This window comes from Myotis daubentonii, chromosome 1 (assembly GCF_963259705.1).
Source record: "Myotis daubentonii chromosome 1, mMyoDau2.1, whole genome shotgun sequence".
NCBI lineage: Eukaryota > Metazoa > Chordata > Mammalia > Chiroptera > Vespertilionidae > Myotis > Myotis daubentonii.
The window spans coordinates 164,382,126-164,454,214 of NC_081840.1; the positions used below are offsets into that span (position 1 = coordinate 164,382,126).

The window sequence follows — 72,089 nt, forward strand, 5'->3', positions numbered from 1 at the left end:
GCGGGTCCCATTCTTCCAAAGTTTCTTTTCCAAGAAAGGGGTTTTCAAATAGCTGCATCCTTTGCTTTACTAGGCTCTAGGCAGGTCACTTATACTCTCTGAATTTCAGTTTCTTCATTTATAAAATGGTCACAAAAATAATCGCTAGCTCACATAGTTGCTGCCAGAAATAATAAAGTAGCAATGCTAAAAAAAAGTAACTAATGTTCCTGGAACCTTTAATAAAGGATCAATAAATATTCACTCTAATTATGTAATGCAGTTCTGAAGATTATAATTATCATATACGTGACTTCCCAAAAGGCTTATTTATGGCTGTGGAGCAGGTAGGGTAATGGATGCCGTTGGATCCTGAGCACATATTTTGCTGCATGTAGTGTATGAACACTACATTTCCAAATTTAGGGTTTAAATGTACCAAAATGTCAAGCAATGGCTTTATTGCACCCTAGTTATTGGTCTTTCAAGTTAATACATAATTTCCTCTCTAAGCAGTTATTATAAAGCTTAACAATAAAAAGATGGACCACAGCTGCAGGATGAAACAGTGGTGGTGTTGGTAATGCACAATATCCAAGGGGAATAGGAGGAGAGGGATTCAAGGGGGATGTTTCCCAATGGGGAGGATTCACTGGAACCAGACTTCGTGATTTGGGTTAGGGTCAAGGAAGCACCAGGCCTCAGGAGGAGGATTCCAGGCTGGTGAAGTCTTTCCGTTAGACCGGATCTGCAAGTGCAAGACTTCAGTATACACTAGCAAAACAGTATGGAGAAAATCTGGCTCTTCCCAAATAGTGCGATAACCTTCCCAGTATGTTGGCCCATATTTCGGGACTGAGAAGAGGGTGAGAGAACTTGATTGTCCTGGGTTTAATGGTCTCAACACATCTGGCTCTTAACAGCTTTACGCAATTCCTTTCCCAAAATTTGCTTGTGATCACAGAATGTACGTCTAGCCTGCAGCTTCCAAAACACTTTTTGGCAGCCTCCCATCTCTACTGCTTTGTCCTTCCTCTTTCTAATTCTGGGAATGCCCTCCCCATCTCTCCTTTCTGCCTTTTTCTACTATTTGCATCCATTAAGACTTATTCAGCCCGGCCGATGTGGCTCAGTGGTTGAACATCAACCTATGAACCAGGAAGTCAGGCCTCAATTCAAGGTCAGGGCACATGCCTGGTTGCAGGCCCAATCCCCAATAGGGGGCGTGCAGAAGGCAGTGAATCAATGGTTTGCTCTCATCATTGATGTTTCTGTCTCTCTCTCTCCCTCCCACTTCTTCTCTCTGAAATCAATAAAAACGTTAAAAAAATAACTTATTCAGATGCCAGCTGCTCCATGGAGCCCCCTCAGTGCCTTTGGCTGTGATTTCTTTCTCTTGGTCCTCTGTACAGACATACCTTGGAGATATTGCAGTTCGGTTCCAGAACACTGCAATAAAGCAGACATCACAGCAAAGCGAGTCACACAAATGTTTTGGTTTCCCAGTGCATATGAAAGTTATGGCTACACTATTTTTGTAGTCTATTAAATGTGCAATAGCATTATGCCTTTTGAAAAAACAATGCATATACCTTAATTTAAAAATACTTTATTGCTAAAAAACAAAAAAATCCTATCTTCTGAACCTGTTGGGAAAATGGTGCCAATAGATTTGCTTGGCACAGGGTTGCCACAAACCTTCAATTTGTTTTTAAAAAAATGCAGTATCTGATAAGCACAATAAAACAAGGTATGCCTGTATTTTTATGTTATTTGATTTCTATCTTAATTATGCCTAACTATGCTCTAGAAAGAAATGTGACCCACGTCTACCTCTTCTGGACGTGACTCTTTAAGTTGCAGGAATCTGCCTTCCACATCTTTGTACACAGTGCTCTGCCTCTTATCGGTATTCAGAAATCTCTCTGAAGTGAGTGAATAAATGAAGGCTGCACGACTTAAAGTGACAATGCGTGCTGCTTGTGACTGCATAGCAAGGGTGGCAGCAGATACTGTGCTGGCCAAACAGCCATGTTTTTCAGAAATCCACCTTCATTCACTTTCAGTAACACCACAGGGACCTCAAGAAATTCTTGAACCATAACGTAATTCCTTCGCTTCCAGGTGACCTACATAACAAACCTAAGACCAGTGAACCATTTCACAAATTGGATTGGCACAGCTGTGTTAAAGATACGCTCCTGGATGCAGGCTTCCTTGAAACAAAATTTGCCGGGTGCGCTCAGGGGGATTGGACTCATCACTGCATCTGGAGCTCCTTTTGCCAGAGGTTAGCATTTTGGAGGAAAACAAGAATGCACATGATTGCTTCCTCTGCACTTCACCTCTACACTTGGTGCCACTTTGTCAGCGAGGTCTTCCCTCCCACCCTGGCTAACGCTGCACACCACCTGCTCCACCTTCACGGCCTCTCCTGTCTTCTTTTTCTTTTTAACTTCCTAACGTATTATGTGCTTTATTTATCTGTGATGTTTATTGCCTGTTATCTTTGCTAGAATATAAGCTAGTAGTTTTGTTTGGTTTTGTTTACCGATGTACTGCTGTATCTGAAGAATCTACAGTGATGCCTTATACACAGTCATCCCTCAATACTTTTGTTGAACCATGTGTAGAGAAGGTGTCTAAGCCCCAACGTTCTTGATATTTTAGGATCAATGAATGTCTGTTATGGATGCTGTCCTGTATGTACATAATGGCTTGGTTAATAGCACCCCTGACTTTACTAGCTATTCACCAGGATCACCTAACCTCAAGTTGTAGCAACCGAAGATGACTCCAGCAATGGCCAGATGTCACGCATTTCCAAATAAAGATGGGGCAAAATTACCCCTGTTGAAAATCACTGGTTTAGAGTCTATCTTGAATGAGCATCTTACAGTCCTTTCCTCTCTGGCTGCCCATCCTCTTCTTACCTCCCTTCTGATTCCACATCTGTATTTTCAACCCCTCTGACTTTCCTACATATCCAGGCTCCATCTTGGAGGCTTCTCAAGTTTTCATTGGCCACTCTTCTTGCCTTTGTTCTGAAAACCTGATGCAAGATAGTTATGGCCATTGCAGGAGTAAGTTTAGATCGGTCAAATTTTCCTAATAGAGTATCTACCACCCCCCCCCCCAAAAAAAAATGGCAAGAAAGGAAAGCAAGTTATTTTGTTAATATTTATTATCTTTCATAGCATAATTTCTGGGCATTATTAGACAAAGTTTCTGCCTTTATACCTCCACCCCAAGGAAAAGAAGGAAAGAAACAAAGAACCTCCTGTGCAGCACAGCATCTCTGCACCCTGTTTAATCTCAGAAGTGGGGAAGCAAGGCTCCTCAATGATGAGCACCCAAAAATGGTACATTCCTTACAATAATAGATTTGAATCAGACTCACTTTCACATCTGGTAACTCGGAGAAAGGGACTAAAATCTATACCCGCACCTAGTGATAGAAGAGTGAGATGCTATATCTGATTTGTTCTTATGTTTTCTTCTATTAATTCTTAAGCATCAAAATCCTGCTCAGGGTCTAGCAGGGGCAAGAAGGGGTAGAGAGAGTTATTAAGAAACAGTGCTGCCTTCAACCTTGATTCCTGCCTGAAAGAATTTTTTTAAAAGCCTGCTTTAGCCTTTAAATAGCTTTGCAAGTCACATTTCATGACAACACTGTCTAGAAAAATGCACTGTGAGCCTAAGGCACCAGCATGAAATCAAAACATCCCCTATAAATATCATGGGGAATCAGATTGCACCCGGGGGAAATAAATTCCCAAGGAGCAAATCTGAAATTTTCCAGGAAGCCTGGGTTCTTTTGGAGCATTAGAGGGCTCATTTGATGGGCAGAACATTAGCTGATCTCTGAACACACAGCTACATAGGCACACACCCACAGTACAATTAAATCAGGAGCTCATTTTCCTGAATTCACAATAAGTATATAAAAAGCAGAGAAGGAGGTTGACCTAAATTGAACACTGTTTTCTTCATGCTTTTAAAAATCTTGTACTTTTTTCCCCCTTTCAACCAGCTTTTCATACTTCCAGACTGTTTATTTACAGATTTTTTTTTTCAGGCTTTGACTGTATTGTAAGTAAAATGATACCAGCCTCCCTTAGTCTATACCTTCCAGAGAACCAGACGAAGTTGCTTTCAACTGCAATCCACCCCGAGAAGGCTTGGCTTAATCTTCACTACAACTTCTATTCTTAAACTTTGGTGGCCCAGAAGGAAGAAGGCAGAGGAAGCAGGATGAGCAAAGGAGAAATTTCAAAAGCATTCTGGCATCAGCATTTCAGAGCATCCATTGGGTGCTATACAGTAAGAAAGTGAAATGCTTCTTTATGGGGAAATAAGACAAACTAGACACAGTAACTCTCTTTTTAAATAAATGAACACATGATAAACATACTAAAAATATTTAATGAGAGGCTGAGGAAATGTCAAGTAAGTTTGCAGCAACAGAGTCACATTTTTCTTACAGGAAGGTGAATTTGAGTTAGATTTCCAAGGAAATTAGAGATGCAGCTTATGAAAAAGAATGAGAGATGATAGTGTTTTAAAAATTATCTTTATAGCAGGACTCGCCCTAATGTCTACCAGGGGTGGGCAAACTTTTTGACTCGAGGGCCACAATGCGTTCTTAAACTGGACCGGAGGGCCGGAACAAAAGCATGGATGGAGTGTTTGTGTGAACTAATATAAATTCAAAGTAAACATCATTACATAAAAGGGTATGGTCTTTTTTTTTTTTAGTTTTATTCATTTCAAACGGGCCAGATCCGGCCCGCGGGCCGTAGTTTGCCCACGGCTGGTCTATACTAAATATTTAATGCTATGGATCGTTATTGAAATAAAATGTACTAAATCAATTGTATTAAAATTGTGTTCTGGTGCTCATTCTGCCAGTAACCAGTCCCTGTGACCTTATAAATATTTCTTTCCCTGGTATTTCTGCTTCCTGGTTTTCTCAGTAAGACAATAAGAATAGATTATATTTTAAAGTCACTAAAAGGATAGCCAAAATCTGTGTGGCTTCTGAGGTTCTTCTAATCCTAAAGACCTACCTGGAATACATGGAAAGGTATGGTTTTTTCTTTATTCTTTATTTTGATGACTCCCAAATTGCTTAAATTATAGTTGCTTTAAAACACCTAGGAGGAAAAAAAAACCCATAAACATATCCACAAAATGAGTTCTAGGTATTTGTGGAGTAGGCAATTATTGAAAGAACGTGACTTAAATGGCCTGTAAAGGCCCTCCCCAAACATCACATGTTTTGATCTTCTACCTTTTTAACTAGACTGACATTGTATTATCCAAGAAAGATAAAAATATAAGCAATTTAATGTATTAACAGGAATTATAGAATATTCCATTTGTAGTGGCCACCCATTCTTGTCTAAAAACAAGAACATTTAGGAATTGGAACAAAGTCAGGTAGATTTTGGAGAAAGGCTGAGGAAAGGATAAAGGGCTAAAGCCTGAGGCACTGCAGAGGAGGGCTAAGGAGTCGCACAATAAGGAAGACAGAGCTTTCCATCTCAGGGTCTCAGAAAGCCAGGAGCCACTGCACAGCCAGGGTGGGGATGAGTGAAAAGTGCTCAGATTGCATAGAGAGGAAGGGTGGAGAGTCACTGAAGAAAAAAATCCACCTGCTTTATGGTTTTACCAAGGACTCTCCTTGTTCAGATACAAAATATGTGTTCAAGAATATCGCTTTATGCAGAGACTGACTAGGCAGGTCTCTTTATCACAAAATGAACAAGCACCAACCAACAGTATTGGCAAACTTTTCCACATCTCACAGACTTCAAGGAACGTGTGAGGAAACGAACTGTGCTATGTCAGACCAAAGCTCCCCTGCTGGAAGAGGAGACAAAGTCCAAGGGAACTGACCTACTTTTACCAACTCAACTTCCAAAAGAAAATCTAATTATAAGATGTTGGATTTCTTGCAGAAATGAGGCAAATTGGTGACTTAGTAACTGCGTCAACTAGTCCTGTCAGATTGTCAATCATTGATATTTTTCTTCTCACTTTCAATGTTTTTAAATGGCAATCCTGGTATATGAGAGAGTGAATATGACAGCTCAATCAGTATCACGCTATCCTGACTCTCAGGGCCCCTTCACAAGCTAAATGAAAATGGAATGTATGAAGGGAGACTCCCTTCTTTTCCTCCTTGTCCACTCTTAACTTTGCTTTATAGAACTCTATTACAGTACAATTTCTCCTTTTTTCCAGATTTGGAGGGGTTGACAGTAAGAGAGACTATAGCAGATTTTCCTTAAACTTGAATCAGCAAATAAAACATTAGAATTGGTTGCATCCCTGGTACAACGGTCGGGGCTTCCAAGCAGGGACTCAAGCCAACATTTCCTTCCAGAGGGACTTACTGTGGCTACTCTTTGAAGTACATCCTCTAAAGAATAATTCATCCCAGGAAAAAATCTCATATAAGTATGCTTCTTTTTTGAAAGGTAGATGTACAAAAGCTAATTCATCTTCTAAGAAATATATTTTATAAGCAACACATAATCTAAAATGTTATTAATGAGAGGAAGCAGAATCATGTAACTCTAATAATCATGCAGATCTATAAAATCTCTGATGTGCTGCTGCAAAAGCAAAAAATAAAGATCAGTGTTTAGGCCATTATGCTAGTCAATAAACAAACCAAACTCTACTCAGAAAAATGTTGAGCTATGAACTCAGTGTTCTGGAAATATGTGTACATAGAAATCAATTCAGAAATTCCTAATGAGGAGTTCTAATTCCATGTCTACATGTCTTTCTGGTGTTCCCAAATAGGTCACAACTGACCCACCCTGGAAGAGATATGTGCTTGCTCTGTTTTCCTTACAGAAAACAGCAGTCATATATCTGTGTTGAGCAACTCTACTCTCTTTCCTCGCTCCTTTGGTGAAAGATGGTGGTTTAGAGTTACTAACATAGCCCCCTGTAGCCACTAGCCATTTAACTCATGGCTAAATTAAGTGAGGGCCTTCCAAGACCACCACACCTTATGCCAATTGATGATCCACCTTGATAGACTGGACAGATAGTATTTACATGCACAAAACGCCTCCATACACAATGGTATATGTGCTAAAAATAACTCTTCTTCTTCTCCCATGCAGGAAGGAGAATTGTAATGGTTATAAATAAGGAAAATTTTAAATCTGATTTAATTTATGTTTTTAAAATGAAAACATTCACAAGATGTAATACTTTATACTTTGTAACAAATTACTTGTGATGTACCATTACAATAGAATACCTCATTGTGGTGTGGCAGCATTTTATTAATGATTCTTAATGAATTATTCTGACCCAAAGACAAAAATAAATATTTTTTAGTAAAGAAAACTTTAGATAATGAATATGGTTTGTCAGAAAGCTGTAAATTCACCTAACGAGCTTTCTCTGATTATTTTACTCTGGGATGGAAAAACTTACCTCAAGCAAAATATTTTTTCACTAGAATGTTTAAGTCATTCCTGTCAGCTGAGTCAGGACTATATCCTCCTTTACACCTAGTTAGATAAAAGAGCTCAAGAAGTATGTCAAGGTAGGAATTTAAATTGTCGGTGAAAATGGCTAACATTTAAGTGATATTCAGCGTATTTCTTTACATGGCTTGCAAGACCCCTCAGAGCCTGATCCTTACCTTCATCCTTCCAAGCTCATTCCCCTACACCACTCATGCTCCTACTTCTCGCCACCAACAACCTCCTGCCATCAACATTATATACTCCTGTTATCCTGGACTTCTTTCCTGCAGCCAGACACTCATAGCCTATTCAATTCCTGGCTCTACCACTTACTCCCTGTGTAACATGAGGCAAGTTTCTGAACTAACTGTGTCCCAGAATTTTCATCTTTATTCCTAAATTGGAAATAATAACACCCTATTCATAGGATTGTTGTAAAACTAAAATGAAATTGGTCATATGGGACACTTAAAAATACCCACTAAATGCTGGTTGTTATTGATAGTATTAAGTCCTCAACCTATAACACTCATTCTAGCCTTACCCTCTTTCATATACTTAGTTCCTACATATCTCTTACATATTCACTTAAACAAGCAATCTTCCAGAATAACCCCATCCCTAAGATAATACTACTCCCATTTGTACTCTTGTCCCTTATCAAAGAATGTAACATTGCCTGCTGTTACTTTTTGTGCACTCTGCTTATTCTCCTGTTTATCTGTAATGTAAGCTCCATGAAGACAAGTCTACATCTTGGCTGCTCTCCATTTTATTCCCAGTTCCTCCCAAGCACTTGGTACATAGTAGACCCTCAAATACATTTGTTAAAAGAATGAAAGAACTAATAAATACATTTGTTAAGAGAATAAAAGAAGTAATAAATCAAAGTTGACTGTCAAGGGAAAGTTACTTCTGCTTGAATTTAAATTTTATTGTTTCTTCTATAAAATGCTTAGTTAGCTTATCATTGGCATCACTTTTCTTTCACCCTCCAAAACCCCGTTGCTGCAGAGAAAGAGAGAATTAGACTGGAAACAAGTTGAAAGATTATGTAAAATGGAAGCTACTAGAATTATAAGCCCTTCCTTGAATGTTTTCCCAAGACTCAGCAGAAAAGGCTGCTTTTGCACCCCAGAATTCTCATGCTAAGACTAAATATGAAATCTAACATTTTGCAAAGTTTTAGGCTATCGAACCACATTACAAATACAAAAGCATTTTCATCAGAATTAAATTAATATATAGAAATTCTGACTCCACATTATAAATTGTTATGTTTATAATTATGCAGTTTTTTAATACCCATAAGATTATGTCTGAAATGTTTTTCTGTTCATTGTAGAAAGCTTGTGTAAATACATAGAAAGCAACTATAGGTATAATGCTCACATTGTAATGATGAATAATGAATAAGAATATTCATGAAATCCTAGGGATTCATGTATTTATTCAGCCAATATCTATTAAACTCCTATTAGGTGTCAGACACTTGCTAAGCAATGAGCATATAATGATGAAGAGGGCAGGTGAGCCTGGCCTCTTAAAACAGAATGCAGACATTAGAGAAATAAACCTCAAGCAATTATATAATTATAAATTATGATAAAATCTGTAATGACACTAAGAGAGTTTATAACAGAGAAAACCTAATTGAGATTGAGATGTTATGCACATATTCTGCAAGGATATTATATTTTTATTGATTTTAGAGGGGAGAGAAAGAGAGAGAGAGAGAGAGAGAGAGAGAGAGAGAGAGAGAGAGAGAGACACTTGTTTTTCCACGTATTTATGCATTCATTGGTTGATTGTTGTATGTGCCCTGACCAGGGATCAAACCTGCAACCTTGGCTCTAACAAACGGAGCTACCAAGCCAGGGCTTCTAAGGATGTTATATTTAAAATGAAACTTAAAAAAAGAATTAATGCTAATTATACACAAACTTAGACCGAAAACATAGGAGTAACCACTGAATAAATCATTTAATAAGGCCAACATTACCCTGATACCCAAACCAGACAAAGATATTATAGGAAAGAAGAAAGAAAACTCCAGGAAATATCCCTCATGAAGTAGAAGCAAAATATTAGCAAATGGGATCCAAGAATATAAAAATAATAATAGATCTTAAGAAAATGTAAGGCTGCTTCAACATCTAAAATGAACAGAGGTAAAATACAATATCAACAGATTAAGGCAGAAAATCATCTAACCACCTCATAGATGTAGAAAATATATTTGACAAAAGTTGACATTCATTCATGATAATACCTCTTAGCAAACAGGGAATAGGAGAGAATTTCCTTAATGTGGCAGATCTCTAAAATACCTACAGCTATCCTCATAGTTACTGATGAAAGACTCAATGCTTTCCCCATGTAACAGGTAACCAGGCATGAATATCCTCCCTCACCACTCACATTCAACATCACACCTGAGGTTCTTGTCAGTGCAATACAGGAAGAAAAAAAAATACTAGTAAAATAAAGGCATACAGATTAGAATGAATGGAATAAAACCACCTTTATTTGCAAATAGCATAATTTTCTGTGGAGAAAAATCCCAAGTAATTTATTTAAAAGTTAGTAGAACTAATAAGTGAGTTTAGCAAAAATGAAGGAAACAGATCAATTTTTGTATATTATATTTCTGTATTTCTATATAGTATTTCTGTACTTATATTTCTATATGGTAGCAATGAACTATGGTAGAATGGGAATTTGAAACAGCATAAAAAATGAAATGTTTAAGTAGAAATCTAACAAAATATAGTTTCTATATGTTGAAAAATATAAACATCTAATGAAAAAAAAATCAAAGAAGACCTGAATATAAAAAAAGTTTATATCATGATCAATGTTGAAAAACTCAATAAATATGAGATATAAATCATTCCAAACTGAACTGGATTCAATGCATTTCCAATCAAATCCCAGAAGATATTTTCTTTCAAAGTTAATGTTAACTCTAAATTAAAATTAAAATGCAAAGGAACTAGAAAGCCAAAATAATTTTGAAAGAGAACAAATTTAGAAGATTTCACACTACCTAATTTTAAGACTTGTGATATTGGTGAAAGAATAGATATATACATTGATTAATAGAATACAATAAATACCAAAGATAGAATGGCATATATGTGGTCAATTTATTTTTTTAAAAAGATGCAAAGGTAATTCAATGAAGAAAGGATGGTTTTGTAAGAAATGGTGCTGCTAGAACAGTTGGACATCTATATGCAAAACAAAATAAAAGTTTTAACCCATACCTGTACTACATACAAAAAATTTTACATATATATGTAAAACTATAAAACTTCTGGAAGAAAAAATATGAAAATTTTGTGATCTTGATTTAGACAGAAATCCCTTAGATATGATACCAAAAATATGATCCATAAAGATATTGATAAATTGAATGCTACATAATTTAAATTTTTTCTTCAAAAGTCAGTGTTAGAAGAATAAAAACACAAACCACAAACAAGGAAAAAATATTTGCAAAACACATATCTTCTAAAGGACTTGTATCTAGAATTATAAAGAACTCACTAGTCTCAATAATAATAATTCCCAAGTTCTCAATAATATTAATGAAACTCTTGAGCCTCAAATAACACAATAAAAAAACATAGGGGAAATTGCAATACATATTTCATCATAGAAGATATACAGATGGCAAGTAAGCACATGAAAAGATATTGAATATCATGAATCATTGGGAAAATAAAAATTAAAACCACAATGAGATATCATTATATTCCTATTAAATTTGAAGGAATACATTTTTTTAAGTGAGGGTGGAGGCTAGAGAGCAGTACCACATTCTGGCAGGGATATGGCCCATCTAAAACTCTCATATATTGTTAATGTAAAATGGAACCACCATTTGGGGAAATATTTTGGCAGTTTCCTACAAAGGTAAACATATGCTTATTATATGACTCAGCAATGCCAATGCTGGGTATTCATTCATCCACAAAAAGTAACAACGTGTGTTCATACACAAATCTGTAAGCAAAATATATACTGGGTTTATTTTTAATCATCAAAAACTAGAAACAACCCAAATGTACTTTAACTGGCAAACAGATAAACAAATTATGATACATCTGTGTAATGGAATAGTACTAACAAATAAAAAGGAAAGAACTACTGATACACACAACAACTTGGGTGATTACATTAAGCAAAAGAAATGAGACTCAAAAGTCTGTATATTGTGTGTTCCTATTTGTATAACACCCTGGAAGAGATCAAATGTTTTGTGGATGTTACTGTTGAGGCCAAGTGAGAGCATGCCTGGTCTGCTCTGTCCAATTTCATAGCTACTGCACACTTTGCTATTGAGCACTTTAAACTGTGACTAGTCCAAAGAGGGATTGTATAAAATACACACCAGATTTCAAATATTTAATTGACTATAAATAATGTAAAATGTCTCATTAAGAATATTTTATTGGTTCCATGCTGAAAGGGTAAGATTGACATATTGCGTGAAGGCCTTGGGTGGGCTAGAAGAAGTCAGTGAGAGTAAAAGGACATCTGTATAAGGACGATGCATACATATGGATCTTTCAAAATTTGTAGAACTCTACACTAAAGAGAGTGGATTCTAATATATTTAATGTATATCTCAATAAACCTGTTCCCCAAATTAACAGTTACCACTTACCTCATATACTTTTAAGAATTTTCAAATCCTCACATAAATAAAAGTATCTACCATTGTTCCTTTTTTGCGATGAAGTGACAAAACTCTAGAATAGTGTTGCTGTATATTTCCTAAGGTAAGCCATGAGAGTGAGCCACGCACAACATTTTAAATTTTCCAGTAGCCATGTTTTTAAAAATCATTTAAAAAAACAGATGAAATTGTTTAAAATCTTTATTGTTAGAAGTATCACATATGTCCTCCTTTTACTCTCACTGACCTCTTCTAGCCCACCCAAGGCCTTCACGCAATATGTCAATCTTATCCTTTCAACATGGAACCAATAAAATAATTATTAATGAGATATTTTACATTCTTTATAGTCTATTAAGTATTTGAAATCTGGTGTGTATTGTATACGATCCCTCTTTGGACTAGTCACAGTTTAAAGTGCTCAATAGCAAAGTGTGCAGTAGCTATGAAATTGGACAGAGCAAAACAAGAACGCATGCTCTCACTTGGCCTCAACAGTAACATCCATAAAACATTTGATGTACTGAATTGCATTTAATTTAATATTCTACTGTGAGCTATAAAAAAGAATCACAATTTTGGAATGGTTAAAAAGAGAGAAATGTCACTTAACTATTTGAACATCAAAATCAAGTTACAGACAACTCCCAAGTTTTACATAAAAGCTATTATTCTCTGTTCTGATGTAGATTATCTTTTTTAAAAAAAAAATATTTTTATTGATTCAGAGAGGAAGGGAGAGGGAGAGAGAGAAACATCAATGATGAGAGAGAATCCTGCATGCCCCCTACTGGGGACCAAGCCCAAAACCCAGGCATGTGCCCTGACCAGGAATAGAACCATGACCTCCTGGTTCATAGGTCAACACTCAAAGACACTAGCTGGGTCAGATTCTCTTCTTAATAGAAATCTAAGTGCCCTTGACATCAATATACACAGTCTCCATATAACAACAAAACCTCTGATTGACAATCCTATATAATAAAAGGCTAATATGCAAATCGACCAAACAGTGGAATGACAGGTGGCTATGACATGCACTGACCACCAGGGGGCAGATGCCCACACAGGAGCTGCCCCCTGGTGGTCAGCATGCTCCCACAGGGGGAGCACTGCTCAGCTAGAAGCTGGGCTCACAGCTGGTGAGCACAGCAGCAATGGTGGGAGCCTCTCCTGCCTCCACGGCAGCACTAAGAATGTCTAACTGAAGGCTTAAGACCACTCCCAGAAGCCATCAGTTGGACATCCCTGGGGGCTCACAGTCTGGGGTGAGGAACCCCTCCCTGGAGTGCATGAATTTTGTGCACTAGGCCTCTAGTCTAATATAAATATAGTGGTGGTGGGGGGGGAAACCCACAATATTTTTGTTGCCTAAGTTGACCAATCAGTGAAATTATTATAATGGTTATTACACCCCATACAACCACAGTGCTTTCCCACAAAACTAGAAATCAGAAAGAATATGATATATTTCTAGTTTTTCCTGAGAATTAGGATTAATATCTTTCCAACCTAGAATGAGAGAAATTACACCTCCTAACCAACAGGTTTCTAGAGCATGTTAAAACTATATTTAAAAAACATAGTAGGTGCTTAAAATGTTTACAAAATGAATAGATGTTGGAGAGATTATGAGTAAATTCTTATACTTTATTGGTGAGTGCCCAAAACTGTACAACCCTATGAGGATAATTTATCAAGTCTGTTCAGAACTATATTTTGTAAATTTATTCTTTGATCTGTAAGTCCCTCCTCCAGGCATTTATCTAATAATATATAAACAGGGAATATGCTAATTAGCTGAGCATCACCACGGCTCAGGAGGAGCTGCGCACGCAGATGGGCAGTAGGGGACTGCAAGCCGCCCCCACCCCAGCGGACACAATGCTGCAGCCGGCAGACGCAATGCGGGTCAGGCGTGGGTCCCAGCCCCCAGTGGGGTGCCTCCTCGCCCGGCAGGAGGCGGGGCACCTCCTCGTGTGATTTCAATCATGTGCTGGGTCTCTAGTGTAATTATAAAATTCTATAAATAATGAAAATGTCCCTCTGTTAGGTACTAGTTAAATGAAAATCTATAAAACAAAACACTATAGAGATGGAGGGAGGAAAGAGAGAGAGAAAATAAAACTATGTATGCATATGGAAATCTCTAAGCTATATTGTCTGTGCAAAAAGGCAATGTGGAGAATGCAAGTATAATATTTCCCTTTAGGGTAAAAAATGAGTGAAATGAAAATATATGTTAGTAGGTGCTTTTAGTTCCATAAACAAGTTCTAGAAAACTACAAACAAAGAGACCAAAAATAAATAAATAATTAAAAGTCATTTCCTTCCTGCGAGGGTTAAAGAATGTCATGAATGAGAGTCAGCAGCAGAAATTTGATTTTCATTTTGTAATTTTTAAGTTGGCTATTTGTTTGTAAATTCAAAGTCAATTCTACTTTAACTTTACCATTTTATTTCATTTTGAATTTTCTGGACCTGCTTCAGTTAACGCTTCCCTTGAACTACCTAAGAGTACGATAAAAGGGTAAGAATCATTATTTTAAAGCAAATTTTTATAGTTACACTTGTTAGGTTCTACCTACATAACTCCCTATAATGGTTATAGTATCTTTATTATGTTTATTTATAAACAGCTCCCTGTTTTAGAAAATGTAAAAGTATTCCTGATTTATGATTTTTCATAGTAACAGTTTAAACATAGAATACATTAAAATACTTTTTAAGAAGTACTTGATATATGGATTTCTTTGTAGGCAACACTATTTCAATAATGGATAAACTAAAAAATGCACTAGCTATGGAAATCTTAAATTGGATAATAAATGCTAACAGTGGAGCTTCCAAAAAAAGCTGCTTTAAGATGTGTAAATTGAATAAAAAGAAAAAATTTCAATGTTTTTCAGAAGTAAGGCTATAGCTGTGTTGGCAGATAGATGTAAATTATATCAATCTTAGTTCACACACTGGTTGTTCAATAAAACAACATTCTGCATTCTTGTTTGCTATTTAGCTTAGTAGCTGATATTTATCCTTTATTCCACTAAGGAATAGGTAAATGTAATGCCAGTCATTCTCTCTTCTCACCATCCTGATCCTCCCACTCCATGGACCCAATGCTCATGTCAAGGATTTTAAATCCTGTGCAATGTTGAGGCCTCAGGAGTGGGATGGAGATGAAGACAGCCTCCCTCTAGTCATTGGCTGCCCACAGGTTAAAACCAAGATGTCTGTCACCTAAGCCCTCAGCATCCCAGCAAGGCCATTTCCTGCTGCTCTGTGCGGTTTTTCAGAGCACAGCAGGAATCTTTTCCCAATATGGGAAGCCTATCTACTTCCTCTTTAGCATCCTGCTATATTTTGGACATTGCCAGAAAGCCTGGTCTCTACTGCTCCGATAGCCACACATAACTCTTCCTCTGGCCTGGGTCAGTGGTCGGCAAACTCATTAGTCAATAGAGCCAAATACCAACAGTACAACGATTGAGAGCCCAATTTTTTAAACTTAAAGTATATAGGTAGGTACATTGTTATTAACTTAATTAGGGTACTCCTAAGCTGGTCTTTGCTAAAAACGTCCTCAATCTGATTGACGTACGTTCGCTGAGGTCAACCCCTTCCAACTCTCCCATCCACACTCGTATTGTATACTTGTTTCAGATAGATGAGTGTGGATGGGAAAGTTGGAAGGGGTCGACCTCAGCGAACGTACCTCAAAACAATGTACAGTGGGGCCTTGACTTACGAGTTTAATTGTTTCCAAGACCGAGCTCGTTAAGGAGCTCGTTAACTCAAATTACTCTATCAACTCAATGCAAAAAATCGGTGGAGAGACAGCTGGTATCTCAAAAACCTCATTAGTCAGGACACTCGTAAGTCAAGGCCCCACTGTACCTCCCCCGCACTGTGTAGTGGCCCGCCTGTGCCTCATCTCCCGTTGCCTGACTGACCGACACCCCCCACTTCTTCTAACGCCACTTCTTCAAAATAGACTCGCCCAGGCCGAAAACGGACTTCTGCGCATGGGCCACGAAGTTTCAATCTCACTGCACGTGTGCGCCTGAACATGGTATTTTGTGGAAGAGCCACACTCAAGGGGCCAAAGAGCCGCATGTGGCTCGCGAGCCGCGGTTTGCCGACCACTGGCCTGGGTGAATCTCTTTTTAGTCTCTCAAAACTCCTAGGTGATTCTGAGACTCATCTTGTCCAAAGTCAGAGATCAAGTCAGTACAAAGGCTGTATGTGGGGCCAGGCTTCCTAATACCCTAGCTAGACACTCTTTATAATCCATATGTACAGAGTAAAATCTACTACTATCCTGAAAAATCCAACAGAGCCCTTGATGAATTATTTACTGCAAGAGAATGTGCAGTCACATGAACAAACTCACATAAGCCATGTGTATTTAGGATCGACACCTCTGACCGAACACTTAACATGGAGGAGTCATGTTGCCAGAAACTCAACAAATACTGTTCCCTTGAATCTTCCATATGCTAAAGGAGGAAGATGAGATTCAAAGGATTTCAGTTAATTTCACAGTGCCTTCTTGTGGCCCAGCGAAAATTTGTGGCCCAGCCTGGTTGAGTCAGAGCCTGAAGTCAAATCATTAAGGTGCACTGCTCTGCTACATGTACAGAGAGAGCACTGTTTTCATGTTTAGCACATGGACATCTAAACCTACCGAAAAGGGAATGATGTCTAGCTTTAAATTAGTCTGTTAAGTACGGCTGATAACTTAGCTTCCATATGATGCATCAACACTGTCCCACAACTGAACACACGCCACTGCCCTTACAGCTATACTGACATCCCCTGAAAGGCTGTGCTGGCAATCTGTGATTTAGAGCCCCCACCACACTATATATATCATCTTGAAAAAGAATTCTTAATTACCACCACAATATTTCAAAAAGCCAAGTCAATGTTTTAAAGTATATTTTATGATATAATTATAACAGAGGAGCTGAACACTCACATAACTGTATTGACTCCAGTAAATTTGGAAGTAACAAGATATATATCTATCTCTCTATATTACGCCCTTCCTCCTAGATTTGTTGTTTCCAAGTACAACCTTCCACAGATCAATCATTTTAAATACATTCTGCAACATAAGCCCATTCCTGATGTTACATAATTGGCTTCTATTTCATCAAGATTGAAAACAATTTATGGTCTGATAGTGTCTCAAGTTTATTTCACAGGATTTTATTTTTATAGAATACAGTCTTCTCAAAAAAACACACACACACACACAAAAAAAAAACACAACTGGTCTGTTTTCACATAGCTGTGCATAGTTTTATGAGCCAGAGCCCAGGGCGAAGAACCACACAGGACTGATTAGATTCATTAGGGCCAGCGTGTCTGATTGGAGCTATGGAGAATCCACCAACACAAGGGCAAGGTTGGGAACCCACCTTTCTTCAAGGCCATGCTTTGCATAGTGTAGGAAATCAATAAATATTTCTATTAATTTGCTCAGAAAGGGTTTTACAAATGCTTAGGCCAGGGGTCCTCAAACTTTTTAAACAGGGGGCTAGTTCACTGTCCCTCAGACCGTTGGAGGGCCGGACTATAGTTTTTTAAAAAAACTATGAACAAATTCCTATGCACACTGCACATATCTTATTTTGAAGTAAAAAAAACAAAATGGGAACAAATACAATATTTGTATTTGCCCCGGGCCATAGTTTGAGGACCCCTGGCTTAGGCGGTCTTACTATTCTGTTTATTCTCTTTAAAAATCGGTACTTCTCAAACTTTAATTTGAGCACATATGCATACAATATGAATCACCTAGGGATGTTTTCTAAAAAGCGGATTCTATTTCAGTTGGGTTAAGGACTGAGGTTCTGCATTTCTTACAAGCCCCTAAGTGATGTTCATGCTACTAGTCCAGGAAACAAACCATGAGTAGCAAAGCTATAAACCTTCCTTCAAAAAAGATTCGTGCTTATATCATTGTGCTGTCCCTAACTTATCAGACTAATTGTAATCTATTTGTCTATGTTCTTTTCTAAACTATAACCTCCTTGCAACCGGAGACTTGTGTTTCAGTGCCTAATGAATAATTAATATTCAATGAACATTTACTGAATATTGATCGACCAATGAAAGAATATATATAAAATACACTTTTATACACACACTGAAATACATGTAAACACTCCCCTAGCTACCTTCTCATAAAAATGTTACCAGGGCAATGGTGATTTTTTAAAATCAGAGAAAAATTCCTAATTATAATCATGGCTAATATTAACTCATTTAATCCCACAACAGCCCTTTATGAGGTGATGTCATTATATTCCCTATTCTAAAGGTAGAAATGGAGGCATAGACATGTTAAGTGTCTTAGCAAAGTTTGTACAGCTTGAGTCATTGCTGGTATATGAACCTAGGCAGTCAGGCCCCATAGGTCATGCATCTAAATACTACACCATGAAAATGAAAAAGAAAGGAAAAACAAAAGAATCTATCTATCTGCGACTTTCTCAGACTTCTTAATATGCTTTACATCTGCAGAATGGGGTCAGACACAGCGTAAAGACTACTCACAGAATTCTCTACACTGACATTCTTGGATTTTATCCAATTCTCGTGCAACCCCAAAGGTTTATGTTATAAAGCAATGTGTCATTTTTCTGGGACACGAATGTGAATAACAAGAGCTATGCAAAGGTTATCCATCAGAATAGGACATTTGGCTGGTATAGGGAGGGAGACCAATAAAGTATAGCACCTACATGAACATATTGCTTTATTTTTCTCTTCTTATCTTTGTGCACATAGAATTTCAGAAAAATGTTGTTATTGTGGTATTCTTAAATTTTGGATTTGCAAAGATTTTTATCCCTAGAAAAATGTCAAGGACCTACACCATGTTCTTGGCTGACATTCACTTATGTGGGCACCTAAACTATAAATCTTTGCATAATCAAGAAGAGAGAGAGATTGTGTGCATTTAAAACATATCAGCTTTCATTATGGGAAGATAATGCATAACATTGTTCTGAAAGAGAAAAAAAATCATACAACTATTTTAAGAGATAAGTCACTATGGTAACCATTTCTCTGTTCAAATTTAGAAAGGCAATGCCTTCTGCTACTGGAAGATTCTCTCAGCTTACAGCAGCAACTATTACATATTATTTTATATCAGGGCTTTTTCTTGTCTTATACTGAATAAGTTTCCATGTTACCTTAATGGCAAATCCCTTATCATTCTACAGAATGACTCATATTGCATATTTAATTCTTAAATGAAAATGTTATTGGTTGGAGCATCCTAAAAGACAAAAATAATGATAAAATATATCTCATCCAGCATGTTAACAGAGTGTCATACATATCTTGAACCAATCAGGTGGTTCTATAGTCATGATTTCAAATATGTGTAAAGTTAAATTTTGTCCGGAAAACGATTTCCTAGATTAATAAAGGAAAGTTAATATGTATAATTCTGTATTGTGCATCAAAATAACTTTACCTACGTTATATTTTTTACATTGGGAGATCTTCCTGCTCTCCCATACAATTATATATCCTATATAATAAAAGCCTAATATGCAAAGTGTCCAGTAGTCTGCTCATCTGTTCAACCAATCAAAGTGTAATATACTGATGATATGTTAAGGCCACTCAACAGCTCGCTATGACGTGCACTGACCACCAGGGGGCAGACGCTCCAACCAGTAGGTTAGCTTGCTGTTGGGGTCTGGCCAATCGGGACAGGGTGAGATGGGCCGGACACACCCTGAAGCCCTCCCGTGTCCCTCCCTGGCCCTGATCATGGGCCCCGATCATGTACTGATGGGGTCCCTCAGCCTGGCCTGTGCCCTCTCGCAATTCAGGACCCCTTGGAGGATGGCAGAGAGCCGGTTTCAGCCTGATCCTGCAGGCCAGGCTGAGGGACCCCACTGGTGCACGAATTCGTGCACCGGGCCTCTAGTGTGTTATAATTAAAAAGGCTTTCCCAAGCAGTGGCAAATATTTTCCATATTTCCTGCAAACAGGAAAGACCATAAAGTTCGTTCTACTTTAATAATACTTCCCCGACGCCACTTAGCCCCTTTAGTGCTTGCTGCACTGACACCTGAGAACTATAATTTCAGGACAATAATAATTGCAATAATAATAACTATTATGCATTAAACACTTGCTATGTACCAGGTCCTGTTCTAAGATTTCACATGGGCACTAGATTTACAAATTTAGTACAACCAACGATAGTCAGAGATAATTACTTTTAAAGAGTTCAGATTTGCTGATTTAAAAAAAAGATAATAATTGGCTTTGAGTATAATCTCTTTCAATCCTCACAACAACACTATGAGCTTGCTCAGGGACCATAGATATTATACAGATCAACTTCCATGTCCTATAAGTCCTCCCTGAATCCACTGTACAGATTAAGATGCAATCATTTTTCCCTTAGTGACAAGTTTATGAAATGAAATAGGCAAGGCACTGAATGTAGTTGTATTAATAAGACCTCAGGCTTATACTGAATAAAGAGAGAAAAATGGTAGGTGAAACATATAGTAAATATTCAACATTCCAAATCATGAATACACATGACACCAGTATTTCCTGTAATAATATATTAAAGCACCATAGTTTTGTTTGTTTATTGAAATATCCCTGGTATTCTGAATTTATACTTGATGTAAACAATGATATTATGAGTACTACACTATACTAGTATTCATACAGGAGGAGGCCTGCAATTTAAACATTTGCATATATATCAGATGAATGTACTGTTGTTATATGTTACTGTTACTTCTTTTTTTTTTTTTTGTAAGAAGGTAGATGACTAAATAGTAAGAAAAAAGCAAGCATGCTTATGATTTAGGTAGTTTGCTATAATATATTGGTGTATCAAATTATTTAATCAATTAGATTTTTTGTTTATATACAACTATTACTTCCAAGTAAGCACCCTCATAAACTATTTTTTTAAGTATTAACTATAGCAGATATAATAAAATAGCAATAAAATGTACTTCATCACTGCACCTGATAAATACCTGAAATTCACCAATGTGATGAACTTTCAGTTATAAATAATTACCTATATCCACATCATTAAAAAATCTAATAGGTTAAGTATGTCATCTCATGGCAATACTATTATGGCACTTCCTTTTCCCTAATTCTGTTCTATGCTTCCTTGTTAAAAATCAGCTCTGTTTATATAACACTGCAAAGATGCAAATTAGTGGTAACAGAAAGGATTTTTACCCTTTAAGTAGATTTTTAAAAAAGGACAATTTTCACTAATTATTCCAGATATGTGTTCTACATCAATCATTTCTTATGCCCTGTATTTCCTGAGAACAAGGCTCATTCAGCCCAAAAGAATGATTTTATTTGAAGTCTTTTGTAACATAGGTAAATTATTTCTTGCAATAAAGTCCCAAAGGGCTTTGCAAAATTTCAGTTAGGTGAGCTGAGAGTATAAAGGTCTAATAACCTTTCTGGCCCCTTGAGAGTACTTAATTTATGAGTTATACCTAAATACCCTAAGGAAATGGGAATGGGCAATTTCTTTATTTCACTGTGCGTGTTCAGACCACCCATTAGTCCTAAATTATTAATCCTAACAACTCTCCTTGGAGGCAGGTAAGAGGCAGGCTCATTAATATTGCCCCCCAGATAAGGAAAGGAAGCTCTGCCTGTACCCACCCTCTCCCCTTCCTGCTGCCAGGCAGCTGACATCTGAATCTGACCAGGGGCCCATATCCAGGGGTCCTGAACACACTAGCTTAAATGGGCTTGCTTATTTCTACTTTTCTGTTATTGAAAGAGAAGTGGCGATCTGCTTTCAGAGACCAGCCTATCAACATCTCCTTCCTTGGCTGGTCTGACCTTCAGGCTGTTACAGCTGCCTCTGAGTTGAGTTAAAAATGGACTGCCAATCTGGCTTTCATTTCTGCAGCTCTGCCTCCCAGTGTCCTCCCACTGATCTGTTGATCACACCCTCCTTACTCCTTCTGCTGTTGTTTTTCTGACTGAGTTTTTAGCCTGGACAGCTGAACCTTTCAAGGCCCTAACCTGCAGATCCTGGTACCAGTGACAAAGTAATCCGAGAGGGCTTGGAGCCAACACTAGAACCTCCTACTCTTTGAAAGCCTTTCCCTCCAGGCATCCCCACCCTTTCCTTCCCTGGACCCACCGCCGCCGTCATTGGGAATGGCCACTCTGAACAGATCGTCCCCTGCTGGCACACCAACGCAGGAAACGGGTAGCTTAGAAACTTTGCAAGAGAACATGGTTGGCTTCTTGCCAATGGGTTGTTGACTCTTTCCTGGGCTCCTCTGTCCCTCTGGTTCGAAACTGCGCATCAGGCCTCACAGAAATGATCCTAAGGGGGTATAAAGCTGCCTCTTCATTGCCCAGAGCCCCTTCACGACCATCCCAAACCCAAATTCTTCTTCCCCCGGACAGGGCTCGCCAGGAACTTCTGCCTCTGGGAATGACAATTGCTCCCCGCCACCAGGCGAGTGGAGGAGGCCGCTATCCCCACTAATGGTTTTGTTTAGTTTCTTGGCCAACTCCCCTTCATTCAGCCTCCCGGCGTCCAGGAGCCAGGTCTAATTAGAAGAGTACCAGGCTCACCCTTCTCGCGGAGAAAACGCATTAGTCATAGATGAAACAGCACAGAGCGTGCCGGGAGCCCGGGGGTGCGGGGGTGCAGACCCTTCCTAAAATGTGCAGAGCCTTGGATGCCTGAGAGGAAAGCTAGAACTGACCGCGCTCAGGAGGGGAGGACAGGGACGCGGGGTGGCGCTGACTTGGTTAGAGCCCAGAACTAAGTGCATAAACGATGCTCATTGAACATGGAAACAGAGTCAAGCCAAGTGTTCCGTACGACCCCGCAAAGCGGAGGTCACGGTAATAGACAAAGGGCGGAAGGCTCCCCCCCAGCCCGGGACAGGATCTCCAGGGCCCCGCAGCGTGAACGCGCGGGAGCGCGCGCAGGCGGAGGAGTGGCCCCAAAGAATCCAGGTTGGTGGCAGAGGGGGTGGTCAGTTTGGGGGCGTGTGGTGCACCCGGAATTGCAGTCACGGTAACCTGGGGCCCACCCGGGAATCAGCTGTGTAGCAACCGTGCTGCAAGCCTGTGCGCAACGCCGGCGGCTGCGCCTAGGGCGGCAGAAGTGTCGGGTGGAACTGCAACCCGGGACAGCGGAGGGGCGGGGCCGGGGCGGGCGGGCAGGTAGGCGGGGCGGGCCGGCCGGCCGAGGACCGGGGCCTATAAAGTGCTCGCTGCCCCCGAGGCGGCGCAGTTCAGTGGGGCGGGTGCTAGGTGGGTTGGGACCTAGCGGGGTGCGGATCGCTGCTGGGGTCAGCAGGTCCCAGAGCCCCCGGGGGAGCAGGCTCCAGCGGAGAGTGTCTGCCTCGGTTTACCCCCTGCCTCGGTTTACCCCCTGATTCATTTTACCCCGCAGCGTGACCAGCGAGCGCATCGGCCTCAGCCAACTCCCGGCAGGTGAGCGAGGCGGCGGCCCGGATGTGGGGTGCGCAGAGGCGGGGGCCCGTGGTGCCCGGGCCGGGCCGTGGAGGGGGCTGAGCTCCGCGGGACAAGTCGGCTAACTTTGAATGGGTTTCAGGTGGTGGCAGTAGTTGGCGTCTCCGCTCGCGAGACTGCAAACTTGAGTTGCAGGGACCGGTTCCTTCCCTTTGGAAAAGGAGCGCGGGGCTAGTTCGTTCTGGGGACGCGGGGCGTTTTAGGAGCCTCGGCACGTCTTTCCGGCTCTTGCCAATCTGTCCTGGTTGCCTGCTTTTTCCAGCGCCCCAGGCCGTTCTGCCCCGCGAGGGAAACGGAGCCGTTGACCATGGTTGCAACTGGCAGTTTGAGCAGTAAGAACCCGGGCAGCATTTCAGAGTTGCTGGACCATGGCTTCTACCCGGGGAGCCTGATAAATGGTGAGTTTCCCAGTGCCCGCCTCTCTCTGCTCCAAAGATTGCAGCCCCTCTATAGGTGGGATCGGATTGGCAGGTAGGCGGTATCGCCCCTTTCCTCAGTGGAGGTGCCACAAAATCCATCTGAGAAAACTTCTTTCCAAACTTTCTAGCAACTTCTGACCATGGTAGTGAGAAACTAAATAAATAAATAAATAAATAAATAAATAAATAAATAAATAAATAAATAAATAAATAATAAATACTGAGGGCTATATAGGTCTAGTATGTTGCTAAGAGGCTGTTTGGGATGAAAAGTTATGTAGGCGCCTTACCCTAGTTGGTTGTAAAGTTTTGGTGAATTTTAAGTGTTCAGTTATGTATGTTTTAACAAGTGTAATCATGGTAGTCACTACCATGACCCTCTCGCCCCGAATTACCTATTTGCCATCAATTCTCTCCTCTCCCTCTCCCCCGTTTACTTTTGCCTCTAGAGTTTTCTGTCAATGGAATCACATAATATGTAGTCTTTTGTAACTGGTTTCTTTCCTGCAGTTCAATTATTTTGAGATCCTTCCGTGGTTTCTGCTTCTATCAGCATGTGTTCCTTTTTATTGCCGTGTAGTATTCTATTTGTGGCTATATCCATTCTTCTGTTTTTAATGCCAGAAGAAAATTTTAAAACTGCCGTGATGCTGGTCATGCTGTCATTTGCAATTTTAAGCAGCAGTTTCTAAGTGCACACATCGCTCTGCGGTGAGGAGCTGTGTGGGCACAGGCCAATCGCTGAAGACCTTTGGGCCCTCCTCATTTAGAAGGCAAAGTGGCTGATCTAATTTTATAGGCCAACTCTCTAAATTCTCTGTCTTCAGCATATGAAGCCTTATAATTTGGATTGCATTTGTTTTATTTAGTTATAAAAAAAAAACAATGATCTAAGAGAATACACAATGTGGGGAAACCACAACAGCCAATGAGGGTGAAGTAGGCTTAGGGAACGGAGCCCGAACGACCTCTGCCTGCATCCAATTGACTGTGTGTATGGCATCTTGCCAAGTGGTAGGATTAATTTGGAAGGAAGGTGACCAAATGCAGACCTATCTCTTTTCCTTGCGCAAATCTAATTTTGTTTTCCTAGGACTATTTTGTTTTGGTTGGCCATGGAAAACTACCCAGCTAGTTATAAATATCCCGGTGGACCTCAAAGGTCTTCTTTGAGCAATTTTTAATCAAAGAGGTTGAAGCTAAAATTGGAATTTACAAGTCATTCCAGTAAAGACTTTTAAAGAAAGAAATAGATTTAATAAATATGTAATATAGCTCCTCAGATTCACCCTAAAATTTATCACTTAACAATAGCAAAAAATTGGTATTTTAAAGAAATAAACTCATATATTCTCAGAGTCAGAAGGTAATAGTTCCTTATTAAAAAAAAAATGTATATAACCGTTTTTACTCTAGAAGTAATGCATGTTCCCTGTAAAATAAATTGAAAAGTTTCCTAAGCAAGGAAGAGAGCAAGAAATGAAAGACAATCACTAATAATCTAGGATACCCATAGATTTTTGATCCATAGTCTTTAAGATTGTGTGTGTGTACACATAAATTTAAAAAAAAAATGGTTGTATCCTATCCACTGCATTTATCAAAACCTTTATTTCCACTAGTTAACAGCAAAGGGAGATCAGCTGGTCTAATATTGGATAAATATTGGAAGCAGGTAGATGTGGTAGAGACCGATGTTGCTATCTTGGTATGTTTTTCCTGCTCCTGGATTTCTTTCCTTTTTTTTTTTTTTTTTTACTTCAAACTTCTATTTTCTACAGATTTTGACTACTGGGATTATGTTGTTCCTGAACCCAACCTCAATGAGGTAATATTTGAGGAGACGACTTGCCAGAGTTTGGTCAAAATGCTGGAGAACTGTCTGTCCAAATCCAAGCAAACCAAACTGGGTTGCTCCAAAGTCCTTGTCCCTGAGAAACTGACGCAGAGAATCGCTCAGGACGTCCTGCGCCTCGCCTCCACGGAGCCCTGCGGCCTGCGAGGGTGTGTCCTGCACGTGAACATGGAGGTGGGCAATGTATGTACAAAGCTGGATCGGATTGTGTGTGACTCCACTGTGGTGCCCACTTTTGAGCTTACACTGGTGTTTAAGCAGGAGAACTGCTCATGGACCAGCTTCAGGGACTTTTTCTTTAGTCGCGGTCGCTTCTCATCCAGCCTCAGACGAACTCTGATCCTGAGCTCAGGATTTCGACTTGTTAAGAAAAAGCTTTACTCCTTGATTGGAACGACAGTCATTGAAGAGTGCTAAGAGGGAAACATTTTATTAGTAAAAGGTCCTTTTATGATTGGGTAATAAAACTCTGCAGCTGCTCAGTTACAGTCATTGTAGTTTGCCCTGCCTGCTTTCAACGAAAAACCCCCAATCAAGTTCTTCTGCATTTCATAGTCACAGCAAGCCCAACCAAAGGGAATATTCTGTGGCTTTTGAGAAATGACCCCCATGTCTGCGTTATATCACTTTTTTTTTTTTTTTAACAAAATGGAATGGCATGGAATAAGGAAGGAAAAGGAGCAATCTACTTCAGCTTGTATTTGACTACACCAAGTTTTCCATGTAGTCTTGCTGATAGACTATTAAACCAACTTTGTTTAGTTTGATTTTCATCTTGCTTTTTTTCTTCTGTAAATTTTCAGAGTGATCCTATCAATCACAGAATCTTACTGAGTGATGCTTAGTCCATCAAAACATCCAGAAGCCCACACCACCAATTTCCTGCCCCTACCCTCATTTGAAGGGTCCTTATACAGGAGAACAGAATTAAGTGGGTGAGCATAATTCACACTTAAACCATGCAAGAGTGAATAAGAAACTATCAGGAGAACAAAACTACTTCACTGTTTTTTTGCGTACTCTTCTGGGTATTTTTGTTTGTTTGCTTTAGTGTGTGTTTTTAAATATGTTTTATTGATTTTTAGAGGAAGGGAGAGAGAGAAACATCCATGTGAGATTGAAACATTGATTGGCTGCCTCCTGCATGTCCCCTACCAGGGATCAAGCTGTAACTTGGGCATGTGCCTTGACTGGGAAAGGAATCAGCAACCTTCCAGTGCACAGGAAGATGACCAACCAACTGAGCCACACCGGCCAGGGTTTTACTCTTCTGTTCTAAAGAGGTGGCATAAACTGAAGCTGCCATTTAATAACTACAGTATTGTTTTACATAACTTCATGGACAATATAAACTCAGTTTTTCTAGTTCTCAAGTATTGAGTGATATCTTTAAACTAGAAAAAAAATGGAAAATGTTAAGCTGTTATTTTGCATATAGTTTATTTCTCTTTTTTTATGTGAATGCATATGGAGATAGGACATGAGTTCTCAGTTCTCATCCCTTTCTCATTCATTTGATAATCTAGCTTCTTTTCACTGTTACATATGCTTAATCTCAGATGAACTCTCCCACCAGTCAGTGTTATCTCATCCCTGGCCTCTCCTAGGAACTCAACTATCTTTACCCATTCTTCAAAGGAGATAGCTGTATTCTACCACTTTTCATTATTAAGATGGGTCTATTACAACAGACTAGAGAATGAAAGCCAGGATGGAACCCAGCTTTCTTCAACCTAGGATACCTGTCCCTAGGGAACAATAAAGGCCTTATGTTTTTCTTGTTCTTACTGCCTAGATCATTAGTCTTTTTTATGCTAATGAGAGAATGTAACCTCCACACTACAGTGTTCATTTCTGCAAGTCCTTCACATCCTTACTATAGGTCATGAATAAGGAATTTATTCACATCTTCTGTTCAAGCTATTAGCATCACTTTACGTACCTGAGGGAGGGTGGTAGGGACCGATGGCTTCATCCTGGTGTAACTCAAAAGCAGGTAGATCCTGTTACTCTTCCTATAGGTGACCTAAAACTTCACTATTCAAACCGTAAAGCCCTCTCTAGGGCTGGGCCAGCATAAGTTAACGTTGTTTGCCATGTCTATTATTAGTTAGGGTTCTGAGGGTCACTGTGATTCTGTGGGCGAGGCTTCTCTAGCAGGATGTAGAGCTGCTGTCCCTTTTCCTCTAAACAGCTGTCGTTTATGCTCACAAAGTGGTGATAATGGCTTATGGAGACCTTTAATTAATATTTCTGTTAAAGGAAATTAAAGTTTGTCTATTTTTGACAATAAAGCATCATATATTTTTAATTTTTTTTGTCCTCTTTGTCTTTTCTGAGTTTTATTCAATGATCACCCTAAAATATACTTGACAATATTTGAAGGAAAATGACAAAACATTTATCTATCACTTAAGTGTTTTGCTTCATAATTTTTCAAATACAAAAGTACATTTTATAGGGAGACAATAATTTGAGCTCCTTTGGCAACCACCTTTAAAAACAACAACTCATGGTGTAAAGGCTTTTCCTATAGTTTTCCTAATGACCAAATGCAAGTATATCAAATTGTGAGATCCGTGTACATTTTTATTTTTATCAGAATATTCCATTTGAATCATGTCTTTCTAGTAACACTGTTATTCATCTTACCTATCCTTTCTGTTTCAAATTTTTGGTCATTTGCTCATATTTCTCTCACTACATAACACATTTAATAAGACTTGCTAACTGGTGGGCACTGTACTAGGTGCTTTATATAAATTCTTTCATTCCTCACAAGAGTCCTATGAAATGAAACTACTGTCATCTCCACGTTATAGATAAAGGACCAGACACAGAGAGATTAAGTAACCTGCCCAATGCCACCAAGTTAAGCAACAGAGCCAGAGTATAAACCAAGCCAACTGCTGCCTCCAAAAGCCCAAACCAGCGCAGAGACCATATTCACAAAACCAAGAGTCTACAAAAGCCATGTCAGAAACATTTGCCCCTAAATTCAAAGTACAATTCTTATGGTGGTTTCTTGTCAGGTAGGAAAAAGGAAGAAACTACAGTACTGACAATATCCCCCATTCACTGGAGCAGAGCTGTGCTTAGAATAAGAAGTCAAAATGTGTAAAAGATGCATTCCATTCCTTCCACCTTCACTATACAAGTAGCCTTAAAAAAAAAAGTGTGATCTGTGCCCTAGATATCTTTATTGAGAAATAAATCTGTTAGCTACAGTGCGTGATGGCCTCCTAAAATAAAGAAATGCCTTATTTTCCTCTTATTAATAGAAAGATACCATTTTATAGTGATGATACCATTGGAATTAACCCAGTTATTAATTAATAGGAAAGGAGCAAAGGGGAGGCTGGATAATATAGACATACAGTTTTGCCAGGAAGCTGCAGCTTAGCACTCTCAAGGTCTGTGCCCTGCAGATCCTGGGGATCCTGGGAAAAGGGACTGAAGAGAGAAAGAACAGACACATGCCCAGTAAGGTCTGAATAACATAGGAAAGGTGATTATCTGTCCGTCACAGATTATTGGCCAAAATAGGCATGGCCACTGCCAGAGACCCAACCTGGGATACATAAGCTCCTGAACAAAGTGAGTTCCTCTTGCCCTTTTCTCTTGCTGCTCACTGCTGGTTCCTGGCTTGCAGGGCCCTCACACCCTGCACCGGCCCACATGGCCAACGGCCACATGGACCCCACACAATAGACTAATGGATTGCAACTAGCCTGATGCTCCGCCAGACTCAGCTCCGCCATGGAACGGAAACTTTGGACACTGGCTTTGCTTCTAGCTCTGCTAAAGCCCTAGCTGCACCTTCTCGGGGACTGGTTTAAGGGAAATAGGACTTTAGAAATTGCGGGTTATAACTTCACACAAATAAAAATCACTGATTCTCCCGTGGGAGTCTTAGAAAATTCTTTTTCTCAAGATGTCATAAGAACCTGACCCCCAGCACCCAGTCGAGAAAGGGATTCCCCACTTCTACTGGTGGACACCCCACTTCCATGAATAACAGAAATGGATTCAATATCCTGAATCTATTTCTCCAATGTTCTATATCCTCATGGAGTCAGCTTCATATTGCACTATGGACAATTTCCCATTTGCATGGTAGACGGATGTACAAGTATAAAAGTCTTAGGTCTACTACATTCAGTTCTCAGTGATCTAGATTGGTTTAAACAAATGGCAACAACAAAATTCCAAGGCATGTTGTTGGCACATGAGGGAAGGAAGGGTACAGGGTCATGAGCATCATGCAACTGTTCAAAACCCCAGACTCTTGTCTTGTTGATAGCTGACCTTTCCCTAGGTTTTCACATTGTCTTCCCTCTGTACTGCTTATCTCCAAATCTCCTCTTCTTATAAAGACCCCAGTCATATTGGATTAGGGCCCACCCTAATGAACTCATTTTAACTTCATTACCTCTTTCAAGACCATATCATATTGAAGTTAAGGATTTAAACGTATGAAATTTGGGGCGGGGGATGAGGGCGAACACGAACCAATTGAAATGGCCTAGGTAGGAAAGGAGAAGAGTCTGAACTAGAGAAAAGACAATCTATATTAAATATAATATGATGACAATAATTTGTTCAAGAGTCATTACAAGAAAAAATGAACTCTCTTTGGTGGCTGGATATAAAGAAGAGAAAAAAGAAGTTACTGGTAAACTTCTGGTATTTAGGTTTTCTTGCTGCTTTTTAATGTAGACAATAAAATCATCACCCAGAATAGGTAATGAGTACCTATAGAAGCTGCCAGAAGACTAATAGCTGCAGGTCTTATATCCGGCATCATTTCCCTTTTAATAACTGCTTTAGCTGGAGTTCCCTGGAAAGAGTCTGGGATGGAGATTTGTAAGCAGAAGGTTAATGCCCTTTGATCAACACCTCTAGACAAGAGAAGGAAATAGAACTGACTAAACAAAGGAAATAGTTAACAGTTGATACTGCCTCCTTGAAAGGCCTTCACGTGATCTCTCAGGAAGCTCTAGAGTTAGACTGCCCTTCAGAGTTATTTCCCCTGAGATGAGAGGCTTTGACTTTTATCCTTTCCTTCATTTACCAGACTTCGAACACTAGCTGCCTAAGAGAGGGATGCATGACTTTGGACAAGTGGTCCTCTTTAGCTGAACACAAATCCTGAGGTGTTTACTCAGCTTTGAGCAGTCAGCCACCAACATTTCCAACAGCTTGGGTGGTGCCAGCCTCAGACATGAAGAAGGGATTTGAGTGACACATTGCAGCATCCACTCCAGTCCATCACTCGTAACATTCAGATCCATTTGTCATATAATAAATTCTGGGTCCAACACTTGCAGGATTTTGTCTGGTCTCTTTTCCTAGAGAAACTAATAGAGGAAGGTTAATAGGACAAACGGAAGCCCTGCCACTGCAGGTGGTCTCAGTGCCACAGCTGAGCATCAGTTCCTTCTCTAGAACCGTTCCAGATTCCCCACTCCTTCTGTTATCCCCTTCCTTAGTCGGCTGACTTCCTAATTGGGTGACTCAGACCTCCATTACTGAGAGGTCTGAGCTCAAGGTCAACATGGCCTTAGGCCATGCTTGCTGCACTTGTCCATTACTCTTGGATGTTCCCATTATAATTCTTACCCTAAAAGCCAAAGCACCAATGTGTTCTGCCAACTACCAAATATGCCCATGGGAATTACTGTATACATTTGGGATCCAAATTATGCATTTGTGCTTCTCATACTAAGCACATTCGTGAGTCCAATAGATATATTCTGAGCTGGACCTGGGCCAGGACTCAAGTTCTGGAAACTGAATGGAAGACTATGACTATTAGAAATGTCCACCTTCAAGAAAGGGATAGGACTTCAGATGACTGTAATTACTGCAGAGGGGCTTAGCTGACAGTTGGCATCACCAACACTCCTGGCAGCTAGGGGAAAGAGTTCCCTTGACCTGGTTGGTGCACTGGTATGTCATCCATTTCAACAACCAATCCTTTTCAGATGAATGCGGAAAGGTGGAAGTGAAAGTTTAGTTGCAATGATGGAATAGGGAGAAATCTAAGCATGTTTTAAATTTTAAATTATCAGATTTCCTCTCTTAACTCTGTCTCCATCTCAGAGGATAACTACAATATTATGTGTTCAGGCTCTTGTGGATTAATTATAATATATCAAACCTAAGTCTAACTATCATGTTATGTGTCTATAATTAAACAAAGGAAGTGTTTACCAATGAAAGGGATTTGCTAAGGTCTCATAGCTTTGTAGTAGGTGGAGAGAACAGCTGGAAAACTCTGACCTGACTCACTGAAAAGGGCATAAGAATAACTCCCTAAAAGGCAGTACTAACTCTCCAAACTGTTGCATGCCCTCACCTTCTCCACTTACGATCTCAGGTATGATGAAAAACAACCAGACCGTGAGAAAACTGCTGTTTTATCATCGGTTCTCCAAATGTGAGGTGTCCCAGTTGAAATAAAGGCCCAAAATAACAGAATGTGTGCAGCACCATACCAGACAGCCTCTTCAGTTCCTGTGGGGGCGAAGCATACTGTATTGCTGGAGTTCAGAAATGCTGGTGTTCACTACCCCAGCCCAAGTTCAAGGCCGCTTTGGATTCAGAGTCCTGAAAAGTGCTGCTTTTATTCTTTTTGATAATCAACCCAACTGCTGGGCGTTCAAACCCTTCCATCTATCAGCATTCAAATCATGGGAAAGAGTAGAGTATTATCCATTTTTTAAAAATTGTTCTTAGTGCTCACAGACTGGTATACGTTGTTTCTCTTTAATAAGCAGAGAAAGTGACAATAAATCCAGTTGGATGTTGATATAAACTGTGAGATTTCTGGCCTCAGAAGTGTAGTAGAAGAGCAATGAACAAGGTCGCAATGGAAGAAAAGTATTTCTGGAATTCAAGCGTTGTCATGAATATGTTTGTCTTTATTACTCTGAGTTTAAAGAGTATTACAATAAATTACATAGTTTACAACAAATCTTTTGTGACAATCTTATAATGTATCTTTTTTTCTATATTTTAGCTCAAGCAGGAAAAAATAAGCAAAATAAAGTTCCTTCTTAAAAATTCAGGACTAGACCAAGAAATCAAACAAAAAATGACAAATCAAACAAACAGATGCAACCTGTAAGTATAGGATGGTTTTCTGGTTAATTGCATTTAAAGCTACTATTGAGAAGCACCCTTTCCTCCCATCGCCTGTATTTATTCTATGCTTCATCTGAGCCTCATCTTAACAACATGTGCACTTGGTATTTTTAAAGCAGCATAAAAATCATTGTATCCTGTCTGTCATTTAAAGAGAAAGCTTTTGTTAGTGTATATAATAGAAGTATGAGCAGGCCTTTTACACAGACTGCTTGGGTCATTGTTGGTATGCGTGCATGAAATGAAATCTGAGAGGACTTACCTTAAGAAGACTGTGGCAAATAAAACCAGACAGGGTGCAGGATGCTACAGACCAGGGCATTTTAAATTATAACAGTGGTATAGTTATAATTAGTTATTTTTAAAAAGGGGTCTTTAATTGAAGGCAATACTATGTTATTGTGGGGGGCGGGAAATAAACCATGATTATCCCAGACACGGTAGGGCAGTTTCCTTAGCATGTATGAAGTAAGGATCACCTGGGTTGCGTGTGAACAACTTGCCAGAGTCATCCCTGGAGATTCTCAATCAGATCTGAGGGGTGGTCTGAAATATGCATGTTCAACAAGCATCTCCAGGAGGTGATATGACTGGGCAAATGGGAGAAGTCCCCATGCTTCTGCTGCAGCCCAGTGTAGCATTCCTAAGAAGCCTTCTTTATGCTGAACTGCATTCTAAAAATACCAGAATTCACAGGAAAAAATAGGGTTAGGGAAGGCCACCCAAACCTGTGCAATGTTGTAACCAGAGCACTAAAAAAATAAATAAATAAAAAGTAAAAATACAACCTAACAAAGCAAACAAACCAAAAGCTACACCGGTCAATAAATATTACAGTCAATACAGGATTCTACCATTTAAAAAAAGTGAAAGCCAGCTTAATGAAAGGGAGGGTAAGGAGGATAACACTGTCAAATCACAGAGACCAGGACAGAAACTGCTTGGGAGAGCCAAGCAGTATGTACTTTCAGGACAGAGTGTGTGGCCTAATGGGCCCTGGAGGAAGCCAGGAGGTGAGGGGCCCCATCACAGCGCTGTGTTGTTCTGTGGCTCGCTGCCTCTCACTGCCGTAATGTAACCTACACTCAGTGTTTGTTACTTACTGGAAATTATGGTGAAATCGCTTATGCCCAAAGCAAATTCCACATTATGCTGACATCGTTCCCAAACTATTTAACAATAACTTTTGAGGTAATGTGTGTAATGGATACTCATGTTTTAGAAGTAAAGGATTTACCGTAGACTAGGTATGCTCATGGCTGCAAAAAAATGGAAGTTAAATGAGCCTTTCAATGGGGATATTTAAATAAGAATAAAGAGATTTGAAATAGTGGTACATCCCTGAGGCTGCTGTTGGCACAACTGCTACTGCCCACACGGGAAACTGGTTGTCACCCACCTTAACATACGAATTGCACACAGCCCCACTTCTTCAGCTCTTCATGCTTCTATTCAAGGCCTAGGAGAGCACCACACACTAGCTGCAGGGGAGGCTGGGAAATCAAATATCTGACATATCTGTTAGTTTCTATAATGTGCATGTGTGTGCATGTCGATGGTGGTGGGGTGTCCTAATCATAGAAAGAGCATTCAGATGCTGAAAGGGAAAAGGAAAATCCATATCCTTTAAAGATATTAAAAACTGGAAGAATTGAAATTTTATCGGGTAACTTATAAATTAAATTATGATATAACCATATATCCATAGGGTGGGATTCAGATACTAGGATTTAAGATCTGTTTTTCATAGATAATTTAATGTTTTCAAAATTCTCATCTGTTTCCTATTACTAGATTCTTCCTTACTTTACTATATTTTACTATATAGTTACATCCCAGGAGCCAGACTGGAAATCCAACTAAACTGGAGAACATTCACCTGGAATCACCAACTGAGGTCCAGCTGAGGAGGAGACTTATGTTAAGGAAGGACAGAAAACACCTGGAGACCAGTGGGAAGGGCGAGGCCTGCAGAGGAGCTGACCCAGCTCCCAGGGCCGCAGTTCAGCAGGCCGAGAGTGAGGAGCTCCCGGCTAGGGAGGGTCTGTTCCCTCAGAAGATAGAGGCCCAGAGCCCAGGCTGAGCTCCACAGCCCGGAGCACCAGAGCCGAGGCCCATGGCCCATGTAACATCCAGCTGTGAAAGGCGCCAAGGCTGCTGGCCACGGTGGAGTCTGGAGCCGCAAATGGAAGCTGGTTGGAGAGAAAGCTGCAGTTGCTGTGTTGTTTGTTTGTTTGTTTGTTAGTTTGTTTGTTTGTTTTGAACCCAGAGCATAGGAATTTTCATCTGCTACTCACTTGAGGCTTTGGTACTCAAGGTGCCTAAGGAGAGGCTGGGGTGGGAAGTGTTGCAGGAAGACAGGGAAAAGCAGCAGCCAGGAATATTTGGTCCTAGGCACCCTAATAAAACGGCCATTTTTCCTGAGAGGAGCTAGCAGCCCCCAGTAGCCACAGGGCAGGAAAAGAAAAAACTACCCCTATGTGATATATAGCCTGTCCCACCCTCAGGTGCCCTGCATGCCATACCCCGGGTTTTGACCTTTACAGAGGTAACAAAAGCAGAGGCCACGCCCATGGGTTAGAACAGTCTCAGGAGCCCTCAGTGACTGGATTGGGAGAGGGGCTGCCCCACAATCCTGGGAACCAGCTTCCCCTGCCCGGGAGAGCTGATAAAAACGCCAGGTTTCCATCCGACTCCACTGGTCTCCATACAAGGATCTCTGCCCAGCTGAGTGCAGATGAATATTTTGGGCCATTTGCAGAGCAGTAGCTCTGGGATGGGGAAACACACCCACTGCATTCCCTGAAAGCTAAGCAGTGCCTCCCCCACCTAAAGCCATTCCACAAACAGCCTTTTTTAAAATACATATATTTTTATTGATTTCAGAGAGAAAAGGAGAGAGGGAGAGAGAAACAGCAATGATGAGAGAGAATCATTGGTTGGCTGCCTCCTGCAGGCCCCACACTGGGGATTGAGTCCACAACCCAGGCATGTGCCCTGACCGGGAACTGAACTGTGACCTCCTCCTTCATAGGTCAACACTCAACCACAAACAGCCTTTTGAGTGATTGAGATTGACAGCTGGCTAGCAGGCAAAGGTGGGCAGGGACTGTGCCCAGGGAATCAGGGGAAGTTTGCAGGGGAAGTTTCCTGCTAAGAAACCTACTTTAGAGTGCAGATCGACACCCCCCCTCCCCCCGACCATGCACACACACACACACCCTGCTTGCAGCCAAGGCCTATGGAGACAGACATAAGCAATGGATTGGTGGATCATTGGAGCTTCAAGCAGATTGCTGAAATCCAAAGGAAGATAGTCCTGACAGTGATTAGGACCTAAGTACCATACAAGAAGCCCAGAATTGGCAGACAGAACAAAAGAGCAGGATCCAAAGGGATCCCCCATGGGGCACTAAACTCTGCTGAAACAAACTCCATTTTACTTTTCTTCCCCCTTTTTTCTTCCCTCTTTTATTTTCTTTTCATTTTTTATTTCTTCTCTTTCTTTTTTTCCATTTTTAAATTTATCTTCTATATCTATCTGCTTTATTGATTTGTTATTATTCTAGTCTCTGTTGTTTTGTTCATATACCTACTTTTCCTCTTCAATTATTTTTTTTCTCCTGCGTTCTCATCTTTTTTTCCTTTTTTATTTTAGGTCTATCTGCTTTCTCCTCTATTTTCCTTTGCAAATATTTTTTCTTTTCATTTTTTCTTCCTCCTTTATTTTAAATCATTTACCTTCCCCTACTCCACTAAGTCTTTATTCTTATTTTCTTTATTTCAGCTGTGCATCTACATATTCCGTCCCCACCCTCCATTTTTTGTTGCTTTTTTGTTTGTACTTTTATTTGTTTTTTTCCTCCTCATATTTTCTTTCTTTCTTTCTTTTCTATCATTCTTGCTCTCTTTTATCTTTTCTAATTCTCTCTTCTCTGGTGGTTGCTTTTGTCGGTGCTGTAGTGGTCTTATGTATGTTCTTGTTTTGTTTCTTTTGTTTAATGTCTTATTGTGTTGTATTTTGCTCTGTTTGTTCAGCATCTCCACAAAAGCTCACATGACGTGGTTGCAGGGCAACCAGCCTGAGAGGATACTCCATCCTTGAACAGACAATAACATTCAAGACTGAACTATAACAGGAGAAACCCAAATAACCCAGCTCAGAAGATTTAAGAAACTGCATCAGTGGGTCTCAGAAAACACCTTGTACATAAGATCAACCCACAAAATCTGGGAGGCATAGCAATTTGATCTAATGCATAGAAACAAAAACAAAAGGAGGAAAAAATGGGAGACAAAGAAACAACCCTCAAATGAAAGAAAAGGAGGAAATGCCAGAGAAGGAACTAAATGAAATGGACATAAGTAAACAATTTGTCAGATAAAGAATTCAGAGTAATAGTTATAAGGGTGCTCAAATATCAGTGAGAACTACAAGCAACTTAATGAGATGTATAATGGATTAATGAGAGCTACACCAAATATGCAAAGAGAAATTGAAATAATAAATAAGAATCAATTAGAAATGAGGAATGACATAGCTGAAATAAAGAATACCCTGGAAAGATTCAACAGTTGACTAGAAGAGCTGAGGACGGAATCAGCAGAATCAATGAATTGGAAGACAAGGTAGGAAAAAGACACCCATTCAAAGCAGCAAATGGGAAAAAAAATTAAAGCAGAAGAGTCTAGGAGCTTTGGGATAACATGAAACATAACAACATTCGCATTATGGGGGTACCAAAAGGAGCAGAATATGAGAAAGGAAACATTAAAGAAAAGAGAGAATCTTAAAGGCTGCAAGAGAGACAGAAAGTTACCTACAAGGGAGTTTCCATTAGACTGTCAGCTGACTTCTCAATGGAAACACTTTAGGCCAAAAGGAAATGGCATGAAATATACAAAGTAATGAAAACCAAGGTACTGAATCCAAGATTACTCTACCCAGCAAGGTAATTCAAAATTGAAGGTGAAATAAAGAGTTTTGAAAACAAGAAAAGGCTAAAAGAGTTTATTACCACCAAACAAGCACTGCAAAAAGGGACTGTTATAAGAAGAAGAAATAGAAAGAGAACACAAGCATAAAGAATAAGAATGGCAAAAAATAAGTACTTATCAATAATAACCTTAAATGTAAATGGCTTAAATGCTCCAATCAAAAAACATAAGGTAGCTGAATGGCTAAGAAAACATGATCCATATATATATGCTGTCTACAAGAGACACACCTCAGAACAAAGGACTCACACAGAATGAAAGTGAAGGGATGGAAAAAACTTTCCCAGGCAAATGGAAAGGAAAGAAAAACTGGGGTAGCAATAATACTCATATCTGAGAAAATAGACTTCGAAGTGAAGGCCATAATAAGAGATAAGAAGGGCCACTTAATAATACTAAAGGGATCAATACCAGAGAATATAATTCTGGCAAACATATATGCACCCAACATAGGAGCATTGAAATATATAGAAAAAACTTCTGGGAGATATCAAGGGAGAGAACAACAAAAATACATTCATAGTAGGGGATTTTAACACCCCATTGACATCACTGGGTAGATCTTCTACACAAAAAAATCAAGAAGGAAACAGCTATCCTAAATGACACACTAGATCAGTTGCAATTAACTGACATTTTCAGAGCATTTCACCCCAAAGCTACAGAATATACATTCTTCTTAAGTGCACACAGGACATTTTCAAAGACATACCTCATGTTAGGACATAAACTAAATATCTACAAATTCAGGAAGTTTGAAATCATATCAAGCATTTCCTCAGATCACAATGACATGAAATTAAAATTCAACTATAATAAAAACACTCAAAAACATTCAAACACATGGAGGATAAATAGTAAATTAATAAAAAATGAATGGGTTACCAACGAAATCAAAAAAGAAATAAAAAACATCCTGGAAACAAATTAAAATAAACACACAACAACCAAAAATCTATGGGACACAGAGAAAGCAGTCTTGAGTGGGAAGATCATAGCATTATAGGCCTACCTCAAAAAAAAAAAACAAGAAAAAATTTCAATAAGCTATCTAATCCTACAACTTAAAGAATTAGAAAGAGCAACAAAAAAAGCCCAGAGTAATAGAAGGAAGGACATAATAAAGATCAGAGTGGAAATAAATGATGCAGAGACTAAAACAACAATACAAAAGGTCAATAAAACCAAGAGCTGGTTCTTTGAAAAGATAAACAAGATTGATGAACCTTTAGCCTGACTCATCAAAAAACAAAGAAAGAGGACCCAAATAAACAAAATCATAAATGAAAGAGGTTAAGTAACAACTGACCCCACAGAAATAAAAGGACCATAAGAAATACTACAAACAACTATATTCCAACAAATTGGACAACCTGGACGAAATGGACATATTTCTAGAAAAATACAATCTTCCAAAACTCAATCAGGAAGAATCAGAAAACCTGAATAGGTTGATAACTACTGATGAAATTAAAGCAGAAAAACAAAAACAACAACAACAACAAAAACAAAAACACCAAAAAACCTCATAGCAAACAAAAGCCCTGGTTCAGATAGCTTCACAGGGAAGTTTTAGCAAACATTTAAAGAAGAACTAACACCTACACTCCTCAAACTATTCCAAATAATTCAAGAGGAAGGAACACTTCCACGCTCTTTTTATGAGGCCAGCATTGTCCTAATCCCAAAACCAGAAAAAGACACTACAAAGAAAGAGAATTACAGACCAATAACCCTGATGAACATAGATGCTAAAATCTTCAACAAAATATTAGCCAACTGGATCCAGCAAACATTAAAAAGATCAATCACCATGACCAAGTGGGATTTATTCCAGGGATGCAAGGCTGGTACAATATTTGCAAATCAATAAATGTAATACATCACATAAACAGATTGCAAAATAAAAATAACATGATCGTATTAGTTGATGCAGAAAAATCATTAGAGAAAATCCAACTCCCTTTTTTGATAAAAACTCTCAGCAAAGTGGAAATAAAGAGATAATACCTCAACATAATAAAGGCCATATATGACAAACCTACAGCCAACATCATACTCAATGGGGAAAAACTAAAACCATTTCCCCGAAGAATAGGAATAAGACAGGGATGTCCACTTTCACCACTCCTTTTCAACATAGTACTGGAAGTCCTAGCCATAGTGATCAGACAAGAAGAAAAAATAAAAGGCATCCAATTTGGAAAGGAGGAAGCAAAACTGTCATTATTTACAGATGACATGGCATTGTACATAGAAAACCCTAAAGACTCCATCAAAAAATTACTAGATTTAGCCAGGCTGGTGTAACTCAGTGGTTGAGCACTAACCTATGAACCAGGAGGTCACAGTTCAATTCCTGGTCAGGGCACATGCCTGGGTTGTGGGCTTGATACCCAGTAGGGGGTGTGCTGGAGACAGATGATTGATCATTCTCTCTCATCATTGATGTTTCTATCTGTCTCTCCCTCTCCCTTCCTCTCTGAAATCAATCAAAATATTTTTTAAAAAAAAAAACTACTAGAGTTAATAAATGAATTCGGCAGGATTCAAAATTAACACCTAGAAATCTGTAGCATTTTTATACATCAATAATGAACTCTCATAAAGAGAAACTAAAAAAATCCCATTTACCATTGCAACAAAAAAAGTAAGATATTTAGGAATAAACTTAACAAATGAGGTAAAAGACCTGTACTCGGAAAACTACAGCATGCTGAAAAAAGATATAGAGGAAGATATCAGTAAGTGGAAGAATATACTGAGTTCATGGATTGGTAGAATTAACATCATTAAAATGTCCATACTACCCAAAGCAATCTACATATTCAATACAATCTCTGTTAAAATACCAATGGCATAATTCACAGATCAAAAATAAATACTCCAAAAATGTATATGGAACCAAAAAAGACCTTGAGTAGCTGCAGCAATCTTGAGAAAAAAGAACAAAGTTGAAGGGATCAAAATACCAGATACCAAGTAATACTACAAAGCTACTGTGCTCAAAACAGCCTGGTGACAGCACAAGAACAGGCATACAGATTAGTGGAACAGAACAGAGACCCCAGAAATTGACTCAAGCCATTATGCTCAATTAATATTTGACAAAGGAGGCAAGAGCATGCAATGGAGTAAAGACAGTCTTTTAGTAAATGGTGTTGGAAAAATTAGACAGGTACATACAAAAAAAAGAAACTAAACCACCAACATACACAATACACAAAAATAAACTCAAAATTGGTAAAAGACTTAAATGCAAGTAAGGAAACCATAAAAATCTTAGAAGAAACTATAGGCAGCAAAATCTCAAACATCATTTATAGAAAAATGTTTACTAATACATCTCCTAGGGCAAAGGAAACTAAGGAGAAAATAAATGGAACTACATCAAAATAATAAGCTTCTGCACAGCAAAAGAAAGCAGCAACAAAATGAAAAGAGAACCCACTGCATGGAAAAATATATTTGCCAATGATACATCTGATAAGGGATCAATTTTCAAAACATATAAGGAACTCATACAACTTAACAAAAGGAAGATAAACAATCCATTTAAGAAATGGGCAAAGGGCCGAAACCGGTTTGGCTCTGTGGATAGAGCGTCAGCCTGCGGACTGAAAGGTCCCAGTTTCGATTCCGGTCAAGGGCATGTACCTGGGTTGCGGGCACATCCCCAGTAGGAGATGTGCAGGAGGCAGCTGATCGATGTTTCTCTCTTAACGATGTTTCTGGCTCTCTATCTCTCTCCCTTCCTCTCTGTAAAAAAAAAAAAAAAATCAATAAAATATATTTAAAAAAAAATGGGCAAAGGACCTAAAAAGACATTTCTCCCAAGTGGACATACAAAAGGCTGAGACATATGAAAAAACTAGCGTCCCTTCACAATCCAGGATCCCTCAGGGGATGTAGGAGAGCCATTTTCGGCCTGATCCCTGCAAGCCAGGCTGAGGGACCCCACTGGTCCACCAATCTGTGCACTAGGCTTCTGGTATGCATATAAGATCTTTGGTTAAACTTTTCCTGCCCTCCCCCCTTCATTCTGAGATTCATCAGTCTGTTCCACATTTCCATGCCTGTGCATTGAGCATCTGCCTCGTGGTGGTCAGTGCACGTCATAGTTACAGGTCCAACAGCTGAACAGTTGCTTAGGCTTTTATATATATAGATGTTCAAAGTCACTAATCATCTGAGACATGCAAATTAAAACAACAATGAGGTGTCACTTCACGCCTCCCAGAATGGCTATCATCAACAAATCAACCAATGACAAGTGCTAGAGAGGATGTGGAAAAAAAGGGAATCCTAGTACACTGCTGGTGGGAATGCAGACTGGTGCAGCCACTGTGGAAAACTGTGTGGAGTTTCCTCAGAAAGTTAAAAATGGAACTCCCATTTGACCCAAAGATCCCACTCCTAGGAATATAGCCTAAGAAACCAGAAATAACAATCAGAAAGGATATATGCACCCCTATGTTCATAGCAGAGCAATTTACAATAGCTAAGATTTGGAAATAGCCCAAATGCCCATTAGCGGGTAAGTGGATAAAAAAGCTGTGGTACATTTACACCATGGAATACTATGCAGCTATAAAAAAGAAAGAACTCTTACCATTTGCAACAGCATGGATGAATCTGGAGAGTATTATGCTAAGTGAAATAAGCCAGTCAGAGAAAGATAATTAACACATGAGCTCACTCAAATGTGGAATCTAATGAACAAAATAAACTGATGAACAAAATAGATCCAGAGAAATAGAAGCATGGAAAAGACTGTAGAATCTCAGAGGGAAGGTGAAGGTGGGTAGGTGGGTCAGAAAAGATTTACCAAAGAACTTGTATGCATATATACATAACCCATGGACACAGATAATAGAGTGGTGAAGGCCTGGGAGGGGTGGGTGCAGTATAGAGGGGGTCAATGGGGAAAACAAAACAACAACAAAAAAAGGAGACATCTGTAATACTTTCAGCAATAAAGATAAATAAAATAAAATAAAATATAAAATAAAATAAATAAAATAAAATGAATGAAACTATATGCCTCTTTAAAAAAAGAATATGTATATAAAATCTGTTTTTCTTTCTGGTTTTTGCAATTATAGGTAATCTTTATTTTCCTTTTTATAATTTTCTATATTTTTCAAATACTCCTTCATAATAAAAATATAATAAATAAATTGGTTTGTTTCTTAAGTCAAGTTCCTTTGAGCTCTCAACAGATAGTACACAACAGAGAATAAGTTATAGCACAAAGCTGGGAAAAAATAATCAGATAAACATAATTCTGTCAGAATTGTTTTATAAAATGGCAGATTAAATAAATTAATGCAAAATAAAATGTTACATGTTTCTTTCATTGCATGTATATTATAAACAATCATTCAGACTGATTCTTGATAAATTCACCTCTTTTCTACTGCTCTCATGGCTAAAAACACTTTACAGCCCAGTTATTTAAATTTGGAGTTGCCAGCTATTCAAAGGTTGCAACAAGTACTTTCAATCTGTTCCTGGGAAACTATCTGAGGCTTAGGGCAAAGGCTTAGCTGAGATTTTAAAGACCTGGTTGGAAATTACCTAGTTCCTACTTCCATAATAACTACCATAAGAACAAGTATCATTCAAACACTTTTGTGTTAGACACTGTACTAGACATTTTATATATGTTGCTTGTTAATCATAATCCAATAAGTAAGGTGTGATCTCTCCATTTGGCTGAGGGATAAATTTGAAGAGATATTGAACTTGTTCAAAGTCTCACCCCCATTAAGTTGTTGAGTCCCAATGCAAACCCGTGTTGGCTTGGGGTTCAGCAGGGCCAAGCCAGCCTGAGACTTCAAATGAAAGTCAAGCCAGGTCAAGAATCAAATGTAGAAGGGACCAAGTAAACATGCCAAGCTCTATAGTCGGGGTAGACGGTGACTGCAGAGCCAAGACTTCAACACTGCGTGTAGACAGGAAAGCAAAACAGGCCAGCAACAGGCAACAAGACTCTCCTGGCCATTGCAAGGACACCCAAGAGCGCTTGCCACTGTCCCTGCAGGCTGGCGTAGAGGTGGTGTGAAGCACGTAGGGAGGTCAGGTCAGCCAACGGCCAGACACAGGGCAGAAAGCTGATCACAGTCTCTAGCAAAGTGGATATTTTTTGCAGTCCAGTTGCAGTCTGTGAAGGAATTTAATCTGCTAGTGACGATCCAGGGACCTAAGCGGAGTTATCGAAAGATGAACGCACCCTGAAGCCTAATGCCTGGGTATGAACCCCTGCTTGACCACAGATTAACTGTGTGGTCGTGGGTAGGTTTCTTATGCTCAGTTTTCTTGTCTGTAAAAAGCAAGGCTAATACCTCAGAGAGTCACTGTGAAGATTTAATGATTTAATGTGCATGCATAGCTAAAGCACTTGCAATTGTGCCCAGCACAAACTTAGTCGCCTGTACTACTTGTTTTTAAGCATGGCCTTTTCAGTCTAATAGAGACCAGCCACAGAGGGAATTAGTGAGAGAGGATATACTCTAAAGCTCATGAGGTCACCAAGGGGCTAACTTCCCTCCAAGTTCTCTCAACACCAGGTGTGGGCACAACAGACTATTTTAGGATCCCGCTTTCCGATGCCCTGCCAGCCATGCTCCCACGGGTTCAGGGACTTGACAGGATAAAGACCACAGGTGGCAGACCTTTAGAACTCTCCACTGGGTAGTCCAGAGATTGACAGATTCTCCAAGCAATAGACCAGTCATCGCGACTTTGATTTAAGGCAGGATTCTAGAACACATTATTAAAGTAATTGCTGGCAATCAGATATAAAGATATGTGAGTATTAGGGGCCAGCCTACATCCATTACCATTCATTCCCTACAGACTAACAATTTATTTCTTTGATTGAGTCTCTAGACCTTCAATTTAGTAAAGAAATATGATAACTGACTTAGAATATTTGAAACGCCGCTGCGTGTGTCTGTAAAGATTATGTTTGTTCAATATGGCCCTATCATCCAAGGAATCAAAGCTACTGAAAAACAGATCTCAGTTCCCTAAGAAAGAACTTTGAAATAGTCTGAACCAGACCACCGATGGTTAAACTTAACCCTTTGGTAATCTTTTGTTTGGTTCCCAAATAGCCAATTTGGACAGTTCTCCAAAGTGGCCAAGAAACTTTCACGTTAAAATCCAGATTTCTGTCCTCCTGAGAAATCCAAGGACATGCAGCATGGCCTGCATTGCCTTGGAGTAAAAAGATGCCGCCCCTGAATGAAAGCCTCTTCCTGCGGGTGGGTATGTTCATTCCAGTCCGCCACTGTCCCCACCTGACCCATGTCACTAGCTTAGAGCACCTGCCTGGAAGGCATTTGAGTTAAGGTCTGAGATAATCTCAATAAATCCCTTCCGTCATTAAGATTCTGATTCTCTAATTCTCTGAGTCCAAAATTCACTCAACAATCTTTGTTGTTGTTCTTGCTTTTAGTTATGAGGTTAACGAGCTCTGTGTCCTTTTCAATAAGAATCCAGCACCGTTCTCTGATTTGTACATATGTGCGATTTGGTAGCTCTTTGGCTGGCAGCTGCAATGCTTCTCTCTCTCAAATTTCAAAGCAGCGTTAAGAATAAGGACAGGAAATTCAAGTGCTTCAACAAGAACTTTTTGATGCTCTCCGGTGACTGATAAATACGTGTTGGGGTGTAAATTACTACAGCAGCTACCTATTTTTAAATGACCTCTGTCACTTTCCTTCACTACGTGTTCTAATTAAATATTTTCATTTTGCTGACATTCAACTACATTAAGAGTTTATTGATTTATTTTCTTGAGAAAATGAAAATAATAAAAAGCATAGTTTAATTAATTCGTTAAGGTAGATCATGCTATTATCATAAATGAGAAAAAAATAGAATTGTTTTTCTTTCAATTCTATATTGTTTAAAATATAATGTGACAAAAATAAAAAAACCTAGGCAGGGTTTGTGGGTACCAGGTAAAGAAAATAAAGCTGTTTTTGCAAAAGCTAAAACTGTTGGCTAACCCTTGGATGCAGGGGCATGTGGGAGGTTATGTTTCTAAATATAATGTAAATTAATCCTCTTGGTCATTAGGTATCAAGCTGTCTTACTCTCCTGCTAAACCCCAAAACAAGAAAATCCTCAGGGAAATTCTTAGTAGAAGTGTGGTATTACTTAGCTTTTGTAAAAGTGACTGCTAAATATTATTAAATAAAATGCTCATTTTTTAAAAATTAATATGCATTCTGAAAATATTCAATAAAATATGACTTTATGGAAAACGAAGGTACCTGATGTTTTAAAAAGTGAAAAATCCACTTCTACAATGTTTGCTTGCTTTAAATTTTCCAGAATCACCTAGTATTTCTTAAAAAATGAATTTGACTTCTACTGAAAACTTTTAGAAAACAAATATAGTCTGAGAGATTTATAGGATTCCCTAATTGAGAAAGAGAATATGGTACTTAAAGACCTCTAAAACATCTGTTTCTGAAATATTTCCAGCTCCATTTTATTTATTTATTTCATTATTATTATTCCCCTTGTTTACTTTTTTATTGAATTTATTTGGGTTACATTGGTTAATAAAACTATATGGGTTGCAGGTGTACAATTCTGTAATACACCATCTAGATATTGTATTGGATGTTCACCACCCCAAGTCAAGTGCCCTTCCATCACCCCTTTACCCTTTTTTACTGATCCCCACCCCATATTCCCTTTAGTAATCACCATACTGTTGTCTGTGTCTATGACATTTTGGTGGGGTTTTTTGTTTGTTTGCTTGTTTGTTTTTTGCTTAATTCTTTCACCTTTTCCCCCAGTCCCACAGATCTCTGACAGTTGTCAATCTGTTCCTTGTATCTATGAGACTGTTCCAATTTTGTTTATTAGATTCCACATATAAGTAAAATCCTTTTATATTTATCTTTCTCTGACTGGCTTATTTCTTTTTTATTAATATATTTTATTGATTTTTTACAGAGAGGAAGGGAGAGCGATAGAGAGTGAGAAACATGGATGAGAGAGAAACATCGATCAGCTGCTTCCTGCACACCCCCTACCGGGGATGTGCCCACAACCAAGGTACATGCCCTTGACCGAATCGAACCTGGGACCCTTCAGTCCACAGGCCGACACTCTATCCACCGAGCCAAACCGGCCAGGGCTCTGACTGGCTTATTTCACTTAGCATAATGCCTTCCAGGTCCATCCATGCTGTTGCAAAAGGTAAGATTTCTTTCTTTTTTACAAAATGAGTAGTATTCCATTGTGTAAATGTACCACAGCTATTTATATCCATCATCTATGGATGGTCAATTGGGCTGCTTCCAAATCTTGGCTATTATAAATAGTGCTGCAACAAATATAGGGGGATATATATTCTTTCTAATTACTGTTTCAGGTTTCTTCGGATATATTCCCAGAAGTGGAATTGCTGAGTCCATAAGGTAGTTTCATTTTTAATTTTTTGAGGTTAACTCCTTACAGCTTTCCACAGTGGCTGCACCAATCTTCATTCCCACCAACTGTCCATGAGGGTTAGCTTTTTTCTGAATCCTCCCATCCTCATCAACACCTGTTTGTTGATTTGTTGACAATGGGCCTGCTATTTTGATTACTATGGCCTTGTAATATGGTTTGATATCAGGTAGTGTGATTCCTCCAACTTCGTTTTTCTTTCTTAAGACTGCTATAGCTATTTGGGGTGTTTTGTGGTTCCACAGAAATGTTTGGAATATTGGTTCTAGTTCTGTGAAATATGCCATTGCTATCTTGATAGGAATTGTGTTGCATTTGTAGATTGCTCTGAGTAGTATGAAACTTTCAGTAATGTTACTTCTTCCTACCCATGAACACTTAATTGTATCTTCTTTGATTTCTTTCTTCAGTGTCTTATGATTTTCTGAATACAGATCTTTTACATCCTTGGTTAAATTTACTCCTAGGTATTTTATTTTTTTATGCAATTGTAAATGTGATTGTTTTCTTAGTTTCTCTTTCTATAGTTCATTATTGGTGTGTAAAAATGCAACTGATTTCTGGATATTTATTTTATATCCTGCTGTTTTACTGAATTCATTTATCAGCTCTAGTAGCTTTTTGTTTGTTTGTTTTGTTAATCCTCACCAAGGATATTTTCCCCCATTGATTTTTAGAAAGAATGGGGAGAGACAGAGAGCAAGAAACAGCAATGTAAGATAGACACATTGATTGGTTGCCTCCCGCACGTGCCTCAACCAGGGCCAGGGATGGAGCCTGCAACGAGGTATGTTCCCTTGACAGGAACCAAACCTGGACCCTTTAGTCCTGAGGCCAGTGCTTTATCCACTGAGCCAAACTGGCTAGGGCAGTGCTAGTAGCTTTTTGGTGGAACCTTTAGGGTTCTGTATATACAGTATTATGTCATCTGAAAATAATGACAGTTTTACTTCTTCCTTTCCAAATTGGATGCCTTTTATTTCTTCTTTTTGTCTGATTGCTGTGGCTAGACCTTCCAGTACTATGTTGAGTAAAAGTGGCGAAGGCAGACATACATCCCTGTCTTATTCTCAGCCTTAGGGGAAATGCTTGTAGTTTTTGCCCATTGAGTATGATGTTGGCCATTGGTCTGCCATAAATGGCCTTTATTACATTGAGGTGTGTTCCCTCTATTCCCATTTTGCTGAGTGTTTTTTTATCATAAGTGGGTGCTGGATTTTATCAAATGTTTTTTCTGCATTTATTGGCACGGTCGTGTGGTTTTTATGCTTCATTTTGTTTATGTAGTATATTATGTTTGTGGATTTTTGGATATTGTACCAACCTTGAATGCTCAGAATAAGTCCCACTTGATCATGGTGCATGATCTTTTTAATGTGTTGCTGAATCCAGTTTGCTAATATTTTGTTGATGATTTTAGCATCTGTGTTCATCAGACTATTAGCCTATAATTCTTTTTCTTTGAAGTGTCTGTATCTGGTTTTGGAATTAGGATAACGCTGGCCTTGTAAAATGAGTTTCTGTGGGGGCGGGGGGTCTTCCCTTTTCTTGAAATTTTTGGAATAGTTTGAGAAGGATAGGTGTTAAGTTCTTCTTTGAAGTTTGGTAAAACTCACCTGTGAAGCCATCTGGTCCAGGACTTTTGTTGTTATTGTTGCTGAGATTTTTGATTACTGCTTCAATTTCACTAGCTATAATATGTCTGTCCAGATTCTCTGATTATTCCTGATTCAGTTTTGGAGGATTGTATGTTTCTAGGAATTTATCCATTTCATCCAGATTGTCCAATTTGTTGGCATATAGTTGTTGGTAATATTTTCTTACAATCCTTTGTATTTCTTTGGTGTCGGTTGTGACTTCTCCTCTTTCATTTCTGATTTTATTTACGTGGGTCCTCTCTTCTTTTCTTGATGAGTCTGGTCAAAGGTTTGTCGATCTTGTCTATCTTTTCAAACAACCTGCAGCTGGAGCAGAGTGCTTTAAAGGAGCAGGCACTGTTTTAGAGCCTTTGCCTTCACTACTAACTTTAATCACCCAGTAATCCTGCAGTAGAGACATTGCTATCTCCATTCACAAGTGAGGAAATTGAGGCTCAACACAGTTAAATAACTTGTTGGAGGCCAAAGAGCTGAGAGAATTGGCTTTGCATGTATGTCCTGATTCTGAAACCTGCGTTTCTTAGGCTATACAGACCCTCTCCCCTTGGCAGAAGCAAAATGGCCTTCACAACAGAGGCTGTATTTTTAAAATACGTAAGGAAATAACAGTGAGCAGGACGTTAAGTGAAAAGCTATAAACTTTTGGCAGACAGTTTTCAGATTGAGAGATAAAGCATCTTAAAGGTAGGCATGCTAAAAATGTAACAAGACGGGCGCGACCGCTTAACCTGAAGCAGCTAAATGGCGCAGCACTGCCAGGCATCTCTGAGGTCCAAAACAAGCCCCTTTGATGGAACTGAAATTCCCTAATTCGTGAAGCTCAACTGCTAATACAGAATTTTTTCAAGTTGCTTATTGCTTCTTTAACTTCAGTCCAACTAATCCATGAACTTTTTTTCATAGAGGTATCTATCTACGGGTACATCACATACCAGAGCACTTGGCAGGGTGGGCGCATTAAAAGTTACATATTGCCCTAGCCAGTTTGGCTCAGTGGATAGAGTGTAGGCCCTCGACTGAAAGGTCCTGGGTTCGATTCTAGCCAAGGGCATGCACCTTGGTTGCAAATTCCCTGGCCCTGGTCGGGGTGCATGCAGGAGGCAACCAATCAATGTGTCTCTCGCACATCCATGTTTCTCCCTTCTACTCTCTCTAAAAGATCAATGAAAAAATATCCTCAGGTGAGGATTAACCAAAAACAAACAAACAAACAAAAAAGTTACATGTGAGCTCATATGTGGAATCTAATGAACAAAATAAACTGATGAACAAAATAGATCCAGAGACATAGGAGCATGGAACAGACTGACAAATTTCAGAGGGAAGGCAGGGGTTGGGGGGTGGGAGGATGGGGGAGGAGTGGTTAACCGGGGAATTTATATGCATATGTTGGCACAGACAATAAAGTGGTGAAGGCCTGGGAGGGGTGGGTGCAGGGTGGAAGGAATCAATGGGAGAAAAAAAACCACAAACAAAGGGGACATCTGTAATACTTGCAACAATAAAGGAAAAAAAGTTACATGTGAGGCAAGAGTGATTGACGGCATTAATGAATGAGTGAATGAATGAAATTCTATAAAACCAAATGATGGGGATAGCTACAAGAATAACACACATAATAAAAGGTTTACTTATGCAGAACACTCTATGCTTAAAGGATCTGTGTAACATTTGCCGGTGGAGAGGAATTCTGGTTAATAATTAGTTCATTTGTATTGAACGTGTCCTCTGTACCAGGTGCTGTGCTAAGTATTTCACATGGATTTGCTCAGTTATTCCTCATAAATACCATGGAGACAGGGTACATCAAGGTTGAGAGCATAAACTGTGGAGCCAGACTGCATGGATCCAGCTCTACACTTAATAGTAGTGCCAACGTGAGCAAGATAATCTGTCCACGCTCAGCTTTCTAATCTGTAAAATGGGATAAAAATAGTTCCTAACCCACAGGATACAAAGTGCTTAGATCAATGCCTAGAATAGAGTATGTGAAAAAGTGTTTGCTGTTATGGCTCAGATCTGAAGCCATCCTGCCTGGATTCTAATCCCCTTTAACTCTCACTAACCAGACGATCATAAACAAGTTAAATAATCTCTCAGATATGCGGTTTTGTCATCTGCAAGCAAAGATGGCCATAGTACATCCTGGCATGATTTAGATCATATAAATTAATACACAATGCTTAGAGGAGTGCCTGGCAGGCAAAAACACTCAGTAAATGCTGACTCTTGTAATCCTCATTTTATAGATGATTAAAACTGATTTTCTCGCATGCCATGGGAGTGTGTTCCCGGACTCAAACCCAGACAGACTGACTCCAGTGTCCTAATTCAATTTAGATAGTCTGAAAATAAATGTTCACATTTTAAAGAAATTCTACCTAGCAATAATACCTTAGATTATGTCCTGATTATTCTGGATATATCATTGGATGAGACCTCTATGTTGGATTGTTAAGTGGCCATTTTACTCATACCTCTTTAAAATAGTGATATCCGAGTCCTGAGAGCAACATCATAAAATGTCCAGGAATACATCCATTTTCTATAGCAGTAACACTTGGCACGGGCCCTCTCAGAGAACCTTAAATGTTTGTCTCTTCGTCCTCACTGCTTGTGTCCAAATTCCAACTACCTCCAATTTCTTTCTGTCTTCTGAGTTCCGAGTTTCTTCTGTCTTCTATCTAAAAAACAACAGGCTTATCCACTGTCAACTATCCTGCATTGGAAAGAGCATGGGTTTTGTAGTTAGACAAACGTTGAAGAATTAACATAACAGAGTTTGTGCATATGAAAACAATGTTCTTAATTTCCCCCTCTAAGTCCTTTCAGCTTTTTTTCAATTTGAGCCTGGAGGTTTATTGCTCTGGGGGAGGAAAGAACCTAGAACAAAGACACTATTGATGAGCTTTTATTCTCAGAGCTGACTTTCTTGACCCCTTTAAGAGAGAGAGGGGACTTGCAAGCCAGACTGTCAGGAGAAAGAATGATGTGTGAATCACAAAGCACCACCTCCAGCACCGAGCTGGTGCACCAGATCACAGGACCCAGGGTGTGACATCCAGGGGGTGGAAAGCCCACCCCAACAGCCAGGTGAAGAGAGGTAAGAGGAAATAGATGAGACATGTGTGTCTTGTTCTCCTATCTCAGAAGCAAAGAGGAGAGTGTATTCGACTTAAGGAAATGCCTGAAACATAAAGATTTTTGTCCTACTTCCTATGGCAGGCATGGTGGCAACAGAGTAAAAGTGTAGCACAACATGATGGGAAGAAGAAGGGTCTCTGCTGAGTTCTCCTAAGATAGATGTTCCCACCTGACCCCAAGGCAGCACATACTAGAAGTCAGCTAATAGTAAAATTTGGCTCATAATCAGAAGTCAGTGTTCCAGGAATTGAATGAATATCACAAAGATCTTAAGGCCAATAACCAAAGAAAGCTACTTGGCCCTAACCCTGATTTTTTTTTCTTTAATTCTTTATTGTTTGAAGTATTACGTATGTCTCCTTTTTCCCCCATTGACCTCTCCTCGGCCACTCCCACCCCCAGTACATGCCCTCAGCCCCCTAGTGCCTGTGTCCATTGGTTGGGCTTATATGCATGCATACAAGCCCTTAGGTTGATCTCTAACCCACCCACCCACCCTTCCTACCTTCCCTCTGAGGTTTGACGGTCTGTTTGATGCTTCTCTGTCTCTGGATCTATTTTTGTTCATTAGTTTATGTTGTTCATTATGTTCCAGAAATGGGTGAGAACATTTATCTTCCCCGCCTGGCTTACTTCTCTTAGCACAATGCTCACCCTAAATTTATAGAAAACAGACAACCACCTCAGTCTTTCAGGCTAAGGGGCCAGCAGTAGTCATAGATAGACAAGAGGCATTTCCAATGGAACCAGAGGACAGTACACAGCATTGAAAACAAGTCTTAGGGCTGTCTCCCTTCACCCCAGGCTCTCCCTCCCCAATACACCTGGAATATGGTTGGAGAGCAGCAGGTTTAGAAGAAGGAAACCAAAATACCAAAATTTAAACCAAAATCCACTAGGTTGCCTACAGACTTAAACTGTTGTATTAGACTAAAATTATTGGATTAGAATAAATGGCTCCACCTTCCTACTCAGGAGATGAACTACTTAAAAGAAAGAGCAAATAAGTGAGAAAGAACATAACTGCATTTTCTTTCTACATAGCTGTATGTAAAGTGTGATCTCCCTATACTGATAGGTTTTCTTTTTGATCAGCAGTCAATAGTTTCCAGAAACTGTATTAGCACAAAAATTAGCCCTACAGAAAGGAATTAACACTCATTATTGGAGCCCATAGATGTCATCTGACATAAATGTTGAACACACGGAGACTCAGAAGTAACACTAACAAACATACACTAATTGCTAATTACAGTAGTCCCCACCTATCCGCAGGGGATATGTTCCAAGACCCTGTGCATGCCTGAAACTGTGAATAGTTCTGATTCTGAATCCACTCTTGCACCTCTGCTGGAAATGTGGCGGCAGCTGCTTCATCAGCCGATGCAGCCTGGCCAGTACTTTTTTCTATTCTTCAGTCCAAACCTATTCTTGAATATGTGTGACCATCCCTTACTTGCAGGAAATGGCCTGGTGTCCCTTATGTCAGGAGATCCCATGCTGAAGTCTTCTTATAGGCTCACCGTTTTCTGGCACATGTTGCTGTCCAATGGAGCTCATTTTCTGCTCATTTCTTTCATCCACAAATTTAATGACTTTTCCATCTTAACTAAGCACTTACCACACACTGTGGCCCTGACTTTTGCAGTTTGAGGTGCGACAGCACAACTAGCATGAGTTTCCTATTCCTTCCTCCCAGTTTCACGAGGAGAAGATTCATTCTTGCGATGGAGCTTAGCAACCTCAGCATACAATTTCATTTCTTTCCATCTGAAATTGAGAACTTCCATGCTTTCACTTAATGGAAGCATTTTATGGCTTCTCCTTGGCATATCCAAATTATCAGCATCACTGCTCTTGTGCATGTGGGCCATTATTAAGGAAAATAAGGGTTATGTGTACACAAGCACTACAATACTGCTACCGTCAATCTGATCTGATAACCTAGACCCCAAGGCCGTGACTAATGGACACGGAGTGTGTACAGCGTGGAGATGCTGGACAGAGGGATGATTCCTGTCCCGGGAGAGGCGGAGCATGACGGTGCTAGATTTCAGCACACTGCTCGGGACGATTTAACACGTAGGAATTGTTTTTTTCTGGAATTTCCCACTTCATATTTTCAGATGACAGTAACTGAAACCATGGAGAGTGAAACCGGGGATAAAGAGGGGAACTACGGTAGTGTACTTGCAATAAAAGTGCTAATGACGATCATATGAATGGCAGTTTCACTTGATGTTCCTCATAAAGCAGCAGAAATGCTAATTTTATTAAAATTCAAGCCTTAAATGCATGTCTGTGTAGTATTCTGTATGGAGAAATGGGATGAGTACTGCATACCCCAAAACCACGTTGGTCTGGCCGAGAAGCACTGGGGCCATGGTTTGAATTGTGCCCTGAACCAGCTGCCCTTTTCTTGGCACATCATTGTCACTTGAAAGATCAACTGACGGTCCTGATTGGAATTACATAGATTTGGGAACTGGGCAGATATTTCTCAAAAATGAACAATGTAATCCTGTTACTTTAAGAAAAACAACTAATAGTATTTGTTGCCAATGACTAAACTTGAACTTTCAACAAAACTAAAAGTTTGAAAACCTCGTACTGCGGTTGACTGAAAGGCTTTTCCTATCATCAGAAATTTAATATCTGTGGTGATATTATTGAATGTGATTTCATCATAGTGTCTAATAGAATGTGTTAACATTTGGAAAATATGTATAACTCAGTGAACCAAGCTTTTCCAAATAACCAAACCTGGTTAAAAGACTCAGTCATGTGGCAAGACTACCAAAAGGACCCAAATGCCGCAGTGCACACAAAGTTCACTGAAATGGCTTCAGATTCCACATTACCACTAACCATTAAGAAACTTCCACTTGAAAATAAAATAAAATCGGGGGAGGGGGGAAGAAATTACCACTTGCCTAGTTGTGATATAACATCAAAAAATGATTACTCACCCATCTGGTGTGTGGCTCAGTGATTAAGCATTGACCTAGGAACCAGGAGGTCACAGTTTGACCCCCGGTCAGGGCACATGCCCAGGTTGTGGGCTCAGTCCCCAGTAGGAGGCGTGCAGGAGTCAGCCAATCAACGATTCTCTCTCCCCTTCCTCTCTCAAATCAATAAAAATATTTTTTAAATGATTACTCATAATGACCTTTATAAAGCTATCAAAATATCCTTTTTAAAACTACTTATCTGTTCATACTTCAACCAAAATAACATATTGCAACAGATTGAATTCAGAAGCAGATATGAAAATCCAGTTGTCTTGTACTAAGCACAAGGAATTTCAAAAATGTAAAACAATGACACTCTTCTTACTGCTGATAAAAATGAACATCTTCAGTAAAAATGATATTTACATTAACTTGTAACTGGTTTATTAGTTTAGAATTTTAAATGAATTAATTTTTTTCAGTTTCTCAGTTTTAATTTCTTAAATGGTAATTACTAATACATATAAGCCATATAAACAAAAACTCTTGGGGAAACATCAATAAAACTTAAAAGCATAAAGTAGTGCTGAGGCCAAAAAGTTTGAAACTGCTAACCTAAATGTCAACACACATTCAGATATTTAAACATAACCAAGTAACATATTCACTCCTGGTGCATCAATTGGCCACATTGTGAAATCTGCACCATCTCTTCACAGTTTTTAGATGGTGTTCCTCTCATGCTAAGATCTCTCCATCCTTTTGCTGTGATCCTTCTCTAAAGACATAATTACAGCTGTTAGACACTTCAAAACAAAAATGTCAACTCAATCTCCTCTACCAGGCAAAATCAGAATTAGAAATAAATTCGGGAGGTAGAATGAGGAAAAAGAAGAGGGAATTCAGATGCACAAGTCAAAATGGTTGGTCTCTCAAATTACGTGCTTCATATAAATACTCCTTAAAGTTATATATGGATACAAATAAAACCTGCAATCTAATATACTGGGTTTTTTGTCTACATTAGGGAGAAAAGTATAAAGCAAGAAGCCCTTCCCCTCCACAGCCTGCCCCTGCTCTCTGAGGACACAGGCCGCCCAGAAAGGTTGGATCCCATGGGACTTGGCAAGTTCCCAAGGTTCACTCTCAGGCCCGCCCAAGTGTCAGAGGGCGGCCTTCTGTGCTGCAGAGCTAATGAATGTCACACCTAATGCTGCAGCAGGCAGAACTCAGGAATTAAGCGGCAATAATTATTCGGGGGTGTTTCCTGGCCTTCTTTCAAAACGGACGACTTGGAAAACCAGCCTTTTACTGCAGGCCAAAATACATTTCTAAAGTAACCCTTTCATACCTTTGCCGGACACATACACTTTGCTCTCTTAGGTAAATGGATGTACATACCACAAGTGCGATTTCAAAAGGATCCAGGCCAAAATAAGGCAAATTCACCTGAAATACTCCAATAATTGAAGCAGTGGGAAATTTTTCTGGGGTTTTGTTTGCCTAAGGAAGTAGGATAGGGAGATCATTCCAAAGACCCCAAGAATGGCTTATTCTCTGATGGATGGATGTATACTGAAATTGTAAGATGCTATCATTTCTACCCAGATCAGCAATGAAAGGAATTTTTTTGTTTGTTTGTTTGTTTGTAAGGGGAGATATAAAATATAAAGTGAGAGACAAAAAGAAGCTTCAAGCCCAGCCGGTGTGGCTCAGTGGTTGAACATTGACCTATGAACCAGGAGATTATGGTTTGATTCCCAGTCAGGGCACATGCCCAGGCTGTGGGCCTGATCCCCAGTGTGGGGCATGCAGGAGACAGCCAATCAATTATTCTCTCTCATCATTGATGTTTCCATCTCTGTCTCCATCTCCCTTCCTCTCTGAAATCAATTAAAAAAATTTTTTTTTAAGAAGCTTCAAAATGCCCCCCCACGCTGGCCTAGAAAGCAGCACTCTCACTGTTTATGAGTCATTAGCAGCGGTTCTCAACCTGTGGGTCGCGACCCCTTTGGCGGTCGAACGACCCTTTCACAGGGGTCACCTAAGAACATCCTGCATATCAGATATTTACATTACGATTCATAACAGTAGCAACATTACAGTTATGAAGTAGCAATGAAAATAATTTTATGGTTGGGTCACAACCTGAGGAACTGTATTTAAAGGGCCAGAAGGTTGAGAACCACTGCATTAAGGCCAAATATCTTAAACAAAATACGTTTCCACTCCCTTTCCTTTTCCTTGAGTTATACAACTACTTAACTGCACTTCTTGATAGGGCGTGGGGGCTGCCTCAAACAGCAAAATTGTTCAGTCATGTGATCCAATTCCGTCATCATGGGAGCTCTAAGCTCCAAATTGACTGCGGCATTACATCTATTATTAAAGAGGGTTTTTCTAAAAGCAGACTCTTTTATTAGAACCTTTATTACCAGAAGTTAACATCAAATAAGGAAGCATTCTGGATCATGGGGAGAAAGCATAATTAAATACTAACTTAATTTATGGTAAAAACATACCAGCTGGTTAGGAAGACCATGCAAGAATGTATACAAGGCATATAGAAGAATAAGTAAAACAAGCAAGAGAAAAAAAGTGTAACTCCAAGTATTTACAACTCATATATATATGAGTTTAAAAAAAATTATATATATATATATATATATATATATATATATATATATATATATATATATTTTAAACTATGCTTAGGAAAAAACAAACAAAAAGGAATTACTGGCTTTGCAGACGCTGCCGCCTAGAAGCCGCCCATGACCAGCCATGGTGAACCCCACTGTGTTCTTCGACATCGCCGTCAAAGGCAAGCCCCTGGGCTGCGTCTCCTTCGGGCTGTTTGCAGACGAAGTTCCAAAGACAGCAGAAAACGTCCGTGCTCTGAGCACTGGGGAGAAAGGATTTGGTTATAAAGGTTCCTGCTTTCACAAAATTATTCCAGGATTTTTGTGCCAGGGTGGTCACTTCATACACCATAATGGCACAGGCGGCAAGTCCATCTATGGGCAGAAATTTGAGGATGAGAACTTCGTCCTGAAACATACAGGTCCTGGTATCTTGTCCTGGCCAATGCTGGACCCAACACAATCGTTCCCAGTTTTCCATCGTCACTGCCAAGACTGAGTGGATGAATGGCAAGCATGTGGTCTTCAGGCGGGTGAGCCCCTGACCCACACGGAGCCAACAAGACCCTCCCCTGAAAATTCTAGGACTGAGAGAGTTGGCAACCTCTTTGGGCTGCCTGGATTACAAAATACAATATTAGAAACTATCAACATGTCCCTTGGGGAAGAAGAGAAAGAATATGAGAAGGTGAAAATAAAGCCATTGCCAAAGGGAGAGAGAGACTCCTGACAGGCTCAATTTCCTGACCTCTTGGTCCTGCCAGGATATTGCAGCAGCCATGGAGCGCTTTGGGCTCAGGAATAGCAAGATCAGCAAGAAGATCACCATTGCTGACTGTGGGCAACGCTAATAAATATGACTTGTGTTTTATCTTAACCCCCAAACCATTCCTTCTGTAGCTCAGGAGAGCATCCCTTCACCCCGATTTGCTTGGAATGTTCTATAATCTTTGTGCTCTTGACAGTTTATTGGGTTCCATAATTTCCCTACCCCTTCCCAGTCTAGCTGGATTGCAGAGTTAAGTTTATGATTATGAAATAAAAACTAAACAGTTGTCTGTCAAAAAAAAAAAAAAAGAGGAATTACTATATACAGAAAGTGCTAAAACCCAGAACGGTGAACATTTGTATTTTCTTAATCTTTTCTCTGTTTTCCAAGTTTTGGTCATTGTGTAGGTACTATTTTCAAATTTAATAGAAGTAAATGCAATAAGTACGAAACTACTTTGGAATAAGTAGTTGAAGAGCGGTTGAGATTAAAGGAGAAGATTGATCTGTGTCCAGGTCAGGGAACAAGAGAAAGGGGAGCTGTAGGACAGTAGCTGGTGGTGGAGGAGGCAGGGCAGCTCTGGGCTGGGCTCCGGGGCCCAGAGAAGCAGGGGACAATGGCCACTTACCCTTCCACCCTTGAAGCTCCTGGAAACAAGCTTCCTGTGGACTCTGGGTGCTGGCTCCAGACTCTTCTCTCCAAGGACACGAGGAGTCTTTGGGAAGGAAAATGGACAATGATCATGGCTCATCCTGAAATCTTACCATCATTTAAATGCCTGAACTCAGGTTGCCCTTGGGGCTGACTTCCATCCATCCCCAACTTCACCACGCCAACCAGCACCAAAGAGCATCTCCTTGCAGCAGGCTGGAGCCAATAAAATGAAACACACACACACACACACACACACACACACACACGGGCATACACATAATCCATTCACGCTCCGATTTTCAAAATGCCTACTAGTAAGAGGTTCTACGCTCAGGATTCAGTGGTGGTGAAGGCAGACATGACTCCTGACCACCTGTCACTTAGCAGCCATGTCACCACATCAACTTGCTCCCTGACCATTGGTGATGGGCTCAGGAGTGGGTCCCTGCCTCCACTGAGCCCATCACACCCTTTTCCTCCACGGCCATGGTTGACTGATCCAGAGGAGAGCCCCTGACCCACACGGAGCCAACAAGACCCTCCCCTGAAAATTCTGGGACTGAGAGAGTTGGCAACCTCTTTGGGCTGCCTGGATTACAAAATACAAAATTAGAAACCATCAACAACATGTCCCTTGGGGAAGAAGAGAAAGACTATGAGAAGGTGAAAATAAAGCCATTGCCAAAGGGTGAGAAGGGAGAGAGAGACTCCTGACGGGCTGGATTCCCTGACCTCTTGGTCCTGAGACGCAGTAGTCCTGCCGCCGGATTTCATCAGTCTTCGAGGGGAAATTAAATTGGGTTCCTGCCACCGGCAACCAACAGTACCAATATAATGACCCCCCACACACACACTATAAATGGTGCAGCAACTGAAAGGCAGTCTTCCTAAGACTTGTTGAGAACTGAAGTTCTCAGCAACAGGCATTGCAGGGAGTTAAGAGTAAGAGAAAAAGACGAAATGGCAGTTGACCTCATGTAGCTAAAATGATGTGCATGCTGAGCTTAGACAAACATGCCTTGGGGTGAGGGGAGATTCTACAAGGACCAGAGCTGGTGAAATAATCTGTTATTGTTGACAATAGTCGGTGTTTAGCTTCTGACTCACATGGCCTGAAGAATCAGAGGTTACAAGGGTAGGAAACGTAGCAACACTGCTTTGCACAATTTATGAAATTTTTGTTTGTTACGTAGTATAGCACAGGCCACTTTATTATGAAGAATGTTTATTTGTCAAAGATTTATTCAGAACAGCACTGTATTTTTCGAATCAAAAAGTTCAGTCAGCTAGATAGAGCCTCTCCTTTCTCTTTTGAGCTTTCTAAGGGACCTCTCTCTTCAATTTAATTCGCCTGTCATTTTTCACCTCTAACCGCATCACAATTTGATGAAGGCTGGTGGCTAGCAGCTCTTATAAATGGTCACAAACCCACACCCAAAATGGTGTCGGTATCAGACAATCAAAGGTTCGTCCTCGCCATTTCCAGTGCAATGTTTTTCCATCTGTTAGACCCTCTCAACCAGATCCAGCTGCTTTTCCTGACACCTGCCGTGTTTATTTAGAACCTGTTTTTCCCAGAATCATTTCAGCACAATAAAAATACCAGATCTGGTTTCTATGGATTTTTCAGAGAAGGCAATACACAGTGCAAGAGAAATCAAGGAGAGAGGGAGAGAGAGAGGCTGCTGGCATTCAAAGCATCCAGGTCAATGATCAGACTGTGTACACCAGGTTTCCTGGCAGCAACAAGGTACAAAAATTCTTTCATTAATTTTGACTTTATTTCCCACCTTCCTTCTTCACAGGACAGTTCCATGAACTCTAAAGTAACTCCTATTTTTGTGTGAAAGCCAATGTTTGTAATTAAATAACACACTCTGTACCTTGTCAGATAGTGAGAAGTAAACATATGCTGCTTCTGCGTGGAGAGCATCATTATTCACGCACGCATGCACGCACCCAGGTTTCTCCTTCTCAAAGACAGCAAACAGCTTGCTGCTCTACATACACATGCTGTGCACAGTGAGTTTGCTGATATCTTACATATTTGTTTCCATTCAACTCTCTTGTCATCTTTCAACTATCAAGGGATTATTAATCATTGGAGATTACAATATAAAAGTCTCTCTAATTTTGGTGAGCAATGCAACTGTGGAAACAGGAATCAGATGGAAAGAAACATCTTCCATTTAATTTTTTATTGGAAGAAAAAAAAAGGAACACGGCTTCATGACCAAGCAGAGTTTAGGTTTGAATGAGCAGAGTGCAGGTGTCACTACCTTGTCCATCCCCACAGAAATGCATCTGTTCACAAAGTGATTAAAATCCAAAAAAGCCCAAGGGCTTCTATGGCACAAACACAGCTCCGGCTGCGGAGCTCTGGGATCTGGGACTCCGCCAAACCTCGGAGATTGCTGGCAGAAACCCCACGCAGTTTCTCCCCCCAGACCGGAGGGAGAGGTGGTAAACAAACCCATCAATCACTGGCAACTGGGAAGGGTTGGGAGCCATAAGTTTCAGGCACTGATATAGAAACTGATAAATTGCCCTCCATCCCACACACAGGTTCTGGTGTACTAGTAGCTGAGGAGTTGCTGAAAGGATGGAATACAGAATTCTCAGCAGAAAGAAGACGAAGGCCTGAACCTACCTAGACAAGGATGTCACAAATCCTAGGCAGGATTTGTCGTGTGTTTGAATACAATGTATGGCACTTGGCTTTATTTTTGTACTTAAAATTCTTCATAAATTTTTCTAAGATGTTTATAAATTCTAAGGAGAGAATTAATATTCTGTCACTTGAGATACAAGGATCAATTGTTCATTCATTAATTCATTCTTTAAAAAGTATCTATTAAACAGCTGCTAGATTCCTGATGCCATTTGTATTCTGGGGGAATATTAAGAGATATAAAGGACATAGGCACATAAAAGACATATTCTCTTCTTTCAAAAGCTTGTCATCTAAGTGTATGGATAGGGGACTCTATATAGGTCAACATTTAAATCTAGTGCAAGATAATACACAGAACTGAATAAAGAGAGACAAAAGCATTCATACGAATTAGCAAGTTCTGCTAGTGGTTACAACCTAGGTATTAGTGGTTACTAGTTTTATAGTAATGCCTCAGATTTTTTTTTTTCTATCTGAAACCCAGTAAAATTTTATTTAATGATTTGGGGTGGGGGGTTCTTAACTTTTTTTTATATACTTTTTATTGATTTCAGAGAGGAAGTTGAGAGGGAGAGCTAGAAGCATCAGTGATGAGAGAGAATCATTGATTGGCTGCCTCCTGCACATGTGCTGACTGGGAATCGAACCATGACCTCCTGGTTCATGGGTCAATGCTCAACCACCAAGGCAGGGCTATTTAATGGCTTTTTTGTTGCTAATCCTCACCCAAGGATATTTTCCCATTGATTTTTAGAAAGAGTGGAAGGGAGAGAGAGAGAGAGAGAGAGAGAGAGAGAGAGAGAGAGAGAGAGAAAGGGACAGGAAGAGACAGGGAGCGGGAGAGGGAGGGGGGGAGAGGGAGAGGGAGAGGGAGAAGGAGAGGGAGAGGGAGGGGGAGAGGGAGAGGGAGAGGGAGAGGGAGGGGGAGGGGAGAGGGAGGGGGAGGGGGAGGGGGAGAGGGAGAGGGAGAGGGGGACGGGGGAGAGGGAGAGGGAGGGGGAGGGGGAGAAAGAGAGAAACATTGATGTGAGAGAGACACATCAATTGGTTGCTCCCTGACCAGGTAGGTGCCCTTGCCTGGAACAGAACCTGGGACCCTTCAGTCCATGGGCTGATGCTCTATCCGAGCCAAACCGGCTAGGGCTTAATAATTTTTAATATGTTTTTCTAAATTAACTTCTGATTATTACTGAATAGTCATGAGTTCACAAGAACATTTCCCTGACAAGTACCTGGTGTGGCTAATGTGTTCTGTTTTCCTGGTTAAATGTGAAAATTAGAAAAGGGGACGGGCCTGATAAGAACATGGGAACCTGCTCCTGGACAAGGATACAGGGAGACCAAGGCACCACTTGCTAAGGCGCAGAACAGTGGTCCTCTACGCGGGCCATACATTGGACTCGCTCATTAAGCTTTTTGAAAATTCAGAGGCCTAGCCCTGCCTGGGTGGCTCAGGTGTTTGGAGCCTCATACACCAAAAGGTTTCAGGTTCGATTCCCAGTCAGGGCACATACCTAGGGTTTGGGTTTGATTCCCAATTGGGCACAGTTGGGAGGCAACTGATCAATGTTTCTTTCTCACATCAATGTTTGTTTGTTTTTTCTCTCTCTCCCTTCCTCTCTCTCTAAGATCAATAAAAATATATCCTTGGGTGAGGATTGCAAAAATTAATAAGTAATAAACTGGCTTTCTCTTTAAAAAAAATAAATATTTTTTTTAAAAAAATCAGATCCCTAGGCTCCACCTCAGACTAATTCATTCAGAATATCTGGAGGTGGGGAAGATTTTGTAAGCTCCTCAGGTGATTTATTTATTAATATGAAGGTCAGTCCCCCACATAATCTTTAACCTCAACCAATGACACTTCCTAACGTCTCTTCTTAGGTTTACAGATTACAAATAATTCACTAGGTAATCAACCAAGTCACTTGCTATATACAGTCATGTTAAAAATTGAGGACTATCAATCTAAAATTATTATTTTTTTTCCTTATTGAAATTATGGTCAATTTCTTCACTATCAAAATGCTACAGTGTGACCATAAAGCCATGGCCCATGTGTCAGAGTGATCATCTTTTCTTCTCTGCGGCGTGGGGTGCACACACAGCTCATCTAAGAGTAGAATAATTGTGCATCCAGTTCAGAGGGCTGTAAGAACAAATCACATCACCGTTATGCCTGACTATAAATTGCTACCTGACCCATCAAAACACCTGCCTGATTCTAACCTCAAAATAATATTGAGGTACTACAGGAGCCTCTGTAACTGAGCCTCGATATTGAGGTCATGGAGCCTGTTCTGACCTTTTCTTGCCTACAGAGACTAAGGATGAAGAAAGGTCAACAAAAACCACAAACTACCTTATACTGCTCCTAACAGACTTCCCCATGTGCTAATAAGAAAACCAGTGACTGTGTCTAATGCCCTTTTTGGTCCTTGTGTAGCTGCAGTGATTCACAACCTGATAGCATATCCAGTTAACTGGAGAACTCACTCAAAGGCACACAAACTCAGGTCTTAAACTCTGAGATTATGGTTTAATGCATTGTGGATGGGATCCAGAAATCTTTACTTAATATGGACCTCCAGGAAATTCCCATGCAGCCAGTCTGGGTAACCTGTCATAGACCCATTACCCAAAACAAACAAACAAACAAACAAACAAAGCCAAGGCTTTCAATTTATCAACATGATAGCTGGAATATCTTTTAAATGGGCCTAATTCAGTGGTTGGCAAACTCATTAGTCAACAGAGCCAAATATCAACAGTACAATGATTGAAATTTCTTTTGAGAGCCAAAATTTTTTAAAACTTAAACTATATAGGTAGGTACATTGTTATTAACTTAATTAGGGTACTCCTAAGGCTTAGGAAGAGCCACACTCAAGGTGCCAAAGAGCCGCAAGTGGCTCGAGAGCCGCAGTTTGCTGACCACTGGATAGGTTGTCTCTCTTTAATAATGAGTTTGCTTACCCTCTGGGTTCTCAACTTTATTTTTTCTGTATGACTTTTCACAAAATGACATTATATGTCTGTCTGCTTATTTTTAAACATTGGGTTCCTTTAATAAAACAAGCATTATAAAAGGGCAGAAATTTGTCCATTTTGTTCACTGACCTATCCCCAGAACTTAGAACAATTCTTAACAAGTGGGAACTATTTAGCCAGTAATGAATGAATGAGTAAATATTTTGGAAATGCTCAAAAAGTTGACAAATTGGCAATGAAGAGAACCTACTTCTCACAGCAGGAGCAGGAAGTCCTCTCCAAATTTTTATTTAAACTTATTTTGGGGTTTTGGTCAGCTTCACAATATGCAGAAGAATTACTAATTCAATAAGCAAGTTCCCTGGAACATAAAAGCTGAAGAAAGATGAATTGAGTTTGTAAATCTCAGTTAAGCAAACTTCAATGTCCTGTACACTTGAGTTTATATAATATGTCTCATTACATATATATATAGAATCTGTTCTCATTATTGGATCTGATGGTCAGATATGCAGATATGGACCTCACCAGACTGAAGTATTTACACTTGAGTTTTTTCAAGGCCATAAGTTAGAACAAGATTTGAAGGGGATAAAAATCCTCCGTTGGTCTCATCTTATGAAGCTGGCCAGGGATTATTAGCTGCCTAGTTGCCTTTGTGAAGAAGAATATTAAGATGAGTAATACATTTGCCTAGAAAAATAAAGAATCCATTTTAGATTATCAGCCACTGATTTAGGGTTGATGACATGAGAAGAGAATCTATGACTTCATGCATGTGGGGCAGAGTTTGAAAAGGTCATCATAATGGACATGTCACTGATAGGGTATGAATGCACTTCAGTCTTTTTGTTTTTCACAGGGGCCCGAGCTTCCTTATTCAGTCGTGAGTGTAGATGGGCTTTGGACATCAATATTAAGGATTAAAATAAGGGAGAAATGAGAATCTTAAATTCTATAATTTAAAAATATTAAAGATCCAAGGTTAAAAGAACTATTGTGACAATGGTTTTAAGAAAATAGTTTAACTATAATATAATTTATGGTAAATGGGTAATTTCCCCCTCAATTTCTACCATGTACTATCATTCAATACCAAGAACCATTCATAAATGAACTTGATGAAACATTTCACTCAGACCAACCCTATGGGGTTGCCATATGCTCACCTACTAGCAACCTGAGATAGGTCCCATCTCTTCCTATCCTGGCTCCTTGTACACAAATAATATTTGAATTCAACAAAAGCAGATGAGGAGGTCCCACAAATTACAGCATATCCCTTCACCCCACAGCTGGCAAAGCCCCAGGAGACTCTTGTTCAAGGAACTAACTCTAAGAAAACTACCCAATCTAAAGAATTGCAACTGCTGATGTTTCTGTGTAGGTTAGCCGCTGCTAAAGACATTGCTCTCATGGAACAATGCGACCTGAATTTGGCAAATCAGAATGAAATAGGGGATATCGCTATGAATCAAAGTTAATAAATAAAAAGGGATGGACAAAGATATAGCAGGATAATGTAAATAATTTTTAAGGCAGCATAGCAGTGATATCAAATAAGCTGGAATCTAAGGCCAAAACATTCATTGGAACAAGTAATATTTTTAAATTATAAAATCTATAACCCACAAAGAGGATATAACAATGTTAAATATTAAAAATAATTCATTCAATAAGGTTGACTTAACATTCCACAAATACATATTGGGAACCTACAATCTCCTAAGTGCTATTCACTAGAGATATATCAGTGAATAGATTGATTCTCATATGACAGACACATTTCTCACAATCGTAGAACTTATAGATCAGCATAGAAGATTATAGTCAAAGAACTCTATAATAAAACATGTAACAATGAAATCTATAATATAATATAATATAATATAATATAATATAATATAATATAATATAATATAATATAATATATAAGAAATATATAAGAAACTGAATACGCTGAATAAGAAACTAGAGAAGGGTAGAATTCTATTTAGGATCTGATTATCAAGAAGGGCCTCTCTTAAAGGGTGCTGTTTGAGCAAAGAGTTGAATGAAGCTAGAAAGCAATCTGGACTTCTGGAGGAGCAAGTGTGAAGATCCTAAGGCAGGAGCAGGTTTGGAGTGTTCAAAGACCAGCGAGAAGTGGGTGTGGCTGGAGCTGATGGAGCCAAGCAGAGCAGGAGATGCAGTGGGAGGGTAGTCAGGGCCAGGTCAGGAAGGCTTTAGCCACTGCAGGGAATTTGTGTTTTATTAAGAAAATTGGGAGTCCCTGGAAGACTTTACTCAGTTTCTATTTGTATGAGATCACTCCCACTGCTGTTGTAGAGGACTGACTAAAGGAAGGCACAAGTGAAAGCAAGGAGGAGGCGTTCAGAAGCTTGTAGTAATCAAAAAGAGGGATGATGGTGGCTTGGATGAAGGTGACAGCAGTAAAGTGCCAAGAAATGACTCAATTCTGGTTCTATTTTACAGATGACAGGTTGATGCAAAGTATGAGAAAAAGAGAGAACTCAAAGATAACTCCTAGATATTTGGCATAATTAGCTGTGACAATGTCACAGAGATGGGAAAGACTTGTATATGGAGATGAGAACCAGGTCTGGTCCTAAGTCCTTGGGCTCTCCAACATGAGAGCGAGGACAGGAGCAGACAGGGGGCTCAAAAGAAAACCAGGAGGTTGAGGTGTCCCAGAAGCTAAATGACATGTTTCAAAGAAGGAGCAATTTATTGTACGAAAATCCTACCAAGTAGTTGAAGATGAGGACTAAGAAATGATGGCTGGATTTGGCAACACAGAGATCAACAATAATTTTGAAAAAAGTAGTTTTAGTAAACTAGAAGGACAAAGCCAGAGTGGAGTGGGTTCAAGAGAGAATGTAAGGTGAGAAGAGGACAAAATGAGTATTTCCAATAAAATATAGAGAGATAGTGCAGCATCTGGGCTGCGGGGTGTGAGATCTGAGAAAGTTGTGTATTTTATGGGAGGTTGACTGTATGTTTATATTCTGATGGGACTGATCTGGTAGAAAAGGCTTGATTAGTAGTGCAGAAGGAAAGGAAGAGAAAGAATAATTGCTGGAGTAGAGCAAACAAATTTCTGAGTAGAAAAATGGCCGAAGGACAGAATACAAAAGGGAGAGGCTGTAACAGGAAGGAAGCGGAGACCTACCACTGCAGGAAAGGAAGAGTTTATGGATACAGATGCCGCCGAGTGGGTAGATCTGGTGGTGAAAAGAGCTGGTAGTCCTCTTCTGAGAGCTTCTGTTTTCTCAGTGAGATGACAGTGATGTTATTAGCCTAGAAGTGAGGAAGTAGGAAGGAAGAATTCAGTTCCTGCAAAGGGGAACTGCAAAGTAATTTCCTAGATGACCGGGAAATATAGAAGTAACAGATAGTGTCCCATTTGTGGTCACAAATGAAAACCAAATGAGCCAATTCTTCACACGGTCGGAGCTAAAGCTAGAAATTCCCCTTTCCCAGAGCTTCCTCCTGTGGAATTGCATGTGCAGCTATTTATAAGGCGTTGTGAGCGCTTTGGTCCCACTGTGAGGAACCCAGGTCTTCTTCCAATATCCTTCTTACTGGCCTTCTCAGGGGCTCTCGGGAGCCTGTGCTATTCAAATTCAGGTGGTTTGCTGTGACAACCTAGATCTCCTATGACTGGTACAAAGATTCAACAGTCCACAGACCCAAGCATATACTACAACCAACCTGCTATCATCCATTTCATTTTTTTTTTAAATCCTATATGCCAGTGATGGCAAACCTTTTGAGCTCAGCATGTCAGCATTTTGAAAAACCCTAACTTAACTCTTGTGAGGTGTCACATATAGAAATTTTTTTGATATTTACCACCATAGTAAAACAAAGACTTATATTTTTTATATTTATTTTACATATTTAAATGCCATTTAACAAAGAAAAATCAACCAAAAAAATGAGTTCGTGTATCACCTCTGACACGTGTGTCATAGGTTCGCCATCACTGCTATATGCAAATTAAAAACACAGCTTGTTATTCGTTTTAATTTCTTCTTTAAACCACATGATATCCAAATTAGAGTAAGAAATACTCCCATGAGCACACATATATAAAATATATGCCCTTAACACAAAACTGTCAAGACTGTTTAAGAATTGATGTTTATCTCCTCAAAATGGATTTAATAAGTATGTTCATAGCATGCATTATATGCTACAGGGTAAGCATGTTACACATATTAACTTGTTTAATTCTTATAACAACACTATAAGTTAAGCACTATTATTATCATCTTTTTTTTTTTTTTTTTTACAGACGAGGAACAGAAAGTTAAATAACCTGCTCAATATAACACCAGGTCGATAGTAGTGCTGAGATTCAAATCCAAGCAGTCTGGCCCCAGGGTTCCTGCTCTGATCCATTACATTACACTGCCTGTCCCCTTCCCTCAGAATGTCCTCCATGCTGTGAGACCATGTTTAATTTCTCAACGCAAAGGTCTCATTTACTGTGTTGTTTTGAACTTTCAACCCTGCATTTTCTCAAAGACTCCATATTAGAAGGATCTATAGAAACACAGTGGGGTTTATATCTGCACCACACTTCAATATTAACCATGCTGAGAGTCAAAGATTAAAAAGGACTTGCCCCAAATCACACACCTTGCAGGTGCCACTTAGAACTACATACTTGAAGACATGAGTCTCTACTGGACCATGTATAGTTGCCCAGTTGTCCTGCATTGTATCAGGCAGTGAACATTCTGGCTGTACAAATCAGTTTTTCTGTGAACCCACCACCTCCTCCTTAATTGATGATCATTTCTATTTTGCAACCTAGCATTTGCTAAACTTTTTTTTCTCTTTTTCTATACACCACACCAACTTGAATGTATCCTATCTAATAAAAGAGAAACATGGTAATTAGCATACGACCGCTACCCTTCCCATTGGCTAATCAGCGAGATATGCAAATTAACTGCCAGCCAAGATGGCGGCCGGCAGCCAGGCAGCTTGAAACTAACATGAGGCTTGCTTGCTTCAGTGACGGAGGAAACCAGCGTTCCCCACCTGCCTTGCCAGCCTCTGAGCCTGCAGTTTGAAACATTGTAACAATATAGAAGCTAAACAAAACCCCAGAAACCTGCTTCCAGCAAGCCAGGAACGCAGAGCTGGAGTTATACATTGTTTCAATTATAGAACACAAACAAACCAGATACCTACTTTCAGCAGCAGAGGCCTCAGAGCTGGAGCCAAGCCTCAGAGCTAAAGCTGGCCCAGAATTTAAAAAAAAGAAAAAAAAGGAGCAGTTGGGAGCTTCAGTCACCTGCCAGCTTGAAAACAGCCCTCAGCCCCTCACCCAGACTGGCCAGGCACCCCAGTGGGGACCCCCACCCTGATCCAGGACACCCTTCAGGGCAAACCAGCCAGCCCCACCCATGCACCAGGCCTCTATCCTATATAGTAAAAGGGTAATATGCCTCCCAGCACCGGGATCAGCGGAGCTGCAAGGCCTCCCAGCACTGGGATCAGCGTGAGAGGGGGCAGCGCCCTAACCCCCTGATCGCCCTGCGGCTCTGTGTGTGACAGGGGGCGGGGCCACAACCCCCTGATCGGCCCTGCTCTGTGTGTGACAGGGTGCGGCGCCCCAACCTCCCCCCCCCATGAGCCCTGCTCTGTGTGTGATGGGGTAGAGCCATAACCTCCCCATCGGCCCTGCCCTGAGTATGACAGTGGTGGCGCCCCAAACCCCTGATTGGCCCTGCTCTGTGGGTGATAGAGAGCGGTGCCCCAACCCCCTGATTGGCCCTGCTCTGTGTGTGACAGAGGGCAGTGCCCCAACTCCCCTATCAGCCCTACTCTGTGACAGGGGGGAGCTCCTCAACCCCCTGATGGGCCCTGCTCTGTGCATGACAGGGGGGAACTCCCCAACCCCCTGATGGGCCCTGCTCTGTGCATGACAGGGGGGAACTCCCCAACCCCCTGATGGGCCCTGCTCTGTGCATGACAGGGGGGAGCTCCCCAACCCCCTGATGGGCCCTGCTCTGTGTGTGACAGGGGGCGGTGCCCCAACCCCCCAATCGGCCCTACCCTGTGCGTGACTGAGGGTGGCAGCACAACCTCCTGATCCGCCCTGCTCTGTGTATGACAGGGGGCGGCACCCCAACTTCCCAATCAGCCCTGCTCTGAGCCCGACCAGGGGCTGCACCTAGGGATTGGGCCTGCCCTCTGACACCGGGAGCAGGCCTAAGCCAGCAGGGCGTTATCTCCTGAGGAGTCCCAGACAGCGAGAGGGCACAGGCCAGGCTGAGGGACCCCCTCTTCCTCCCGAGTGCACAAATTTTTGTGCACCGGGCCTCTAGTTTTAAAATAAAAATCAACTGTGCTATTTTCTAGGAATAATAGTCTCAAACAAATGAAATACACATATTTTAACATCCCGGTACAGATTATAGTTTCAAATTTCTCCTTTTCAAGTTTTGTGTTGTTGTTTTTTAACCTGAGTAACTATCAGTTGTAAGATAGTGAAACTTCCATTGTGAAAGGTGACTAACTCCAGGGGTGATGACGTTAACAGTAGAATTGTGAAAGGATTAGGCATCAGAGGAACAAGAAAAGAAGGAAATGAAACAAACAATCGAGCTAGATAAGCCATAGACTTTGCAATTCTTTCCTGTATAATCAAGAATCAGTTTTTCTTGGATATGATCATAACTTTCTTGGAACACGAAATGCTTTGGTGAAGTTCCCAAGAATATTTGTATATTCTGTTTTCTGAATGATGCCAGTTTGGATGCAAATCGTGTTCTTTGATCAGTAATGCTTGTGCTTCTGTGGAGGGACAAAGCTTTATGAGACTGAAACCCAACCACCGTGAGCAGAGCTCTGCAGCTGTTTCTGGATGCGCTCCCACGGTGTGCGGGCCCGTCTTCCTCACTGCTGTCTCGCAAGACTGAACGTGACTAGTGCGAAGTTGTTTAGTATGTTTGCCAAGAACCTTTTGTTTACTTT

At 40.0% G+C, this 72,089-nt stretch overlaps 1 protein-coding gene and 1 pseudogene across 1 annotated transcript; both read left to right on the forward strand.

Moving 5' to 3' along the window:
* Positions 1-23,447: 23,447 nt before the first annotated feature.
* On the forward strand, positions 23,448-28,294 carry DDIT4L (DNA damage inducible transcript 4 like). Its single transcript, XM_059664578.1, has 3 exons — positions 23,448-23,670; positions 23,972-24,107; positions 25,910-28,294. The coding sequence occupies exons 2-3, from the start codon at positions 24,017-24,019 to the stop codon at positions 26,398-26,400; spliced, it is 582 nt and encodes a 193-aa protein (XP_059520561.1). The 5' UTR covers positions 23,448-23,670; positions 23,972-24,016; the 3' UTR covers positions 26,401-28,294.
* Positions 28,295-58,147: 29,853 nt separating this feature from the next.
* Positions 58,148-59,059, forward strand: LOC132227028 (peptidyl-prolyl cis-trans isomerase A-like; annotated as a pseudogene).
* The last annotated feature ends 13,030 nt before the right edge of the window (positions 59,060-72,089 follow it).

Excerpts from the sequence above, each read along its gene's own strand:
- DDIT4L (XM_059664578.1), top strand. The coding sequence starts at position 24,017 with ATGGTTGCAACTGGCAGTTTGAGCAGTAAGAACCCGGGCAGCATTTCA. Across the intron at positions 24,108-25,909 it reads CCCGGGGAGCCTGATAAATG|ATTTTGACTACTGGGATTAT; the intron begins GTGAGTTTCCCA and ends TATTTTCTACAG.